The sequence below is a fragment of the Arachis hypogaea genome, chromosome 18 (genome assembly GCF_003086295.3).
Source record: "Arachis hypogaea cultivar Tifrunner chromosome 18, arahy.Tifrunner.gnm2.J5K5, whole genome shotgun sequence".
Taxonomy (NCBI): Eukaryota; Viridiplantae; Streptophyta; class Magnoliopsida; order Fabales; family Fabaceae; genus Arachis; species Arachis hypogaea.
In genome coordinates this window covers 102,971,307-103,043,395 of record NC_092053.1, presented here as the reverse complement: position 1 = coordinate 103,043,395, position 72,089 = coordinate 102,971,307, and the positions used below count along the sequence as shown (strand labels likewise).

The window sequence follows — 72,089 nt, the reverse complement described above, 5'->3', positions numbered from 1 at the left end:
TCATGATTACATCTAGATACTTAGCAACTTGCTCTTCAATGGTGTCTTCATCCTCTTCAGAGGAAGAATATTCATCAGAGCTCATGAATGGCAGAAGGAAGTTCAATGGAATCTCTATGGTCTCTGTTTGATCCTCAGATTCCTGTGGTTCCTCAAGGGGAAACTCCTTTCTGTCCAGAGGATGTCCCATGAGGCTTTTCTCATTGGGACTCACGTCCTCCTCACTCTCTCCAAGTTTGGCCATGTTGGTCATGGTTATGGCCTTGCACTCTCTCTTGGAATTTTCTTCTGTATTGCTTGGGAGAGTACTGGGAGGAGTTTTAGTAATCTTCTTACTCAGCTGACCCACTTGTGCCTCCAAATTTCTAATGGAGGACCTTGTTTCATTCATGAAACTTAGTGTGGTCTTGGATAGATCAGAGACTATGGTTGCCAGGCCAGAATAGCTCTGTTCAGAATTCTCTATCTGTTGCTGAGAAGATGATGGAAAAGGCTTGCTATTGCTAAACCTATTTCTTCCACCATTATTATTGAAGCCTTGTTGAGACTTCTTTTGGTCATTCCATGAGAAATTTGGATGATTTCTCCATGAAGGATTATAGGTGTTTCCATAGGGTTCTCCCATGTAATTCACCTTTGCTATTGCAGGGTTCTCAGGATCATAAGCTTCTTCTTCAGAAGAAGCTTCCTTAGTACTGTTGGATGTAGCTTGCAATCCATTCAGACTCTGAGAAATCATATTGACTTGCTGAGTCAATATTTTATTCTGAGCCAATATGGCATTCAGAGTATCAATTTCAAGAACTCCCTTTTTCTGAGGCATCCCATTATTTACAGGATTCCTCTCAGAGATGTACATGAAATGGTTATTTGCAACCATTTCAATGAGTTCCTGAGCTTCTTCAGGGGTTTTTAGATAAAGAGATCCTCCTGCAGAATGGTCCAATGACATTTTTGACAACTCAGACAGACCATTATAGAATATACATATGATGCTCCATTCTGGAAGCATGTCAGTAGGACACCTTTTGATCAGTTGCTTATATCTTTCCCAAGCTTCATAGAGGGATTCTCCTTCCTTCTGTCTGAAGGTTTGAATTTCTACTCTAAGCTTGCTCATCTTTTGAGGTAGAAAGAATTAGGCCAGAAAAGCACTGACCAGCTTATCCCAAGAGTTCAGGCTTTCCTTAGGTTGTGAATCCAACCATGTTCTAGCTTTGTCTCTTACAGCAAAAGGGAAAAGCATAAGCTTGTAGACCTCGGGATCAACTCCATTGGTCTTGACAGTGTCACAGATTTGCAAGAATTCAGCTAAAAACTGATGCGGATCTTCCATTGGAAGTCCATGAAACTTGCAATTCTGTTGCATTAGAGAAACTAATTGAGGCTTAAGCTCAAAGTTGTTTGCTCCAATTACAGGAATTGAGATGCTTCTTCCATAGAAGTTGGAAGAGGGTGCAATAAAGTCACCAAGAATCTTCCTTGCATCTCCACCATTGTTATTAGGTTCGGCCATGTCTCCTTCTTTTTCGAAAATTTCTGTCAGGTCCTCTCCAAAGAATTGTGCCTTAGCTTCCCTTAGCTTCCTCTTCAGAGTCCTTTCAGGTTCAGGGTCAGCTTCAACAAGAATGTTCTTATCCTTGTTCCTGCTCATATGAAAAAGAAGAGAACAGAAAAGAAGAGGAATCCTCTATGTCACAGTATAGAGATTCCTTTATGTGAGTAGAAGAAGAGAAGAATAGAAGAAGGAGAAGATAAGAATTCGAACACAGAGGAGAAGAGTGGGTTCGAATTTTTGAGTGGAAGAGGGGTGTTAGTAGATAAATAAATAAATAGAAAGAGATGAGAAGGGGAAAAATTCGAAAATTAAATAAAATAAAAAATTATTTTTGTTTTTATTTTAAATATTAGTTATAATTCGAAATTTAAAAAGAAAAATTAAATTAAATTAAATTAAAATTTAAAACAATTAGTTAATTAAAAAGGAATTTTGAAAAAGAGGGGAGGAGTTTTCAAAAATTAGAGAGAGAAAATTAGTTAGGTGGTTTTGAAAAATATATTATTGAAATAGAAAACTTTTAAAATCAAACAAAAAGTCAAGTAGTTAATTGAAAAAGATTTGAAAATCAATTTTAAAAATATAAGAAGTTAGAAAAGATTTTGAAATTAAGTTTTGAAAAAGATATGATTGGCAATCATTTTGAAAAAGATTTGAAAAATAATTTTTAAAAAGATTTGATTTTGAAATTAAAGTTAATTACTTGACTAACAAGAAACAAAAAGATATGATTCTAAAATTTAAAGATTGAACCTTTCTTAATAGGCAAGTAACAAACTTTAAAATTTTTTGAATCAATCACATTAATTGTTAGTGAAGATTTTGAAATTATGAAATGAAATTAAGAAAAAGATTTTGAAAATTATTTTTAAAATTTTCGAAAATCATAAAAGAGAAATGAAAAAGATTTAATTTTTTTGAAAAGGTTTTGAAAAGATGGGATTTTTTAATTGAAAATTTGACTTGACTCATAAGAAGCAACTAGATTTTAAAAATTTTTGAAAAAGTCAACTCAAATATTCGAATTTTATGAGAAGAATAAGGGAAAGATATTTTTTATTTTTGAATTTTTAATGAAGAAAGAGAAAAACAATAAAAAGACTCCAAACATGAAAATTATGAATCAAAACACACAATGCATGAAAGAACACTTTGAATGTCAAGATGAACACCAAGAACACTTTGAATGTCAAGATGAACATCAAGAACTTATTTTTGAAAATTTTTAGGAAAAGAGACACATGCAAGACATCAAACTTAGAAATTGACAATGTTTAGACATTAACAAATTGAAAATGCATATGAAAAACAAGAAAAGACACAAAACATGAAAATGCAAAGATCAAACAAAGAAGTTCATCAAGAACAACTTGAAGATCATGAAGAACAAAATTCAATGCATGAGTTTTCGAAAATTTTAATGAAAATTAAAAATATGCAATTGACACCAAACTTAAAATTTGACACTCTACTCAAATATGAAACACAAATTTTTTTTTTGTTTTTCTCATTTTATAAAAAATTTTTGTATTTTTCGAAAATTATTTGGAAAAAGAAAAATAAGGATTTCAAAATTTTTAATGAGAATTCCAGGAATCATGCAATGTTAGTCTAAAGCTCCAGTCCAGGAATTAGACATGGCTTACTAGCCAGCCAAGCTTTCAGTGAAAGCTCCGGTCCAAAACACTAGATATGGCCAATGGCCAGCCAAGCTTTAGCATACAAATCAGGCATACAACAGCTGATCAGATGGGAGTCCACGGACTCTTGTGACGATAAGTTGAAATCTCGGTCCAAAAGAATTAGACATGGCTTCACAGCCAGCCAGATTTCAACAAATCATCATGAAACTCTAGAATTCATTCTTAAAAATTCTGAAGAACAAAATAATTTTTTTTTCGAAAATAAAAAGAATAAAATCAAAAAGCTTAAAATTAAAATAAAATTACCTAATCTGAGCAATAAGATGAACCGTCAGTTGTCCAAACTCGAACAATCCCCGGCAACGGCGCCAAAAACTTGGTGCACGAAATCGTGATTGTTCATTCCCAGCAACGGTGCCAAAAACTCAGTACGCACGTTCATAATCTCAAGTTCTTTTTCACAACTCCGATACAACTAACCAGCAAGTGCACTGGGTCGTCCAAGTAATAAACCTTACGTGAGTAAGGGTCGATCCCACGGAGATTGTCAGTTTGAAGCAAGCTATGGTCATCTTGTAAATCTCGGTCAGGCGGACTCAAATGGTTATGGAGATTTGATAATTAAAATATAATTAAAACATAAAACAAGATAGAGATACTTATGTAATTCATTGGTGAGAATTCCATATAAGCGTATGGAGATGCTTTGCTCCTTCTGAATCTTTGCTTTCCTACTGCCTTCATTCAATCATTCATACTCCTTTCCATGGCAAGCTGTATGTTGGGCATCACCGTTGTCAATGGCTACTTTCCATCCTCTCAGTGAAAATGGTCCAAATGCGCTGTCACCGCACGGCTAATCATCTGTCGGTTCTCGATCATGTTGGAATAGGATCCACTGATCCTTTTGCGTCTGTAACTACGCCCAACACTCGCGAGTTTGAAGCTCGTCACAGTCATCCCTTCCCAGATCCTACTCGAAATACCACAGACAAGGTTTAGACTTTTCAGATCTCAGGAATGGCCGCCAATAATTCTAGCTTATACCACGAAGACTCTGATCTCACGATCAGGAGGCTAAGAGATACACGCTCAATCTAAGGTAGAACGGAAGTGGTTGTCAGGCACGCGTTCATAGGTTGAGAATAGTGATGAGTGTCACGGATCATCACATTCATCATGTTGAAGTTCAAGCGAATATCTTAGAATAGGAATAAGCTTGAGTTGAATAAGAAAACAACAGTACTTTGCATTAATTCATGAGGAACAGCAGAGCTCCACACCTTAATCTATGAGGTGTAGAAACTTCACCGTTGAAAATACATAAGTGATGAAGGTCCAGGCATGGCCGAATGGCCAGCCCCTAAACATGATCTCTGAACATAAAATATCCAAAAGATTAACGAGAGATATAAAATAAATCACTAAAAGTAGTTTTTATACTAAACTAGTAGCTAAGGTTACATAAGATAAGTAAATGATATAGAAATCCACTTCCGGGCCCACTTGGTGTGTGCTTGGGCTGAGCATTGAGCTTTCATGTGTAGAGACTCTTTTTGGAGTTAAATGCCAGGTTGTAGCCTGTTTCTGGCATTTAACTCTGATTTGCAATCTGTTTCTGGCGTTTAACTCCAGAATAGGGTAGGAAATTGGCGTTTGAACGCCAGTTTGCGTCGTCAAAACTCGAACAAAGTATAGACTATTATATATTGCTGGAAAGACCTGGATGTCTACTTTCCAACGCAGTTGAGAGCGCGCCATTTGGGTTTTTGTAGCTCCAGAAAATCCATTTCAAGTGCAGGGAGGTCAGAATCCAACAGCATTTGCAATCCTTCTTCAGTCTTTGAATCAGATTTTTGTTCAAGTCCCTCAATTTCAGCCAGAAATTACCTAAAATCACAGAAAAACATACAAACTCATAGTAAAGTCCAGAAATGTGATTTTTATATAAAAACTAATAAAACATAGTGAAAACTAACTAAATTATACTAAAAACTACTTAAAAACATTGCCAAAAAGCCTATAAATTATCCGCTCATCAACCCACTAGTGTTGACTAGGACTTAAGGATTGGAATCAATTATACCCTTTTGACTTATCCTCGATGTAGGGTTGACTAATTGGAATTAATTCACACACAATTACCATGTTTGTGGCCACAACTAAGATAGGAATCCTTAATTATCCACTTCTTACCAAGAGTCCTTTTTGTCATTCAATTTCCATTTGCATTGCCTTTACTTGCTTTCATTTATTTTCATGCATTTTTATTTTTATTGTCATTTACATTTCTTGCCTCTTACAATCAAAAACCCAAAAATCAACCATAGCCAATGATATGACATTTCATTGCAACTCCTAGGGAGAACAACCCAGGAGTTCAACACTCTCGGTTTATAATTGTGTTTTGTATTGTGACTCATCTTTAGGATTTGAACTTTGATTGTGAGAGTTTATTGTAGGTTTGGACTATGCTACTAACGAAGTGATTCCTATTTTGATTAAAATCCAAACCCAACACTAAATTCTCATTAATCAAATCGGCGCCGTTGCCGGGGAGTTGCAATGGTGTTGTGTTATTGGCTATTGTTAATATGTGAATATGTGAATATTTTATTTTTGGTTTATTGTACATATGTTGCTTGCTTTTGGTTATTATGAATATGTTAATATGTGAATATGTGAATATCTTGCTTATGTTGATATGTTGATATGTGAATATATTGCTTTTTGGTTGCTATTGTGAATATGTTGATATTGTGAATATGTTTTTCTTGTTTACTTATTGTTTTTCTTGTTGGGAGCTCATAGCTTGTTGGACACTCCATCCAAGCATTGGTGCAATCAATTGGGAATTTTGGAGATTCAAGCATTGTTGGAAGCTCCAAGATGAATATAAGCACAAGTCTCCGTTAAAGCTCTCCATAAGTCCAACTTAAGGACATTAAACCAAAGTACTAGGCGGGAGACACTCCGCCATGGTAACATTGTTCTTACCCTTTCCTTGTTTATAATTTTGGTTTGTTGCAAGTTTGCTTCTTAAGTTAGCTTAGAATTAGTTTAATTTTTGAGTTTAGATAGGTTAATTTTGGTTTGGATCATGAATTTATGGGTTCTTGCATGTTTTGGTGTTGAGTTTTGATTGAGTTAAGGCTTATAGCCTTTGATTTTGAAGAAAATTTTTTTGGAAAAAACAGAGCATGTGTGTGCGCATAGCCTTGTGCGCATGCACACAATAACGAAATTTCACCTTCTGTGCATACGCACCCACCTATCCGTACGCACACAAGCCTTTATGCCCTCTATTTGGAGCACTCGCACGCCTTGTGCGTGGGTGCTCCCCTGTTTTCCTGCGCCTTGTGCGTACGCACGTACCTGTGCGTACGCACGTACCCCCTTTTTCGCACTTTCTGTGCGAGGGCACAGAGCTGTGCGCATGCACACGGCCTTACACTCCCTCTGGTGGGAGCGTTGGCACAGCCTGTGCGCGTGAACCTGTGCCCCTTTTCGTTCCTATGCATGCGCACACAACCTTGTGTGCACGCAGACATGATCCTCAACCTATAAAAAAATTCACCTGTGTGTGCGCACACCCTTTTGCGCACGCACACTCCTTAATTCCTCTTCTGTCCGGAGCGCTCACATAGAGTGTGCACCGCACACCTTCCCTTTTCCACCTAGTGTGCGTACGCACACGTACCTGTGCGTACGCACGCCCCTATTTTCTCCCACTATACTTCTCTTCTTCTCTTCTCTCTACTTCTTCTCTTCTTTTCTTTTCTTCTCTCTTCTTCCTCTCTTTCCATATTTTCTACTTGTTCTTGTTAGTCTTCATTGCATCTCATTTTTGTTTTAGTAATTATATTTGTTTTCCTTTACGTTGTTTGTTAAGTAAATAAATTGCAAGTATTTAATTGATGTTGATTGGGTTGCTTCTTGCTTGAATTTTGGTATACTTGCTGATTAATATGTGCACTGAGCAATAAAGTATTGTTTAATTGCCTAGATGAATTGTGAGTTTGATTCAAATGTTGTAGCTACCATATGCATTAAACTTTATCCTTGTGTGGCATTTTGAATTGTGCACTTTTACTTTAGTGAATTGAGTTGAAATTACTTGCTCATCATGATTTTCATATCAAAATCATCACATGTTCGGTACTTGTTTCTTTTTAATGCTTTGCATTTGTTTGAGTGACTTAACTTGATTCTTATCAAGCTTTTCACTTTTTGCAACAAGTACCTTTACCATGTGAGTACTTCATTATTTTTCGTGAGGAATAAGTAGTTTTCTTTTCATCATTAAATTGGTTATTGTTAATTGTGCCATTTTACATTCATCTTGTGCTTTCACTTGCATAACTTCAATAACCAATGTCTTATATACTCAATTCACTTTAGTTATAGTTACCTAAAGTTGCTTGTGCCATAAGTTTTGCTTATTCTTTACTTGCAACCTAGGCTACTTGATTGAGGAACATGCTATTTCTTTTGATTGTGTGGTTTCTGTTTTTAACTGACCAATGTGTTGTGCTCTAAACCGTGTGCATTTAGAATACGCACATTGCCTTTTCTCATACCACACCTCTATGACTTCTTTCTCAATTATTGTTTATGTGTTTATACCACAACCGGAGCCCCGGTGCCCACCAGCTGAAGGTGGAGCCTCATACCTCTTCACCCCCGGATTGAGTGCATGCACGGAGGACCGTGCAACGTTTAAGTGTGGGGAGGATTCGCAATCTTTGGGGCGTAAATTCTCTCTTTCTCAACATGTTGCATCAATTTCTAGTTCCTAGTTATTAGGTATTTTGTGAATATTTGTTTATCATTTCATTGCATTTCATTTTGCTTAGTTTGCTTGTATATATCTTAGTTTGCTTATAGCTTTATAGTAATTAATATTTGCATGTTACCTAGAATAGTAAATAAGTTTGGTAAAACAACAAAGAATTTTCAAGAAATCTCTTTTAGGGCATTCCATTGATTAGATTTGAAAACTTGTTGTTGAACTTGTTTGAAGTATTTCTTTTATAGAAAATAGAAAAGAGCTTGAACAAATTACCTAGTGAGATTTGAGCTTTAATTTTGTGGTTGCACTTTTTCAACCACAAGTTTTGTTCTTGTGTGATAAACTCCTTTTATGATTGTAATCTTTGATTTGCTTGAATCTTTATGTCCTATATTTGTTGTTTTGAATGCATTTAGTATGATTGAGGCCATTTTTTTCTAATTGAACTCACTTAACCCATATGGATAACCCTTACATCTACCTTTGTAAACCACTTTTGAGCCTTTTAATTCCCCTTTTATTCTAATATTAAGCACATCTTTTTCCCTAAGCGAAAAACCATTATGTCCATGAATTGTATCTTTGATTAGCTTGAGTTGAGGAGTGTGTGTTATTTACTTTGGATGTTCATTGTGAAAATTTGGAAAAAATGGGTAAACACTCATGCATTCATCATTTAAAACATATGCATCTCTTTTTGATGATAAAAGAAAAAAACATTTTGGTGTATATACTTTGTTTATAAAAAAAAGAAAAAAAATGATAATAAGAATGTAAATAAAGGATGCATATGTGTGTGAATTGGAAAAAGGATGCATGAGTGAATGTGAGAAAGAGGATAAATGGGTAGTTAGGTTATTTTGTTATGTATATAGGATGGTATAGGATTAGGTGGGATACTTGAGCTAATCAAAGATCTAATCTATTAGTCCACTTAACCATATTAATCCTACCCTTACCTAACCCTATTACAACCCTCCAAAGACCTCATAATATTTGTATTTATACACCAAATATTTGTTGATTGTTAGTTGACTATAAAATCTTTTTGGATTGCGCTTCCTTCCGGCAGTTCAATCTGCGCTTCCTTCCGACAATTCTATCTGCGCTTTCTTCAGGCAGTTCTGTCTGCACCCGTTCTATCAGTTTTTGCATTTTTTTTATTTTGTTATTTCAAATAAGTTTCAAACTCAAGTTGTCACTTGAGTTTGAGGAGTGATGTTAGAGTATAATTAGGATCAATTAGATCAATTAACATTATTTAATATATTTGAATATTTATTATAGAATATTACGTTTTTATTATTTTGATTCTCTAAGCACATATAAATTTCCTTTTATATTTTATCATTCTACATAACTTGAATACACGCAAACTTTTTCTCTACTTCTCTCTCTTACCCTTTCTAATAATATTAAATATAATTTAATTTATTTATAAGTTCATTATTTTATAGTCTTCTATATATATATATATATATAATCACAGAATAAAATTATAAAAATAATCTTTTTATCACTTTGTATATTTTAACTCTTTTTTCCCTTCTTTATGTGTAATTTTGTTTTGCGTTAACTTTGTTTATTTAATGATAAAATATACTCATGTTAATTCTATCATATAATAGTTTATTTTTCTCCCATGTATTTTGATTTGTATAGTTACTATTGATCTTGCTGTTTTTATTTTCTTGAATTGTTCATTATTTTATTATGACTTGATAGTTTAAATAAAAAAGCAAAGAAAGAAAAGAAAACGATGTCCAAAGGCAGAGGCTAAAAGCCTAAAGCAGCAATATCATTCCTCAACATTATTATTATTAATACGAACTTTATTATTTCTTTTCTAACATTCTTTAATATGAGCTTCATTTCTTTTTATTTATTATTATTAATGCTTTTATTATTTTTTTCTCTAATTATAAATCTCCTTATAATAATTCTTTGATAGAATATTTTTTTGGTCTAATAGATTTTTTTTCTTATTTTTTGTCAAATATAATTTATATTAGGAAAAAAGAAAATACAAATTAAATTTTAAAATTCAAATTTAAATAAGACATGCAAAGGGTAAATGTTGAATTCATTTGGTAGATTTAAACTCTTTGTATTATCGTCTTTGAAAATTTCAAATACTATTATAAAATTCTGGATATTTTTTATCTTATATTGTTCTTAAATTATATATTATACCGTGTATTTGAAAAGTTTCAGCTTTTTTGAAATAAGTGTGACATTATATACTTTTCTGAATACATAGGGATAATGAAGTTGAATTGAGTAACAAAATTGATTATATAATAAGATATAAATTTTTAAAATTTTTAGCACAATTGACAAATTTTTAGTCTCAAAATAAATTATTACTCTATTTTTTATCTTTTATTTGATCTTTTTATAATTTTTTTCTTGATTTTTTTAATTAATTATGATTGTAATAATTCATCACAAATTTGTGTTTTGTAGAAAAATTTATCAATCATAAAATACATAAGACTTAACCAAAAAATTTAAAAAATGTTGATTAATCACAAAATAAAAAAGTATGAATTGTGCTTTAATTATGTTGTAAAATATAAATTGAGGCTATTTAAAATTAATTTTTTACCATTAATGTTAATTCAAATTATAATAAGGTAAAATGTAAAAATTGTATATAATAATTTAATTTAATTATTTATACTACTAAAATTATTCTTTATTATATCCCATTCATTTTTATTCATTGGTGATCTTTAATTGTCTATTTTAAATAAAAATTTGAATGGATTGAATTGATTTTTTTTGAATTAGTAATATAATTACCGTGATATTTGCTTTGCTCAGCAATATTTTTTAATTTATTTAATCTGATTAATCATTTTTTCTTATTTTATGCTAATTTAACTAATTAAAGTTACTAAATTTCAGTTATTTTAATTCTTATGACTTTTTATTAATGTATTTTAATTAATGCATTAATACAATTTAAATATTTATATGTCATTAATAATAATAATAATCTACCAATGAGTTATAGCTCAAATGGCATAGTCTCCCCATACTCAATTAAGAGGTTGCGGGTTCGAGTCTCATATCTTTGGTAAAAAATAATAATAATAATAATAATAATAATAATAATAATAATAATAATAATCTCATTTTAAAGTGACAGTTTTATCCCCAATATATATATAAAATATATCTAATCGTAGAAAATCTATTATTTTTTTATATGATTAGATTAGACATATTTATATTCAATTTATTTGATTACTTAATTAGAATTAATTATATTAAAAGATTAAAGATTATGATTGATTAATTATATTGTTATTAATTAATTATATTAAAAGATTAAGATTATGATAGATTTTTATTATTTTATTATTTTTTATTTTGATATTAATTCAGATATTTAGTTTCTTTTTATTATTATTTTTATTCTCTCATTCTATATATGTGTTTATTCTTATAAATCTTGCTAAATTAAACAAGGTACTATATATCTTCCTTTTATTCCTCTTTTATATACACATAAAATTTATTAAATTATTTCTCTTCCGTCTCATAATTTTCTTTCTCTTCTATTTATATTTCTTTTTTTCAATATTTTATTGGTTCTTATTTTTCTAAATTTTACTTTAATTTATGTATTTGTTCTTATTACACCTAATATTTGTATTTATGTGTAATATACATTCTTATATATGTTATAGAAATATGATTTGATTCTATTAACTTGATAATTTTTTTTGAAAAATCTAAAGCTAAAGCACAAAAATATATTTATAGATATTTTACTTTCTTATCTAAAAAATGTAATTTTTTTACCATATTTGTTGAAATTATAAGTTAAATATGACTATCGATTTTTGAAATAGAAAAAATATATTTTAAATTTTTTGAATCTAAAAATACTATTCCATCAATGTTAGAATTATTTAGATAGATAAGTAATAGTGAATATAGAATTATTTAGGAAGGATAGAACTAAGTACATCTTTTTATTAAAAATATAAATTTAAAAATATTATATTCAATTCTCAATAGTCAACCTCTCATTCAACCATTATATGTTTAAAAGATTTTTGAAGAAATGAAATAATTTTAGGTATATAATTTTTTGTAAAAATTTAATTAATTCAAAATATTTATTGTCGTTGATTAAGAAAGTAAATTAAAATGATAATTTAATATTTTTATACTCTTAAAATATTATTTATTTATTTTTCTAACATTCTTTATCATCCAATGATCATATTAGTATAATTTAATTCAATAAAATTATTTATCATCATTTGATTGAATAAAAATTCTATTTTATCTGAAAATTTTAGAATTTTTCAATCTCAAGATCATCTGTAACACCCTACTACATAGAGCTTTACGCTTAAGCCGTAAAACAGAGGTGGTGTGGTATTACGACCTCTAAAAACAAATTATATACACAATAATATTGGAAAGAATACAGTATACGAGGAGCCTTGAAAAATGGGTAAAGCAAAATCGCAGAATGAAAAACGCAACACTCAGAAAACCGGATTACTTGCATGCAAAGAAAACTAAAGTTCACTAACATATCTATACAAAAGATAAGAGTAGAGGGTCAAGGGTACAAAATAACAAGCTCCTAACTCAGCTTGCGAAGCTATGGCTGGCCGGAGAATATTTATATATATATATATATACATAACCTAAAGTTCCAAAATGACACATACATAAGACCCTAGTTCTCCAAAATAATACAAGCGTCTACAAGGAGAATCTATATAAGTACATATATCAAAAAGATCAAAAGAAAATCCCAAAATATCCACTCCGCTGTAGAAGCTCTAGACGCCTAACGAGGTGCCGCTCGACCTGCATTTGAAAAATAATAACACAGTATGGTCCGATTCTCAGCATGGTAAAGGTGCCACGCATATAAGATATAAGATCCTGGAAATGCCAGAGGCAATCCTAGAACGTCGACACTCAGATTTAAAGCTTAAGGAACTAAAACAGAAACCATGAATCATGGTGGTCGTCTAAAGGTTCTCAACCTAACCAAACTTAAGCTGCACACTAATCTTTTCCACCTTTCCTCCGTTCCTCCTTCCCCTATGAGTTGCACAGACAAACAAGCAAAATAAGGCAAACACAAGTAGTTCAAAAGTAATACAGATAGCAATTATAACAAATAGCATATTATAATCACATAGGCAAACCCATATAGTTCATGAGCAAGCAAATCATACAATATGCACATGATGTATGCCTGTCCTATGGCTGTTGATATCAACTGTCAGTTACGTAACCAGCCCGACATGTCCTCAAGCTCAAAACTCACTATGGGAAGAATTCCCATGCTGACATGGGGCAGACAACACCCCAAGCTCAATAACATCCATGGAAAAAGTCCCAAGATGACATGGGAAAAATAACACCCCAAGCTCAATAATATCCATGGGAAGAATCCCACGTTGACATGGGGAGACGACACCCCAAGCTGACATGGGGAGACAATACGCCAAGCTCAATATTATTCACGGGAAAAATCCCCGGCTGACATGGGGAAGACAGTACCCCAAGCTCAAAAATACTCAATCGTTTCTCATAATTATCATTTTTAATCTTAACAATGATTTATATCTCATCTCATCATTCACAATGTCACTTTACTCTCTTAATTGCCTTATATACCACCTTCATCATCTTTATCAATCAAGTACCATCTTCTTTAACCACTTATTACCTTTAAAAAAATCTTTCTTTGTCTCCAAGTTTTCGCAATTTTCTAACTTCATCCTATTACTAGGCTTACTAACAATATCTAGGGCTAAAGGAATGAAAATAGAAGTTTAGAGGTTCGAATTTGAGCTTTAAAACACAAAATCCATTTTTTCTTAAACAGGGGCCTCGCGTACACGTGGGAGTGCATTACTGAAAGGTCACGCATATGCGTACGCCAGCTCCTTGCTCGCGTACGCGAGATGCCTAACCCGAAAAGGTTGGTCGCGTCGCGTACGCAAGCTTATGCAGAATAGCAAAAATGCTGAATACTACAGAATTTTCAGTTTGCACTCTGAACTTCCGACGCACATAACTTTTTTGTTTTAAATCAGTTTCTTCCGTTCTTCGAACAACATAAACTTCACGGACCTAATTTTCATATGAAACAAGTTTGAAACCATTTGGGGTCAGGAAGCCGAGTTATGGCTTGCCGAAATTCCGCCAAAAACCAACTTTATACAAAAGACTCCAACCTCTATTTTCATAAAACCAAGCTCAATTTCCACTTCCAAACAAAACCACTGATGAGCGGATAATTTATACGCTTTTTGGCATTGTTTTTAGTATGTTTTTAGTAGAATCTAGTTACTTTTAGGGATGTTTTCACTAGTTTTTATGTTAAATTCACATTTCTGGAATTTACTATGAGTTTTTGTATTTTTCTGTGATTTCAGGTATTTTCTGGCTGAAATTGAGGGACTTGAGCAAAAATCAGATTCAGAGGTAGAAGAAAGACTGCTGATGCTGTTGGATTCTGACCTCCCTGCACTCAAAGTGGATTTTCTGGAGCTACAGAACTCAAAATGGCGCGCTTCCAATTGCGTGGAAAAGTAGACATCCAGGGATTTCCCGCAATGTATAATAGTTCATACTTTGGCCGAGTTTAGACGACGTAAAAGGGCGTTGAACGCCAGTTCTACGCTGCTGTCTAGAGTTAAATGCCAGAAACACGTCACAAACCAGAGTTGAATGCCAGAAATACGTTACAACCTAGCGTTCAACTCCAAGATTGACCTCTACACGTGTAACATTCAAGCTCAGCCCAAGCACACACCAAGTGGGTCTCGGAAGTGGATTTATGCATCAATTACTTACTTCTGTAAATCCTAGTAACTAGTTTAGTATAAATAAGACTTTTTACTATTGTATTAGTCATCTTTGGACACCTAGTTCTTAGATCATGGGGGCTGGCCATTCGGTCATGCCTGAACCTTTCACTTATGTATTTTTCAATGGTAGAGTTTCTGCACTCCATAGATTAAGGTGTGGAGCTCTGCTGTTCTTCAGGAATTAATGCAAAGTACTACTATTTTCTATTCAATTTAACTTATTCCGCTTCTAAGATATTCATTCGCACTTCAACATGAATGTGATGAACGTGACAATCATCATCATTCCCTATGAACGCGTGCCTGACAACCACTTCCGTTCTACCTTAGATTGAATGAGTATCTCTTAGATCTCTTAATCAGAATCTTCGTGGTGTAAGCTAGATTGATGGCGGCATTCATGAGAATCCAGAAAGTCTAAACCTTGTCTGTGGTATTCCGAGTAGGATTCAGGGATTGAATGATTGTGACGAGCTTCAAAGTCGCGAGTGCTGGGCGTAGTGACAGACGCAAAAGGAGGGTGAATCCTATTCCAGTATGATCGAGAACCTCAGATGATTAGCCATTCTGTGACAGAACATTTGGACCATTTTCACAAGAGGATGGGATGTAGCCATTGACAACGGTGATGCCCTTACATAAAGCCAGCCATGGAAAGGAGTAAGATTGATTGGATGAAGACAGCAGGAAAGCAGAAGTTCAGAGGAATGAACGCATCTCCATACACTTATCTGAAATTCTCACCAATGATATACATAAGTATTTCTATCTTTATTGTCTGTCTATTTATTATTAATATTCAAAAACTCCATAACTATTTGATATCCGTCTGACTGAGATTTACAAGGTGACCATAGCTTGCTTCAAGCAGACAATCTCCGTGGGATCGACCCTTACTCACGTAAGGTTTATTACTTGGACGACCCAGTGCACTTGCTGGTTAGTTGTATCGAAGTTGTGAATGAAAAACGATTTTATTAAGACATGCGTACAGAGTTTTTGACGCCGTTGCCCGAGATCACAATTTCGTGCACCAAGTTTTTGGCGCCGTTGCCGGGGATTGTTCGAGTTTGGACAACTGACGGTTCATCTTATTGCTCAGATTATGTAATTTTCTTTTTGTTTTATTTTCAAAAATTTTTCAAAAATCTTTCAAAAATTTCTCCTATGTTTTCGAAAAAAATTTTAAAATAAAAATGTTTTCAAAAATATATTTTTCTTCAGAATTTTTAAGAATGAATTCTAGTGTTTCATGAAGCATGTTGAAGCCTGGCTGGCTGTAAAGCCATGTCTAATTCTTCTGGGTAGGGAATGTCAGGCGTGTCATGTCTGAGTTACATACTAAAGCTTGGTTGGCTATTAAGCCATGTCTGACCCTTTGATTGGAGCTTTAGTTTAAAGAGCATAAGATTCCTGGAATTCATATTAAAAATTTTGGAATCCTTATTTTTCTTTTTCAAAATGATTTTCGAAAAAATTAAAAGAAAATACAAAAAAATCATAAAATCAAAAAAATCAAAAATATTTTGTGTTTCTTATTTGAGTCTTGAGTCAAATTTCAAGTTTGGTGTCAATTGCATTTTTTTTAAAAATTCTTTGCATTTTTCGAAAAATTCATACATTCATGGTGTTCTTCATGATCTTCAAGTTGTTCTTGGTAAGTCTTCTTATTTGATCTTGATGTTTTCTTGTTTTGTGTCTTTTCTTATTTTTCATATGCATTCTTGAAATCTTAGTGTCTAAGCATTAAAGATTTCTAAGTTTGGTGTCTTGCATGTTTTCTTTGCATTAAAAAATTTTTCAAAAATATATTCTTGATGTTCATCATGATCTTCATAGTGTTCTTGGTGTTCATCTTGACATTCATAGTGTTCTTGCATGCATTCCTTGTTTTGATCCAAAAAGAAAAGAGAAAAACATGAAAATGATGTTTTAAATTTTTCTCTCTCATCATTAAAAATTCAAAAATCAAAAAAATATCTTTCCCTTTTTTCTCTCATAAATTCGAAAATTTGAGTTGACTTTTTCAAAAAATTTTTAAAATCTAGTTGTTCTTATGAGTCAAATCAAATTTTCAATTTAAAAATCTTATCTTTTTCAAAATCTTTTTCAAAAATCAAATCTTTTTCATTTTTCTTAGTTATTTTCGAAAATTTTAAAAATCTTTTTCAAAAATCTTTTTCTTATCTTTATCTCCTAATTTTCGAAAATAACATCATCAATTAATGTTTTGATTCAAAAAATTTCAAGTTTGTTACTTACTTGTTAAGAAAGATTCAAACTTTAAGTTCTAGAATCATATTTTGTGATTTCTTATGAATCAAGTCATTAATTGTGATTTTAAAAATCAAATCTTTTTCAAAACTAATTTCAATCATATCTTTTCAAAAATATCTTTTTATCTTATCTTTTTAAAACATATCTTTTTCAAAAATTTGATTTTAAAATATCTTTTCTAACTTCTCATCTTCTTATCTTTTCAAAATTGATTTTTAAATTTATTTCAACTAACTAACTAACTTTTTGTTTGTTTCTTATCTTTTTCAAAACTACCTAACTAACTCTCTCTCTCTCTCTAATTTTCGAAAATATCTTCCCTCTTTTTCAAAATTTCTTTTTAATTAACTAATTATTTTAATTTTTTATTTTAATTTTCAAAAAATTTCTAACCTTTTTCAAAAACTATTTTCGAAAATCACTAACTCTTTTTCAAAAATAATTTTTGAAAATTCTCCTTCTCTCTCATCTCCTTCTATTTTATTTATTCATCTACTAACATCTCTCCCTCACTCCCCAAAAATCCGAACCCTCTCTCTCTCTGAGTTCATATTTTCTCTTCTTCTTTTCTTCTACTCACACAGGGACCTCTATACTGTGGTAAAAAGGACCCCTATTATTATTATTTTTCTGTTCCCTCTTTTTCATATGAGCAGGAGCAAAGACAAAAATATTCTTGTTGAAGCAGATCCAGAATCTGAAAAGACTCTGAAGAGGAAACTAAGAGAAGCTAAATTACAACAATCCAGAGATAACCTTACAGAAATTTTCGAACAGGAAGAGGAGATGGTAGCCGAAAATAATAATAATGCAAGGAGGATGCTTGGTGACTTTACTGCACCTAATTCCAATTTATATGGAAGAAGCATCTCCATCCCTACCATTGGAGCAAACAATTTTGAGCTGAAACCTCAATTAGTTTCTCTGATGCAGCAGAACTGCAAGTTTCATGGACTTCCATCTGAAGATCCTTTTCAGTTCTTAACTGAATTCTTGCAAATCTGTGATACTGTTAAGACTAATGGAGTAGATCCTAAAGTCTACAGGCTCATGCTTTTCCCTTTTTCTGTGAGAGACAGAGCTAGAATATGGTTGGACTCTCAACCTAAGGATAGCCTGAACTCTTGGGATAGGCTGGTCAAGGCTTTCTTAGCCAAGTTCTTTCCTCCTCAAAAGCTGAGTAATCTTAGAGTGGATGTTCAGACCTTCAGACAGAAAGAAGGTGAATCCCTCTATGAAGCTTGGGAGAAATACAAAGAACTGACCAAAAAGTGTCCTTCTGACATGCTTTCAGAATGGACCATCCTGGATATATTCTATGATGGTCTATCTGAATTGGCTAAAATGTCATTGGATACTTCTGCAGGTGGATCCATTCACCTAAAGAAAACGCCTGCAGAAGCTCAAGAACTCATTGACATGGTTGCTAATAACCAGTTCATGTACACTTCTGAGAGGAATCCTGTGAGTAATGGGATACCTCAGAAGAAGGGGTTCTTGAAATTGATACTCTGAATGCCATATTGGCTCAGAACAAAATATTGACTCAGCAAGTCAATATGATTTCTCAGAGTCTGAATGGAATGCAAGCTACGTCCAACAGTACTCAAGAGGCATCTTCTGAAGAAGAAGCTTATGATCCTGAGAACCCTGCATTAGCAGAGGTGATTTACATGGGTGAACCTTATGGAAACACCTATAACTCATCATGGAGAAATCACCCAAATCTCTCATGGAAGGATCAAAAGCCTCAACAAGGCTTTAATAATGGTGGAAGAAATAGGTTTAACAATAGTAAACCTTTTCCATCATCCACTCAGCAACAGACAGAGAACTCTGAACAAAATACCTCTAATTTAGCAAACTTAGTCTCTGATCTATCTAAGGCCACTGTAAGTTTCATGAATGAAACAGGGTCTTCCATTAGAAATTTGGAGGCACAAGTGGGCCAGCTGAGTAAAAGGATCACTGAAATCCCTCCTAGTACTCTCCCAAGCAATACAGAAGAAAATCCAAAAGGAGAGTGCAAGGCCATTGATATAACCATCATGGCCGAATCCAAGGAAGAAGGGGAGGACGTAAATCCCAGTGAGGAAGACCTCCTGGGACGTCCAGTGATCAATAAGGAGTTTCCCTTTGAGGAACCAAAGGAATCTGAGGCTCATCTAGAGACCATAGAGATTCCATTATACCTCCTTATGCCATTCATGAGCTCTGATGAGTATTTATCTTCTGAAGAGAATGAGGATGTTACTGAGGAGCAAGTCACTAAGTACCTTGGTGCAATCATGAAGCTGAATGCCAAATTATTTGGTATTGAGACTTGGGAAGATGAACCTCCCTTGTTCACTAATGAACTAAGTGATCTGGATCAACTGACATTGCCTCAGAAGAAACAGGATCCTGGAAAGTTCGTAATACCTTGTACCATAGGCAACATGATCTTTGAAAAGGCTCTGTCTGACCTTGGTTCAGGAATAAACCTCATGCCCCTCTCTGTAATAGAGAAACTGGGAATCTTTGGGGTGCAAGCTACTAAAATCTCATTAGAGATGGCAGACAATTCAAGAAAACAGGCTTATGGACAAGTAGAGGATGTGTTAGTAAAGGTTGAAGGCCTTTACATCCCTGCTGATTTCATAGTCCTAGATACTGGGAAGGATGAGGATAAATCCATCATCCTTGGAAGACCCTTCCTAGCCACAGCAAGAGCTGTGATTGATGTTGACAGAGGTGAACTAGTCCTTCAATTGAATGAGGACTCCCTTGTGTTTAAAACTCGAGGTCATCCTTCTGTAAACATGGAGAGGAAGCATAAAAAGCTTCTCTCACTGCAGAGTTAACCAGAGCCCCCACAGTCAAACTCTAAGTTTGGTGTTTGGAGGCCACAACTAAACTCTAAGTTTGGTGTTGGGAAGTCTCAACAATGCTCTGAACATCTGTGAGGCTCCATGAGAGCCCACTGTCAAGCTATTGACATTAAAGAAGCGTTTGTTGGGAGGTAACCCAATTTTTATTTAATTATATTTTTATTAGTTATATGTCTTTATAGCTACATGATCATGTGGAGTCACAAAATAAATCAAAAAAATTGAGAACGGAATCAAAAACAGCAGAAGAAAAATCACACCCTGGAGGAGGATCTCACTGGCGTTTAAACGCCAGTAAGAAGCATCTGGCTGGCGTTTAACGCCAGAACAGAGCATGGTTCTGGCGCTGAACACCCAAAATGGGCAGCATCTGGGCGTTTGAACGCCAGAATTGCACCCTAGAGAAGAGCTGGCGCTGAACGCCCAGAACAAGCACCAATCTGTTGCTGAACGCCCAGAATTGTGTGCAAGGGCATTTTGCATGCCTAATTTGGTGCAAGGTTGTAAATCCTTGAACACCTCAGGATCTGTGGACCCCACAGGATCACCTCAAGATCTGTGGACCCCACAGGATCCCCACCTACCTCCACTCACTTCTTCTCACCCCTCTTTCACACCATCCCATAAACACTCTTCCCCAAAACTCTTCACCAATCACCTCAATCTCTCTTCCCTATCACTACTTTACCACTCATATCCATATACCCCACCTACCTTAAAATTTCAAAATCTCTTTCCCACCCAATCCCACCCATATGACCGAATACACACATCCCTCCATCTCCTCCATATCTTCTTCTTCTTCATCTATTCTTTCTTCTCTTGCTCGAGGGCGAGCAATATTCTAAGTTTCGTGTAGTAAAAGCATAAGCTTTTTGTTTTTCCATTACCATTAATGGCACCTAAGGCCAGAGAAACTTCAAGAAGAGGAAAGGGAAGACAATTGCTTCCACCTCTGAGCCATGGGAGATGGAAAGATTCATCTCACAAGCCCATCACTAAGAAAAGGATGGAGTAAACAAGAGAGCACATTCATGGATCTCAACAGTCACATGAAGAAGCTCATCATCAAGAAACCCCTGAGATACCTCAAGGGATGCACTTTCCTCCACAGAATTTTTGGGAGCAAATCAACACCTCCCTAGGAGAATTAAGTTCCAACATGGGACAACTAAGGGTGGAACATCAAGAGCCCTCCATCATCCTTCATGAAATAAGAGAAGATCAAAAAGCAATGAGGGAGGAGCAACAAAGACAAGGAAGAGACATAGAAGAGCTCAAGGACATCATTGGTTCCTCAAGAAGGAAACGCCACCATCACTAAGGTGGACTCATTCCTTGTTCTTATTCTCTGTTTTTCGTTTTCTCTATGTTAAGTACTTATCCATGTTTGTGTCTTTATTACATGATCATTAGTATTTAGTAACTATGTCTTAAAGTTATGAATGTCCTATGAATCCATCACCTCTCTTAAATGAAAAATGTTTTAATTCAAAAGAACAAGAAGTACATGAGTTTCAAATTTATCCTTGAACTTAGTTTAATTATATTGATGTGGTGACAATACTTTTTGTTTTCTGAATGAATGCTTGAACAGTGCATATGTCTTTTGAAGTTGTTGTTTAAGAATGTTAAATATGTTGGCTCTTGAAAGAATGATGGCAAGGAGACATGTTATTTGATAATCTGAAAAATCATAAAAATGATTCTTGAAGCAAGAAAAAGAAGCAAAGAACAAAGCTTGCAGAAAAAAATAGCGAAAAAAAAATAGAAAAAAAAAGAGAAAAAGCAAGCAGAAAAAGCCAAAGCTCTTAAAACCAAAAGGCAAGAGCAAAAAGCCAATAGCCCTTAAAACCAAAAGGCAAGGGTAATAGAAAGGATCCCAAGGCTTTGAGCATCAGTGGATAGGAGGGCCTAAAGGAATAAAATCCTGGCCTAAGCGGCTAAACCAAGCTGTCCCTAACCATGTGCTTATGGCGTGTAGGTGTCAAGTGAAAACTTGAGACTGAGCGGTTAAAGTCAAGGTCCAAAGAAAAAAAAGAGTGTACTTAAGAACCCTGGACACCTCTAATTGGGGACTTTAGCAAAGCTGAGTCACAATCTGAAAAGGTTCACCCAATTATGTGTCTGTGGCATTTATGTATCCGGTGGTAATACTGGAAAACAAAATGCTTAGGGCCACGGCCAAGACTCATAAAATAGTTGTGTTCAAGAATCATCATACTGAACTAGGAGAATCAATAACACTATCTGAACTCTGAGTTCCTATTGATGCCAATCATTCTGAACTTCAATGAATAAAGCGAGATGCCAAAACTATTCAAGAGGCAAAAAGCTACAAGTCCCGCTCATTTAATTGGAGCTATATTTCATTGATAGTTTGGAATTTATAGTATATTCTCTTCTTTTTATCCTATTTGATTTTCAGTTGCTTGGGGACAAGCAACAATTTAAGTTTGGTGTTGTGATGAGCGGATAATTTATACGCTTTTTGGCATTGTTTTTAGTATGTTTTTAGTAGAATCTAGTCAATTTTAGGGATGTTTTCACTAGTTTTTATGTTAAATTCACATTTCTGGACTTTACTATGAGTTTGTGTGTTTTTCTGTGATTTCAGGTATTTTCTGGCTGAAATTGAGGGACTTGAGCAAAAATCAGATTCAGAGGTAGAAGAAGGACTGCTGATGCTGTTGGATTCTGACCTCCCTGCACTCAAAGTGGATTTTCTGGAGCTACAGAACTCAAAATGGCGCGCTTCCAATTGCGTTGGAAAGTATACATCCAGGGCTTTCCAGCAATGTATAATAGTCCATACTTTGGCCGAATTTAGATGACGTAAAAGGGCGTTGAACGCCAGTTCTATACTACTATCTGGAGTTAAATGCCAGAAACACATCACAAACCAGAGTTGAACGCCAGAAATATGTTACAACCTGACGTTCAACTCCAAGATTGACCTCTACACGTGTAACATTCAAGCTCAGCCCAAGCACACACCAAGTGGGCCCTGGAAGTGGATTTATGCATCAATTACTTACTTCTGTAAACCCTAGTAACTAGTTTAGTATAAATAAGACTTTTTACTATTGTATTAGTCATCTTTGGACGCCTAGTTCTTAGATCATGGGGGCTGGCCATTCGGCCATGCCTGAACCTTTCACTTATGTATTTTTCAACGGTAGAGTTTCTGCACTCCATAGATTAAGGTGTGGAGCTCTGCTGTTCTTCAGGAATTAATGTAAAGTACTACTGTTTTCTATTCAATTCAACTTATTCCGCTTCTAAGATATTCATTCGCACTTCAACATGAATGTGATGAACGTGACAATCATCATCATTCCCTATGAACGTGTGCCTGACAACCACTTCCGTTCTACCTTAGATTGAATGAGTATCTCTTAGATCTCTTAATCAGAATCTTCGTGGTGTAAGCTAGATTGATGGCGGCATTCATGAGAATCCGGAAAGTCTAAACCTTGTCTGTGGTATTCCGAGTAGGATTCAGGGATTGAATGACTGTGACGAGCTTCAAAGTCGCGAGTGTTGGGCGTAGTGACAGACGCAAAAGGAGGGTGAATCCTATTCCAGTATGATCGAGAACCTCATATGATTAGCCGTGCTGTGACAGAGCATTTGGACCATTTTCACAAGAGGATGGGATGTAGCCATTGACAACGGTGATGCCCTTACATAAAGCCAGCCATGGAAAGGAGTAAGATTGATTGGATGAAGACAGCAGGAAAGCAGAAGTTCAGAGGAACGAACGCATCTCCATACACTTATCTGAAATTCTCACCAATGATATATATAAGTATTTCTATCTTTATTGTCTGTCTATTTATTATTAATATTCGAAAACTCCATAACTATTTGATATCCGCCTGACTGAGATTTACAAGGTGACCATAGCTTGCTTCAAGCCGACAATCTCCGTGGGATCGACCCTTACTCACGTAAGGTTTATTACTTGGACGACCCAGTGCACTTGCTGGTTAGTTGTATCGAAGTTGTGAATGAAAAACAATTTTATTAAGACGTGCGTACAGAGTTTTTGACACCGTTGCCTGAGATCACAATTTCGTGCACCAACCACTATCAACCAAAACACTTCCAAAACACCCATAATCAAAGCCAAATGCTTATCAACCTTTAATCAATCATTCAACCTTTTAAACTATTCAATTCTTAATTCCTCAACTCAATTAAGATTTCTCAAATTAATATACTTCAAGTCAATACTCATCAATAATTATACAACAACATTTTTACATATACCAACTCATACTCATTCAACCAATTCATGCTCATACCTAACCAATTCTCATTTACCTCATGACCCATCAATACATAAATTCATGAATTTCAACTCCAAGATTTCATAATCACATAATCTCATACTTAAACATTAAAGTATCATCATTAAATCACCAATCATCAACCCCTTTCAAGACAACTCAATATTTTCATTAAGGTTACTAACTCATAACGTACATACATGCTTCAACCTATCTTATGGTCATCTAACCTAAGTTTTCACAAGATATTATATATTACATACGAGAAACTAAAACCATACCTTGGCCGATTTTCCGATAACCCAGAACACCTCAAGCGTTTCTGAACCACAAGCTCCACAACTCCAGCCCCCTCACCAATGATGCCCAACCTCCAAAGCTAATCCTCTAGCTTCCAATTTTTGAAATTAACTTCAACCAATAACCAATTTCAATCTAACATCGTAATTATCACTATAATCAATATAGAGTTCACTAAATCAACATCTCACAAAAGGTTGGAGGGTTCTTACCTGACCCACAGCTCAAACAAGCCAAACCCGACAATACCCGTAGGTTAACTCGAACCTAAACACCGAAATTATGCAAAATTCAACATAATTTCACATTGGGTTTTGAAATTGGGGAGGAGAAAATTGAAAGAGAAAACGTGGATTTCTTACCAAATTAACCACTGGGCTTTGTAGAGCTTGACACTGCAGTCGCATGGCCGCAAACGGTGTGGCGATCGGAGCTCCGAATCAAAGTTTTGTGAGGTTGAATTATTGAGTGAGGGTTTGAGCTAGGGTTCCATGGACTCCTTTCTCTCTTCAGCGTTCTTGCTAAATAAATGAGGAAGAAGGAGTTTACATTTAATATATTGGGCTGAGTGGGTTGGGTCTTGGGCTCAGTATGGGCCTGGTTTGGCCCGTTTGGCCCAATCTTGGGCCAAATTCTTTGAATTAGTGTTAAAATTCTTATTTTGATTTTTCTATCATATTAAATCATAAAAATCACATTTCTAATTATCTTGATTAATAATTAATTTATTAGCTAATTATTCGTTAATTATTTGGGGTTTACATCATCCATGTTAAATCATTAAATAATATAACTGAGAGCACGGAAGCGTCCCTTCATTCGAGAGCATGATTGAGATCAGAGAGATTGGATCTTGTGGTTCTTTGATCTTTGTCAACCAAAACTTTATGTATCCCTGATAGGGTTGAATCATAATTCCACTGTGGAAAAAGAGATACGGAGACGAGTTTAATGTGTTAGAGACCAAAATCTTGAAGTCATTATTTATATTTGAGTGTGAAACTCATTAAACCCTAAAACTCAAATAAAATAGTATCTATGATTTTAATCACATTTATCCAAATCAAAAGTAATAATGACTTATTTAATTCAACATTTATGACAATAAATGAAATCACCGTTATATAAGTCATTTAATATGAAATTACTTAATTTCCGATTATAATTAGTATATGTATTGGCCATAAATATATTAAGAAATAATAATTTCCTAATAAATTTTATGCGCACATCTAAATGTTATTTCCTTGATTACTTTAATAATCTAGTATGTCACATATATTAGTTGTAAGAACCGGGTTTTTCACGAATAAAATTATTTAAATGCCCAAATTAGATTCTGAAAATTTAGAATGAAAATTTGGGAATTTAAATATGATTTTTGGACTTAGTAGGTCTTTCTGAGTCAGAAAATGTGTTTTCTGCAAAAAACTGCGAACCGACAGTTAAACCGGTTGAACCGGTTCAAGTCTGCCTGTACCGCACGAAAAAAAGTGAAAACCGTCAAAAACCTTAGAAAAATATTAGAATTTGAAAACTGGGCGTTAATTTTAAAGGTTTGGCCCGAAGTTGGGCCAAACGGGCTAAAAACGCTAACGGGTTGGACCGGGTCCAAGTTGGGCCCAAGCCCAACATATATAAGGGTTCATTTAATGAACCCATGCAGCATCAACACTCATTAAACACAACACACACATCAGAAATTGAAAGAGGGAGAGGAAAAGAGATTGAGCACTATTCACTTCAATCTTCCCAAGCCCATATCTTGAGCTAGAGAGCTCCGATCGCCGCACCGTTTACGGCTACGCATTCCTTGTGAAGAGCTCTACAAAACCCATATAAGAAACTGGTAAGTAAAGCTCAAATTTCTCTTAGTTCTTCTCCTCAAAGTTTCGAGTTTTAGGATTTTGGCTAAGTGAGATTTTGTGATTTTTGGGTGTTTAGGTACACTCTAGCCTTTGTTTGATGTTGGTTTTGGCTTCCAAAACTGTTGGACAAGATAAGAGGCATTGAAACTCTTGTAAAATTTCAATTATAATGAGCTCTAGGTTGATTTAAGATGATTTATGTATATATAGCTTGATTATGGTGAGTTTGGAGCTTGTTGATGCTTGTTGGAGATTCTTGGTGGCTTAGTGTGTGATTAAAAGCTTATCTTGGGCTCAATTTGGGGTTTTCAAGCATATTGGGGATCGACCAAGGTATGGTTTCAGTTTTCTCTATGTAGTATATAATATTCATGGACACTTAGGCTAGTGACCCATAGGATAGGAATGAATTTGATAACGATTGTTGGTATTTAAGGATTATGATTTTTGATGTTTGTTATGTGATTTATTGTTTTTGATATGGTTGATAATTGATGATGATTAGTGTTCTTGTTGGTTTATTGAAGGTGAATGTTGAGATTGTAGATAAATGATGTAAATGATGATGAGTTGAGAAATCATGAATGTTGAATTGGTAAAAGTAGTGTGAGAGATTGGAATTGAAAGGATATAGGATTGATTTTGATGTTCGTAATGATTGAATTAGGATTGAAGAAAGTGTTGGTGGAGGATTGATTTTGGGTATCATATGATTGAGTTTTGGTGGTTGGAAGTGGTATAATATGATAAAAAAAGGTAGGTTATGATAGAAAGTAGAACTTGAAGTGGTTTTGGTTTGGTTTGGTGGGAAATGTTGGTAATGTTGAGGTTTTGGGACTTTTGTAAACAGTAGGTTTTTGGTGAACTTCGTTTGATCATAACTTTTGCCTCAATTTTCAAAATTGATTGGGATTTGTTTGAAAGTAAAGCTTATTGAAAACCCTTTAATTTGATTTAGAGTTTGTAAAATTTGGAATCTTTTAGAGGGAGTTATGATCATTCAAAGTTGGTGTTGAAAATCTGAAATTCTGCAAAGTTGCAGAATTTTAGAATTTTTGATATGTGCGCACGAACAGCTTTGTGCGAACGCACAACCCTGCGAAAATCTTGATCTATGCGGACGCACAGATCTGTGTGTACGCACAGGTAGGAAAATGCATTCTTCTTGCAGCGTTAGCACGGCTTGTGCGCGTACACATTAACAAAGAATTGCGACCTGTGCGGACACACAGCCCTGTGTGCACGCACAAGTCGGGAAGGGTCGTCTGTTGGGGTGCTAGCACACCCTGTGCGAGTAAACAGACCATATAAATTTTAGTACCTATGCGTACGCACACCCCTGTGCGTACGCATACTTTTAAAATCTTCCTAGACATGCGCACGCACACCCCTGTGCGGCCGCACATGTCCTGATTCTCAAATTTTAACTTTGTTTTCAACTATCTCCGCTTCCCAACAAGGTTGTAAGCTTCTATAACACCATTTTATGGCTTGAGGACTTAATTTTGAGTATGGGCATATGAGAGATAATCTAAGGGTTTTAGTTGATGATTATTATGAAGAATTAGAAGACGGAGGTTTAGGTTTCGGGTGTAATGAGGATGGTTTGATGGCTTGTGGAGGTAGATTGGTATGTAAATTGAGAAACTGAGGGACTAAATGAGTCCAGAGTGGAATGGCTTATGATGAATTTTAGAAATACGAATGTTGAGAGTGTCCCAGGTACTATATCCTTGGAATGTTGAGAATTGATAATTGAAAGCGAATTGAGATGAGAAATGGTGACAACTGGTAATGATTTGAGGTGGATGGACTTGTTGGACGTGAAAAGTGTGCCAGGCACTATATCCTCAGAACGATAGTGTTTGAAAGAGAGTGGGCCAGGCACTATATCCTTGGAATGAATTGTGATGAGTTATGTGTAATTATTGTTTTCCTTTTCTACCGCAAGAGTGGGCCAAGCACTATATCCTCGAAACAAGAGCGGGCCAGGCGCTATATCCTCGAAAGTGGCAGAAAGGCGACATCCGAAAGGATGTGTTGGATTGGCATTTATAGACCGACAAGTGATATCACAAGCCAATAGGATAGACATTCATCATATGCATTTCCTATGTGCTTGTTTGCTTTGATTACTTGAGCCTGCCTAATTGTATAATATGCCTACTTGCTTCTTGAATTTCTTGTTATATATTTGAATATTACTTGTGTTTTCCTTGCTTGTATTATTTGTATTTGTCTGGTGCTGAGGAGTGTAAGTAGGCGGTGCCGATGGGATCGCAGGAAGGATCGGCTGATGAAGGCTGTGGGACAGCGGTGTTAGTTAGAATAGAAATTCCTTAAGATAGATTACCCGGTTTATTTATGTTAAGGTTTATATAACTATGCTTATCTGTTTTAGTATGCTTTAAGATTGAATCTTGTGATGGATATGGAGCTTAGGATTTCCTTTGGCGTCCCAGGGTGTTATATCCTACATCACTAGGCACTGTTACCATACTGAGAATCTCCGGTTCTCATACCATATTTCTGTTGTGCTTTTCAGATGCAGATCGCAACCCATCTCGGTGAGTTGCTCTGATGGAGACAGAAGCGGAGGAATAGGAATACCTTTTGGAGTCTTTTTGTTTTATTTTGTTTATATATATATATCACTTTTGTATTTTGTTTTGCCTAGAGGCATGTATTGAGAGAACAAAACATGTACAAGCTGTTTTTACTGTCTGGTTCTGTATGTTTGTATATGGCTAGCCGGCTTAAACTCTGCGACCCGTAGCTAGATCCCTATGATATTATACTATTATATTTTGATATATCTCATCTGTTTCTTATGCTCTAAGTTAGAAGCTTGCCGAAGAGTCGTTAAGCCGAGAAAGCTAACAAATTTCTTGCCTTTTCATCTCAGATCAGGAAGGGAATTTGATTCAATGTTAGTATGTGTTGCACTTTTGAAATCCTGTTTTTGAGCTATATCCTTCATCGGGCTTCTAGATTATATTATTCTTTCTATATATATATAATGTATGAGCTTAGAACTGTCGTAATCTCTGATTAACCTTTGCTTTACGACGCGAGGTAAAGCTTAGGCTAATTAAGGTGTTACATTAGTTATGAAATTACCACAACTTTATCACATTAGTGTTGCAACAAAACCACGATGATCGCCATACTAAAATACTCAACCACATAGATCAAATTTGGATGAGAAAATTCAGAAATTACATGCAAAAATGATCTCATGCATGCCTATTTTCAACTGGTCCAACTTGAATAAGAAAAACTATTTTATTCGGTGACAGACTCAGATGAAACTGCAACGGCAACGCCCGGGCTCATAGTAACGGTGACTAAGTGATGAGTCTGTGGAAGAAGAAGACTCAACAAACTCACAATGAGAGGGAGAGATAAAGGAGAGAAATTTACCTAGAGAAAAGGGACTCGGTAGGAGAAAGGTGATGACAGACTCAACAACAACGGTAACGGGATAAGCAGCGATGGCGACATGAGCTGTGAAGGAAGATGGGAGCTGTGAAGAGGTAGGTGGCGATGGGCTCAGCAACAATGATGACGGGAGCTATGAGATTTTTTGCGAAGAAGTCGAGAAGAAGAAGACTCTGAGTGAGGATGACTGGATATCTCTTGCATGGCTATAGAGTATGGATTGAAGCTATGATCACTGAATCTGTGATGTGAGGCAAATTCTAATTTCTAAATAGTGTTTATAGGTATATATCCGGGGCGGGTACACTATAAACCCAACCATGTCCTATCCTAAGCAAAATCTGTCTCGACTAGGGTCAAGTTATTACCCTCCCAAACCGGATATGGACGGGTCGGGTACCTGCATATTCGGGTACTTCTGCCAAGTCTAACTACGTATTGATACTCCATTTATTAAGATTTTACCGCTAGCCAATGGATTGCTACACACACAAGGCAAGATTCTAACTTCTAATAGTTGTTTAAGTGGATGAGTGAAATGATCACTCAACAAACTCAAATTTTTGATATTTTAATATTAAAAAATTTAAGAGTTTGATTTTAATTATATCTTTGTAAAATATTTATAATAATAATTACTGTATATATTTTATTTAATTTTTTTAATATTTTTTTTATATAATTTTATGTATTATCGCGTACAAGATACAGGAACATACACTAATTTTTGTATAAAAATAGGTTTTTGGGTATAAAAGTTAATTTTTTTGGTATAAATTCCAGTTTTTTGGTGTAAAAATTGGTTTCTGTTTTAATAACCGGTTAAAAATCGATTTTAAATTTTACTAACCAGTTAATAACCGGTTTTATCATGTAAAATTAATTTGATTAATTAACCAAGATTATATTTTTAGTTAACTAAAAAATTGGTTTGGTTTTTGGATTAACTAAATTATGAACACCCTAAGTTTGCTATCGTGGAGGACCAAGTAAATGCTTTTTTTCTTCAGAACGATGAATCTTAAATTTTAAAGAGAAGTTGAAGCTTATATCTCTATAATTTTAAAACTAAAAGCCCTAAGAAATTCTTTTAAGTGTTGTAAAATGAGTGTGTGTCTTGTGTGTGTCTCTTGAAGAGTTCACGTGCTTCAGGAAGTGCGAAATGTGGTGCAGCTGCTGAATACACTTGAGTGCTGCATATGCCTGAGTTGCATGTATACCAAAGTGCTACACATGCGGGATTGGTGCATACACAACAGAGCTGCGTACGCTCTTCAGTAGTTGAAGACAACCTCCTTGTCCTTCATGCAATTTCCTCTTTGTCCATGCGTTCTCCAATCCTTTAGACCACTAATGTTACTGAGACCTGAATGATCCAAAGAAAACTCATCACAACATCAAGTGGATTGAAAAAGCGAAATAAAATTAACGATTTAAAGTGCTAAAAAGCATGTCCTTAAACATTAAATTCAAATCAGGAAAATATTCATAAAGACCTCTAATTACGCAAAATTTGTGCAAGTTAGTCGATAAACTGCATAACTCTTAACCCAAATTGAAATAATAAAATAAAGTTTATCAAACTCATCCTTAGAAAATAACCCATACAAATCTAGGATAGTCATCAACAATGACAACTGCATATCTTCTTCAATTCCGCTTAGACTAGCATTGATTCTAGGACCAAATAGATTAAAATATAATAGCTCAAGAGGCCTTGATGTATTCAAAATTAAACATTCATGATTTTAAAAGATGTTTTGATCTAATTTTCATTTTCAGAGATTATTTAATGTTTTTTGAAAGAGATTGTGAAAAAATCTGTAACGATCCACATTTTTTAAAATATAAATATAAATAAGTTATAATTTATTTTATTAATTGGAGTCTTTTATATTTAAAAAAATTAAATTACTAAAAATAATTAAATTAATTTTATGATTATTAAAATTTAAATTAATTATGATTTATTTTATTAGTTTAAATTATTTATTAAAAATTATTTTAATAAGTAAAATTAAATTTTATTATTATTATTATTATTATTGGCCGAAAGCCTTTAAGGGAATCAAAGAACGTAACAAAAAAAATGGAAGGTGGCTTAGTATGAATGTAAATATATATATAAAACCAATGACACATAAGACCCTTCATGTGTCACCAAACAAATCCAATTATTATTACTCTTAGTCATAATCATCATCAGCGGTTTCATTGAGGGAAAAGAAAAAAAAAAAAAAGAGAAATGACCGTGGGTGAGAGAGACCAAAGCTTTCCTTGAAGAAACGTGACCTTCACCAAAATCTTCGGTTTCGGTTTTTTTAATTTCGTAACTCTAATAAAAAATTTAATTCGATAAAAGTGTTCGTATCTTCCTCCTCTACGTATTGGTGTTACTTTTATTTGATAAAAGTTGACGGTGACATAGTTTTCTTTCTCCTTGAGTTCGGCCAATTGAAGTTCTAGAAAATACAGACGATTTCTGATATTTTTTTTCATCAACAGCTCGATCAAAAAGTTTCTCCGGAATTTTCATTGTTTTAATTCGTACGAAGGTAGGGTTTGATAATTTTATAATGATTTAATATGAATTTGATAAGTAAATGTTGATTTGATTAATTATTATTTGATTTTGAATAAGTTTATGTTAAATTATTGTTGAGTTATTGTTGTTTGCTTGATATTTTGATTCGGTTATGTATGAACAACTAATTGGAGTGTTTTGATTGTTTTAGGAGTAAAAATAGAATTTTCAAAAGCTTTAAGAATTATATTAACTGATTTTGAATTATTAAAGAAATGATTTTTGCTATTGGAATTGGTTTGATTTATTAGAAGCGATTTGAAAAGTGATTTTTCTTAGTTTTGGAGTTAAGTTGATATTGAATGAGCTGAGAAAGTATAGAAGGCTGAGTATGAGATGTATGAGGCTCAAATGATGAATTGTTATTGAAATGTGATTGATGATTAAATGATTATGAGTTAATAATGAATATGATAAATGAGGTATGAATGCGGATGATTAGTGATGAGTATGTTTAAGTTTTCTCTCTGTTGTAAAGTGTGTCGGGCACTATATCCCATGACTATGTTGGACACTATATCCCAATAGCGTGACGAGCGCTATATCCCAAAGTGTGGGAACACTTTAACCTAGGAAAGGCGGCGGACACTATATCTAATGAGTGTGGCAGGCACTATATTTCAAGAGTGTGACAGGCACTATATCCCAAGAGTGTGGATGCATATTCAGTGAGACGATATCTGATCCGGGTTAGCTATCGGGTGTGTCGGGTTCTGGCAAAGTAACTGACACGTAAGCTCACGACCAGTAGAAAAGGTATGCATCATATGCATTGTTTGTCTTGCTTGTTTGTGCATACTTCTTTGTGGTATATGTACTTTCTGTGATTGTGCGTGTGTGTGTATTTTTTGACTTGTGATTTTCTTTGTATCTCTGGTTGGTTAAAGTTGTTTGTATTATGAAGTTTGTTGCTATTGGTCATCTGTTGAAGATTGGGATTCTGTTGTGGAGTTCCTGCGTAACAAATAATAAAACAGACTTAACTAACTACCCCGACCCTACTAAGAACTCCCCAGTTCTTACTCCTTATTTCCTTCCCCTTTCAGCTATAGGTGCGAAGGTGTAATGCGAAACTACAGGAGCATAGAAGATTATGTTTACGAGTTGAGTTGTTAGATTTTATTTTTTCCTCGTCGTTTATTGTTTTTATTTTTTAGAGGGGTAGGATTTATTTTTTGAGAATCTTGAAATAAGTCCATGTATTTAATGCTATGTGAATATATATATATATATATATATATATATATATATATATATATATATATTTGTGATTAAATAATTTAAAGTACAGACTCATCGTTTTCTAAAATAAAAGTTCGGTTCGTATTCACAAAGGCTCAATATTAAATAAATATAGTATAAAATAAAAAAGGTTTAAAGGTAAGTAACGCCTAGGCTTCTAGTACGATCATAAGGTGTTAAAAGTTAGGGTGTTACATTATGGTATCAGAGCAGTTCGTTCCTGTTAGAGCATTGAGAATGGACTGACTATGCTTTACTGCATACTCTGAGTATCTGTCATGCAGTAGGACTTGTCCTAATGACAAGAATTTGAGTTTCAGATGCATGACTGTCTATTGATTAATGTTGTTAGTCGACCATTACATTCCTCATAGTATTAGGTCTGGCCAACTTAATACTAATGATTTATATATATAGAAACACTAACAGATTGTCATAGGCAAAATAGACACTACAATATTTTTTAGCTATTGCAACATATCCTGCAAATAACACTCAAAAAGTGTTATCTAAACTAACTAAAGACAACATTTAATATTTGTTACATAAAAATAAAGCTGTTGCAACTCTTTCTTAACAACACACTATAAATGTTCCTTTTTGATCAATTAAAGTACAAGTAAAAAGTGTTGCTTTTGTAAATTAAACAAGCGACATTTGTGATATTTATATATTACACTTTATAAGTGTTGTTCTTACAATTTTTAATAAGCTTCTCATTATAAATGTTGCCAAAACTCAACTAAAATTTTTCTCTAAAATTTTGACATTCTCTCCAATATTTTAACAAAAATATATTTTTTCCTTCTTTTAACTTAGCAGAAAATACATATTTATAATTTATATATTATTTATTGATTTTTTTTTGGCCAAGGACCTGGACCAATAAGAGCCCAAATCCAAATCAGAACCCGAAACCCACCCACATCTCTTCTCATTGTGCGAGAGGTGCTGCACTTGTTAGCCATAGCAGCAGCTACAATTCCTCAGCGTGGTGGCGCAGCCGTGACGACATCAATAAACCACCGACGACTATTCTCTGCACTGATTCAAATCCTACTGAGTTCAAAACAAAATTCCAAGCCTTATTTTCAATTAGAAACCCTAACCCCAACCATTTCAAACCCTTCTGCGCGATTTACCCTTGTTTGTTCGATTTTCTCTCTGCTCGCATCGCCGTCGTGCTTGTCGCTGTTCGCGCGCTGTCGTGCTCATCGCTGCTCGCATCGCTGTTGTGCTTGTCGCTGCTCGCATCACCGTTGTGCTTGACGCTGCTCGCATCGCCGTCGTGTTCGTCGCTGACTTGCATTTCCTCATCGTTACTTCTGAAGTTGTGTTCCTCTCTGCTCGCGTCGCCATCGTTTGACCTTCGATCGTCTTCGCTAGCAGTTCGAGCTTCCATCATTTCTGCTCGCTTGTTCATCATCGGGTACCTATGATTCTGCCTATTCCTTTTTCTTTTTCATTTTGAATCCTAATTTTAATAACGTTGACGTTGTTATTATAGAGTTTTTGGTAATAATGTTGCTGTTTCAAGCTTGCCGTTCATATTTGTGTATATTTGTGTATTCTGTAACCAGATCTATAAAGTCTTTAGGTTTTGCTTGCCGTTCATCTATGATCTCTTCTAATTTGCCAGCATTCTTCTGCTAGGGTTCATCACCGCTGATACTCATGATTTTACCTCTGTTTTTATTTTTTATTTTTGTGTTTTGAATCCTAATTTTTGGTTATATGAAACTTGTTGCTGTGTGTATTAGTGTTGAGGTAACTCTACTGTCACTGTGTGGGTTTAATGGAACTGCATGTGTATTTTAAATCTTCTAGTTAAACTTAAACTTATTTTTACATACATAGCTTTGTGCAGTACCATTTTATTTTGGTTCTTTTATTATGATTTTGAATTTTAGCTTATTTTCATTCTATGTACTCTGTAGAAATTGGGAAACAGGGTAAGTAGTGCTGATATTTTGAGATTAGCAATTGGGAAACAGGGAAAGTATTATATGCGAAACTAATATATAGCTGGCTGTTATAAGTTTCAGCTTTTATCAGATCGTCTCATTTCTACTTTTACTTCTGCATTCATTCCTCAGTCCACTGCAAAAAACAAAGTTCTATTATAACTAACAGAAAATAAAATGAGAAGATTATATCTTTATTTCTGAGTTTATATTATTATTATTATTATTATAACTAACAGGTGGAACCTGCGACCCTTGTGCCATTAGCCAATCAATGCAAAAAAGTATTTCTGGTATTGTTCACCACCCCACTGTCGTCAAAGGATCCTGGACTGTTTGTATTTTACAATATGTAGTTGCAAGTATGTCTTAAAATGCCCAGTTTGCATGTTATAACTCAACTAACTGATTATATATGTAATACAAGTTTCAAGCAAGATAGATACATTGAGACAGCATCTTTAAAGAAAGCAAGTTCTTTATTTGTTGTAACTCCTAACCCAAAGGACTTGGCATGATATTTAGAAATGAGATTTCTAGTAATATGAATTTACTGATATTTTATATAGGGCCTGGCAAAATGGATGTGTTGTTGTGCATCAGTTATTGAACTTGTTTAAATATTCTGGACTAAGCACTGTTGGGGTCATATTTGGTATAGCGTTATCACCACTGCTACTTTAATTTTTGGCATTTGTGTTTTAAGGTTGGTGATCCTGCACAGCTTCCAGCAACTGTAATTTCAGATGTTGCTAAGAATCATGGGTAAACAATTCTTTTGATGATAAGCATATCTTCTAACTAAATAAAACTATTCTTCTGCTTAATACCCTACTTTTGTGCTGTTTTCTGTTTCATGCTCTAAGATATGGCACAAGCTTATTTGAAAGATTGATGCAAGCTGGCTATCCAGTTAAAATGTTGAAGACCCAATACCGAATGCATCCTGAGGTTGGTTCATATTTTACTGGGAAAGTTAGTTTGTTATTTATTTCTGTTCATACTATGGTCATGCTTCACATTTGGGATTCCTTTATTCCCTAGGCAGCCTCAGATTGAATTGCATAACACAACCAATAATAATAACTTATCTTAATTAGTATCTTAATTATTCATTCTCTGGTTTTGTATCTTAATTCCTTTCCGGTGACCATGATTTTGTTGAGTCAAAATCAGGCCGGATGACGAGTGGCAAGTTCATATTAATAGAAGATTGTGTCATGTGTTAGCTTTGTTATTGGTATGAAAGTTACAGCATGAAAAAAAATGAGAAAAAGAAGCTATTACTTGGGTATATCACACTAACCTCTTGTAATAAGGATGAAGGGGCGGTGGTGGTACATAATGTGAAAGAAGTAACTAAGAACATAACTATTTTAATTAGTGAGGATGGTTAGTTGTATCCATTCTTGGAACTGCTAAGACCAATACTTGCATCATCACATGCTTTGTTTCCTTTTAATAGTAATTTAATTAGAAATTTAATTTATTACTTTTTTTTCTTAAAAAAAGCTTAAATAAGTGCAGTAATATCAACAGTGTCTTACAAAATCTAAAACTACTACATAATATATTTTGATTAATATTTTTCATTTTTGCCATTGGTGAATCCAATGCTGAAGGGAACCTTGACCTTCTTTGCTTACCCAATGAGCAACTCCTCCCCTGAAAATATTCAATTTTTCATATGCATGTTATTGAAATCTTCGAATAAAAAATACTAAAATTTACCCCAAAAATAAAATTGAATTTTTCATACGTATAAGTTATTCAACTTTTCAAGTTAAAAAAAAATATATATGCATTGGATAACCTCAAAAGTTTTATCATCTGTTGGTGTTGGTCTCTGACAAGTCTCTGATTTCATGGTGGCACTACTGTTTCCATATTTGGGCGCGATAAGGTGAAATAGCTCTTCCTTTCTGTGATTCAATGGCATTTCTAGAGTTATTCCCATTCTTCCATTGTTCAAGTTCTGTTTCCTTCCTTTCTAATGCCAAGGGATTTTCTACGTTATCTTTCACCATCTGACTATACTTGTTGAAGTGTCTACATGGATGGAGCAATGCCTCGTTCACTTCCCTCCTGGAGTTGTTGAAAGAGGCTATTCTTAACTTGAATCTCCCTTCTTCTTTCAACAAAGCCAAGGCTATGGTGAGAGATTTAGGTCTTGATTATAAAAAGATTGATGCATGCCCAAATGACTGCATGCTATATTGGAAAGAGCACGAGAATGAAACATGTTGCCATGAATGTGGAACTTCTCGTTGGATTGAGCCTGCGGTAGTTGAAGGTGACATATCTTCAAAGAAAGCTCACAACATTCCTGCAAAGACATTACGGCACTTTCCCCTAATTCCCAGGCTTCAAAGGCTATTCATGTGCTCAAAGACCGCTAAGAATATGAGTTGGCATCAGGAAGAGCGTATAGGTTGAATATTAGACAACACTTGTATGGTTGCATATCCAAAAGAAAAAGCAACACTTGTATAGGTTGCATATCCAAAAGAAAAGGCAATATTTTAAAGGGTTGCATATTCAGAACTAATAGGCAACACTTCAAAGGATTGCAAATTCCAACTTATAAGCAACATGTAAAAGAGTTGCATTTTATTGCAAATAGACAACACTTCAAAGGATTGCAAATTCCAACTTATAAGCAACATGTAAAAGAGTTGCATTTTATTGCAAATAGGCAACATTTTTTAGTAGTGACCAAAATACGAGAGAGGAGACAACACTGCAAAAGTGTTGTCTCAAACACACCTTTGAAGTGTTGTTGTTTTTCAACCAAAGACAACACTTACCAAGTGTTGCTCTCAAAAACGTTGCTTTTGAAACAAAAAAGTGTTGCCTTGATCTAAGGCAACGGCTGCATATGCAACGCCGACCAAAAACGTTGCCTTAGGCCCAAAAGTGTTGCCATTGATCAAAAGCAACTTTTTGTCAGCCTTTAGGCAACACTTTTTAAATGTTGCCTCAACCTGAAAATGTTGTAGTGAGAATTAATAGGTGATGCGAATAACGGATTTTGAAAACGTTAGAAGTTACGTTTTATGGATTGGAGTTGATTCGACGTATACTCTCTATTCGTGTCATGTGACTTGGTGTCATCTCTTATTTCATTATTTTTATTAGAATTCTTTGTTTGGGATTCCCTTCTTAAAATGTGATTTGATTACTTCTTTCAACCACACCTTATCGTTCATGTATATTTTTGCCTAATTGTGATCTTATCTATTCACTTGAAATCTTTTCGAGTGTTCATTCTTGATGTTGCTTGTATTATTTTCATGAATCTAGTTTCTTTTTGTAGAACTTGAAATTATTTTATTATATCAATTTTCGAGGGCGAAAATTTTTGTAAGATGAGTAGAATATAACGACCTACATTTTTAAAAATATAAATATAAATAAGTTATAATTTATTTTATTAATTGGAGGCTTTTATTTTTAAAAAACTAAATTACTAAAAATAATTAAATTAATTTTATGGTTATTAAAGTCTAAATTAATTATGATTGATTCAATTAGTTTGAACTATTTATTAAAAATTATTTTAATAAGTAAAATTAAATTAATTATTATTATTGTTATTATTATTATTATCACTATAATACTATTATGATTATTATTGTTATTATTATCAATAGTTTTTCTTCTCATTGGCCGAAAGCCTTTAAGGGAATCAAAGAACGTAACAAAAAAAATAGGTGGTGTAGTATGCATGTAAATATATATATAAAACCAATAACACATAAGGCCCTATGTGTCACCAAACAAATCCAATTATTATCAGTTTATCACCCTTAGTCATAATCATCATCAGCGGTTCATTGAGGGAAAAAAAAAAAAAAAAAAGAGAAATGACCGTGGGTGAGAGAGACCAAAGCTTTCCTTGAAGAAACGCGACCTTCACCAAAACTTTCGGTTTCGATTTTTTTCAATTCGTAACTCCAATAAAAAATTTAATCCGATAAAAGTGTTCGTATCTTCTTTCTCTATGTATTGGTATCACTTTTGTTCGATAGAAGTTGACGGTGACGTAGCTTCCTTTTTTTTTAAGTTCGGCCAATTAGAGTTCTAAAAAATACAGATGATTTCTGACATTTTTCTTCTTCAGCAGCCCAATAAAAAAGCTTTTCCAAAGCTTCTGCTATTTTAATTTTGTACGAAGGTAGGATTTGGTAATTTTATAACAATTTAATATAAATTTGATAAGTAAATGTTGGTTTCATTAATTAATGTTTGATTTTGAATGAGTTTATGTTGAATTATTGTTGAGTTTTTGTTGTTTGTTTGAGATTTTGATTTGGTTATGTATGAACAACTAGTTGAGGTGTTTTGATTGTTTTGGGAGTAAAAATAGAATTTTCAAAAGCTTTAAGAATTATATTAACTGATTTAGAATTATTAAAGAAATGATTTTTGCTGCTGGAGTTGGTCTGATTTATTGGAAGCGATTTGAAAAGTGATTTTTCTTGATTTTGGAGTTAAGTTGATATTAAATGAGCTGAGAAAGTGTGGAAGACTGAGTATGAGATGTATGAGGCTGAAATGATGAATTGTTATTGAAATATGATTGATGATTAAATGATTATGAGTTAATAATGAATATTATAAATGAGGTATGAATGCTGATGATTAGTGATGAGTATGTTTAAGTTTTCTCTCTGTTGTAAAGTGTGTCGGGCACTATATCCCATGAGTGTGTCGGGCACTATATCCTAAGAGCGTGGCAGGCGCTATATCCCAAGAGTGTGGGAACACTTTATCCCAGAAAATACGGAGGGCACTATATCCCATGTGTGTGGCAGGCACTATATCCTAAGAGTGTGACGGACACTGTATCCCAAGAGTGTGGATGCATGTTCAGAGAGACGATATTTGGGTTAGCTACTGGATGTGTTGGGTTCTAGTAAAGTAACCGACACATGAGCTCATGACCAATAGAAAAGGCATGCATCATATGCATTGTTTGTCTTGCTTGTTTGAGCATACTTCTTTGTGGTATGTGTTTTCTGTGATTGTGTGTGTGCTTCTTGACTTGTGATTTTCTCCGTATTTCTAGTTTGTTAAAGTTGTTTGTATTATGAGGTTTACTTCTATTGGCCATCTGTTGAAGATTGGGAGTATTTTGTTGTGGAGTTCCTGCACAACAAATAATAAATTAAATATGGAAAAAAATGGCTAGAAAAAATTTAGAATCATAATTTGAAAAATTAAATATGATATTTGGACTTAGTGAATATTTATGAGTTGGAAAACATAATTTTCTATGTGAAAACGCATAATAGAAATTTGACCGACAGTACCGGTTGAGATCTGTCCGGTACCGCAACTGAGGAAAATAATTTATGAGTTAGAAAGATTAAAAAGTTAGAATTTATGATTTAGAAAGTAAAAATATCTAAAGCAAGATTTAAAACGCTAATCTTAAATGTTTTGGCCTAAATTGGACCAACGGACTAAACTAAGTGAACCGGACCCAAGTGAACCCAAGTCGACACTATATAAGAACTCATTTCAGCACAAAACAACCCATTCCCCCCCCCCCCCTTTCAAGAGAGAAACACACTGAAATGGTGAAGAGAGGAGGAAGAGAGAAACCCTAGCCACCATCAACTTCAAACCTCTAAAACTTTCTCTCTGGAGCTCTGATAGACAAGCCGTTTGTGGCCACGCATTGCTCTCCTCGTCCTCTTCATTTTTATATAAGTATTGCAGTAAGAAAATCTGAAATCTCTGCCTAATTTTCGAAATTTCTCACTGTTATGCATTTTTGGGTAGTTAATATTGAAATCTTATGATTTTAGTTATTTAGGGATACTCTAACATGGATTCTAAGTGGATTCTATTGCTATTTCGTATGGGCTAAGGTAAGAAATTCTCAAACTCTTGTGGTTTATTAAATTTTATGAACTCTAAATTAATGTATATATGTGAAATTGGTTATGTTAGTGTTATTAGGTGTATTTGGAGCACTTGGAACAAGGTGTTGGTGGCTAAAGCTTATTGGTGATGATTAAAAGCCTTGGAAGCTTGAGTTATAATGTGTTTGGGTGTGAACCGCCGTCATTAAGGTACGTTTTAAGTTTTATTTAAGTACCGTGTGGTGCGATGAGAATTCCTAGGCTAGATTCCCCTAGGAATAAGTTTGGATTGTGTAAATGGTTGGTATTAATATGTATAGTTGATATGTTGTGTAAATTAATGATTGGGTTGAGAATTGTGTGAAATTGTATGTTTGGTGTACTGAAAAATTTGATGAATTGGATAATGATTATTGGTTTGTGGATATGCATTGAAATTGTGAATTTGGGCCGGAGGCCGTGGATTTTGGGTCGGAAGTCGGAAAAAGGTAAGCATGGTAAGTGATGATTGAATTGTATGATAATATATGAGATTGAATGAAGAATTGGTATGCAATGTATGAGAATTTGATTAATTGATGAAATAGTGGAAAATGAGGTTTTTTGAAATGTGGGATGGATGTATTTGAGTTGGAATGTGTAAAAGGAGTAGGTTTGAAATTGTTGTGTGTGAATATGTAACTGGAGTTGATTTGGGTTCATTATGTTGGAGAGTTGAAAAGTTGGAAAAGATGAGAAAGATAAAATAGATCTAGTATTCGCTTATGACTGTTGCCTATTTTTGGATTAGTGAGAACCTAGGATGAATATTTGATGAAAGGAAGATTAGGATGCTTAATGAGTTCCTATTATAGTGCATTTTATTTATTTGGCACGTTTACCGTACTGGAAACCCATGGGTCGAGGGTTCTCATTCTGTATATATCTCTTATTTTTCAGATGTAGGTCCTAAAGCTCAGCAGTGAGCTGTGATTCATCTGAAAGAGCGAAGATCATTGGACTCCTGTTTTACTTTTGCTTAGAATCTCTCCCTATTTATCTTGCAAAACTTACTTATATGTATTTATCATTTTGGAAAGCTTGCCTATACAGGTTTTGATGTATATTTTGGGAGAGATAGGAAATACTGTTATCAAAATAGTTTTTTTCCTGTACCCTAGTCGACCTAAACTTCGCAAGTCGCGACTAGTGGCTATTATACTTGTTTGTGGCTATATATATATATATATAGTACCTTGTCTTTATTATATTCTTCCTTATTATTTATACCTTATCCTGTTTTGCTATCCGAATACGTTTTATCTTCTGTTTGTCACTATGTGAGTGTTCCGTTTCGCGATTTTATTTTACTCCTTTTTAGGCTTCTCGTTTAATGCTTTCTTTCAACTAATATATATATATATATATATATATATATATATATATATATATATTTATGTATTATAATCCACCTTGAATCGTACCACCTTATTATCATTAACTTATGTCTCGAGCATAAGGATTTGAATATTAGGGTGTTACATTATGGTATCAGAGCAGTTCGTCCTCGTGAGCCTGAGAGATGGACTGCTTATGCTTCAATTGCATACTTTGAGTGTCCGTCTTATATTAGGTCTTGTCCGGATGACAAGAGCTAGAGCTTTATGCACATGACCGTCTACTGATTTAATTCTGTTAGTCTACCATGCACGTCTCGTGGTATCTGGTTTGGCCAACCTAATACTATGGGTTTGTGTATTGGGAACACTAATAGGTTATTAAAGACAAATTTGAAATGACAAGTGATGGGGATCGTTTAGTTTAGAAACGTAATTTTAGGGAATGGTTCTATTTTGACGTATGCTCTTTACTCGTGCTTAGCATTATCTCTTTCTCTATCGATTGCATTGAGATTCCTGGTTCTTTACTTCTTTCTTGGAATGTGATTGACTTATTCGCCCACCCTTTATCTTATCATTCATGCATGCCTTTAATTGGTTCTGTATCTCGTTGCATCATGAACCTTTTGAAACGGTTATCCTTATCACTATTTATAGCCTTTCTCACAAATTCCTTACTCCTTGATTTGATTCTAGATTTGTTCTGGTGTAACAAATGATTCTTGGATCTCTTGAACCTTGTGTTCTTGTTTTGAATTAAACTCGTTCCATCACGATAATGATCCTTAAATCTTTGGATGTGCTATATTCTTGCCACATTGTTTGACGAACCACCTATCTTTCTTTTTCTCATCTTGAAATTTCCTATTTTGTTTCCTTTTCTTAAAACGTGATTTGAGTTTTTTTTATGCGTAATATGATTAATCATACTCTCAGTTGCTCCTTTTGATTCTTGCAACATGGTTGATGATTTCACATTTCACATTTCTCCATATGAGCTATGAAACCCTTGAGGTAACTTAAAGTTGCTCTGTGGTGATACATCACATTTTATGAGATCCTCTTGGAGTTTTGCATGAGATCTTTTAAAGAACGATTTAGTTGATTCTTCTATAAGGTTGTCGTCGATCTTGCATTTTATTACGTGGACAATGTAATTTCTTGATCAACTCTAAACGTGTTTTGATGCAATATGACTTCCTTGTAAATTCTCCCTGGCGTTCTTGTTTTTGACCCTATTGATAGAGATTTTAACTTAGTTCTCCTTTTACTTGACTATTTCCACGACTATTTTGATATTTTGATAAGATCATTGTCAAATTTAGCATACATTCCTTTGTATACACTTTGGAATTTTATTATTGTAGTTTGAATTTGTTTGTTGCAATGCATCACTTATCCTTTATTTGATGGATGGAGAAAGTTTACTTTAGACTTTCTTCCTTAGACACGACTTGATTTTTTACCAACCTTGTTGTGATTTTATGCATGATTCTTATACGATTATGCCCCTAAGTATCCTTTAAGATTCTTGATACCAAAGTTTCTATTCATAGCCCAATTAACCCTCATTTTACAAATTTTGCATGATTTATTTTGATTTGGATCTATTTTGACGTGGTGCATTATTTATACCTCTAGTATTCCTTTTGAAAAATGTAGTTTCATATTTTCCTTTCGAAAAAGTAAATTCATTCCTCCTTAAGTTTTTCCGTCCCTTGTGAATGTGTTATATGATGGTGTTCTTAATATTTCTCTTGAATTTTGTGAACAATGTGATTGGCTTTAGTCATTTTCCTATGAACTATGCACTTTTTGACTCAGCTAAGCCTTATTTCAAAAACCATGATCTTCTCTCCGCCTACTATTCCTATCACAATTCTTTGGATTCTAGATTCTTTCTTGTAACTTAATTTTCCCTCCGGCACACTATAATGTTTGATCATCCTTGCTACTTGTGATTTAATCTGTTCTTTTATATTCTTGTGAAGCTTTGTGCTCTTATAATTAGGTTTGAGCTTATTTTGATCTAATTTGTCACTACCCTTTTCTTGACTCTTTTGGAGTTCCTGGATTTAATTTCTTATTAAGATGCAAAATGAACTTCTTTCTGGAACGTCTTCTCGTGCCTGCACATTGTTGCTTAGTTGCGATATTACATATCCTTTCGAATTTATGCGACTCTTCTCCTTGTAGCTTATTCTTTTCTTCCTGAGATTTGTATCTCTTTAAACATACTCACACTTATCTCAGTGTTGCTCGTGATCCCTAGAAAATTGGAACCGAGGCGTTAGTTCTTCAAGGAAAGACTGATAGATGAATAGGTGAAACTAGTATGTTTGGGATGATGTGAGTTAGAACGTTTGTGTTTTGAAAAAAAATGTCCTTAAGAGGAGGTTTAAGCTTTCAGTAGCTTGATACATACAAGATAATGAATTGCAATAAGTTAGCTAATTGATCGAAACAATGAGAGATGGTGATGCTATATCAATGTAGTTAAGCACGTGTCAGATTATTAAGGTTTTTGACATAATAAGATCAATTGAATTGGCTGGCGCTTGATGATGAATAAGTTTGAAACGTCGAGTGAGTTAGCTAGAAACCAGAGTTGGCGGTTGGACATGAATCAAGACTAAGTTATGCGAACTGTTGTTGATAGATATAACGAGATTGTGAGCACTTATGTTTGAGAATTTAGAGTCATAAGAATAGTCATTCTCAGGAATTCACCGGAACATTGTGAGGGAATAAAGAGTTTATGGAGTCAGACATATTGAAAAGATTGAAGGATTAAAATGAGAGCTTGAAAGGGATGAAAGTTAAAAGAGCTATGTCAGTTTTCCAAGATCTACCAAGGTGGATTACGAAGTGATATTATGAGTGTTGTGGGGCCTATGGAGATCCCAATCTTCTCCGAGTTGGTGAATGGGAGTAGTTTTGTGGAGGATTGCTTAAGGAAATATTGTCTCAAAATCCTTCTTGGAAAATGCTTTGATCACCTTCCCAATTTCATTCTTTACTGCATGCATCCAAGTATGGATCTTGTACCTTTGAAAGAGAGATTTTGAGCTTGTTGAAATACAACCAAGCGATCTTTAAGTCCTCGGTGACTTTCTGATGTGTTGGGTTGTTTCCTTATGCGATCTTGTATTTCTATAAAATCAGCTGAAACTTATTTAATTCATATGTCTTGTTCTTTCTATCAAGGATTATTGATTTGGATTCTTCTCTTGAGATATCCTTTAATTCTCTTTCTGGTGCATTTTGCTGTTCTTCTACAACTTTGCTCAAGCGCAATGCAAGGTATCCTCCCTTCTTGCAACTATCATTCGTGTTGTTCATTTTTTTTGAGCTTAGTATCATTTCAAAACCAACTCAAACTTATTCGACATCATATGCATTTCCTTCGACATAACCCTTGAGGCGTTGGTTCCTTAGAACACAATCTGTGAATAGGAAAGACAAAACTTGTGCGTATGCGACATCGTGAAGAGTTGTGAAGTTTTAATTTTCGCAAATTGATTTGCAAGGATGCACCATTGTTGTGGACGTCCGGCGGCGAAAAAATTTAGAGGAATTAACTATAGAACCAGTACTCATGTTACCTGAGCCTGTGAACCATTTGAAGTTTGCTGCCATGCACTCTTAAAGAGTTCAGGTTACGTGTTGATGTAATATCAGAATGTGTGGCTTATGTCTCACGGCAATTAAGACCTCATAGATTGAAATACCCGATGTATGATTTGGGACTAGTGGCTGTTGTGTTGGCCTTGAGGAATGTAAAACCCAATCAAATCGTAATTAAATAAATAATAAATTAAATATGGAAAAAATAGCTAGAAAAAATTTAGAATCATAATTTGAAAATTTAAATATGATATTCAGACTTTGTAAATTTTTTTGAGTCGGAAAACAAAATTTTCTGCGTGAAAACGCATAATAGAAGTTTGACCGACAATACCTGCTGAGATCTGTCCGATACCGCAGCTGAGAAAAATAATTTATGAGTGAGAAAGATTAAAAAGTCAGAATTTATGATTTAGAAAGTAAAAATATCTAAAGCACGATTTAAAACGATAATCTTAAAGGTTTTGGCCCAAAGTTGGGCCAACGAGCTAAATTAAGTGAACTGGGCCCAAATGGACCCAAGTCCACACTATATAAGAACTCATTTCAGCACAAAACAACCCATTTCCCCCCTTTTCGAGAGAGAAACATGCTGAAATAGTGAAGAGAGGAGGAAGAGAGAAACCCTAGCCACCATCAACTTCAAACCTCTATAACTTTCTCTCCGGAGCTCCGATTGACGAGCCATTTGCGGTCACACGTTGCTCTCCTCATCCTCTTCATTTCTATGCAAGTATTGCTGTAAAAAATCTGAAATCTCTGCCTAGTTTTCGAAATTTCTCACTGTTATACATTTTTAGGTAGTTAGTGTTGAAATCTTGTGATTTTGGTTGTTTAGGGATACTCTAACAAGCATTCTAAGTGAGTTTTATTGCTATTTCGTATGGGCTAAGTGTAACACCATAACTCTTAGCACCTCATGATCGTACTAAAAGTTCAGGTGTTACTTACCTCTAAACCCTTTTTATTCTATACTATTTTTATTTTATATTGAGTCTTCGCGAATACGAACCGAAACTTTAACCAAGAAAATGAAGAATCGGTACTTTAAATCATTTAATCACAAAATTATATATATGCCCGTAGCATTATATACATAGACTTACTTAAAGATCCTCAAATACAACTCCTACCCCTCTAAAAACTAAAACAATAAATGACGAGGGGAAAATAAAATCTACAACTCAACTTGTAAACAGAATATTCTATGCCCTTGTAGTTCCGCACTAAGTCTTCGTACCTATAGCTGAAAGGGGTGGAAATAGGGGTAAGAATTGGGGAGTTCTTAGTAAGGTCGGAGTTAGAAGTTTAGTTCATTTTATATATACTTAGTCAGCAACAACAGTCAACAAAGGACAATCCAATTCAATAATCATAGAACACAGGATTCGAACAGCCATTTAGCACATCCATAATTACAGGAAACACAATCACAAAAAAATATACTCAAACAAGCATGATGCATGTCTATTCCTATCGCAGGCCATGAGCTCATGTGTCAGTTGCCTATCCGCTCCCGACATTACCCGGATACAAGTCCTAGATATGGCTTTGCAGATGCATACAGTGTGCATATAAATCATACGGCCAGGCCACATACAGTGTGACTTTTAAGTGTATTCAATATGCTTACATCTAGAAAACAATTCTTAGTGTGTAGGCGTCCCCACTATACATTTGGCATTAAGGCCCAAAAAAGATGGCATCTGCTCTCCTGTGGCAGAGATCCCTTTAGTTAATTCATTCTTTTCTTTCCCGTGCTCTACTCTCCTGTGGCAGAGGTTTGTTAGATTCTTTTAGCCTTTTCTCTCTACTCTCCTGTGGCAGAGATCCCTCTAGTTAATATATTCTTTTATTCTCGCTCTCTGCTTTCCTGTGGCAAAGGTTCTTTAGATTCTTTTAATATTTGCTTTCTGCTCTCCTGTGGCAGAGTTTCTTTAATATTTTTCTTTCCTTTTCTTTTCTTTCCTATCTTTCCATCATAATATATTTTATCTTCGCATTATTTCTTCGCCTTTCCCTAAGTGTCTTATAGAAAAGAATTATAAATTATTTTAATTAAGTCTGCATTCTCTAAAACTTTTAAAAATTCTTCTGTTTGGTCTTCTCTGACTTAAATATTCTTAATTAAATAATAATAACAACAATATAAATAAGATATTTTAATTGGTAAACAAATAATATATATATATATATATATATATATATATATATATATATATATATATATATATATATATATATATATATATTCTTAAAACTTAGTTTATAAAACCTTATTTTTAAATTTTTATTAATTACTTTCTAAATCACAAACTTTTAATATTCTCTTTTAAACCTTAATATTTTCTAAAATTATATTTTAACCCTCACTTATTTCATATTTATAAAAGTAACCCTGAAATTTTATAAAATACCCATTTTTACTTCCGTACTTTATTTATTACCCAAAATATCTGAAAGCTTATATAATTTACAAATTGTACCTCGATTTTTATATATAAATACAATGTTACCTTTTAAAAATAAAGTTTAAATACTAATCTTCCTCTTATACCAAAATCGAAACCCTTAGCCCTTTCCTCTCAAAATATTACTTGTGTTTTAATCAGTTTTCGAGTTTTTCGGTTACCGATTTTTCTCAACTATTAATTTAATCTTTCAACTACTAAATCTCATCAATTTTCTCAAAATACCACATCACAACAGTCCCAAAACTATTAAAACAACCACAGTTGAGCTGTTCCTCATAGTTAAACTAACAAATCACAAGTAACAACAATAATTCAACTTAAACTCATTCAAACTCAAATAATAATCAACCAAATCAACTTTTACTTATCAAATTCATATTTAATTATTATAAAATTACCAAAATTCTACTTCTATACGAAATAAAAACAATGGAAGCTCCGGAGAAGTTTTCTGACCGAGCTGTTGCAGAAGAAAAGTCAGAAATCACCTGTACCTCTTAGAACTCTAATTGGCCGAACTCAAAAAAAAGAGAAGATATGTCACTGTCAACTTCTACTAAACAAAAATGACACCAACATGTAAAAAAAAAAAATATGAACACTTTTATCAAATTAAATTTTTTATTAGAGTTATAGTTCGCAAAAAATCGAAGCCGAAAAGTTTACGGGGCCATGGCTTCTCGTTCTCTTTCACTCACGGCTCTGTTTCTTTTCTTTCTTTTATTTTTCTTCAATCTTAACTTGGTGGTGATTAAGGCATTAAGGTGTCATTGGTTATATATATATATATATGCATGTCATCCACGTTTCATATATTTCTTTTCCCTTATATATATATATATATATATATATATATATATATATATATATATATATATATATATATATATATATATATATATAACCATGTCTCAATTCCTATATATATGCACATGTATATACCACGTTTCGACTTTCTTTCTTTTAATTCTCCTAAGGAAAATAATAATAATAATAATAATAATAATAATAATAATAATAATAATAATAATAATTAATTTAAATTTTGTCTATTAAAATAATTTTTAATAAATAATTTAAATTAATAGAATAAATCATAATTAAATTAAACTTCAATAATTATAAAATTTTATTGAATTATTTTTTGTAAAATAATTTTTTTAAAAATAACAGCTCAACAAATATAATGACTCATAAACAACTAATTGCTTAATTTTTAAAAATTTGGAGTCTTAATTTTTACTTCTGAACACATTAGGAAAAAAAAATAAAAGTTTTTGCATACATATAGTTTTTAAATACCAAGAACTCATATGATTTGAATATAAGAGAAAAATATGATGTGAACTATGAAGTAGAAACTACAAGATGATTTGAGTACCGTTTTGTTGTGCTAGAATAAATTCAAAATCATATTAAAGAGTACAAGATTCATGAAAAGAACTATAAACAACAACAAAAAGAGATAGTCCAGAAGAGTCAAGCAGACATTTACAAATAGAATCGAGTAAGGATACATTTGGAGAAAGGAATAGGATTGGAAAGATTAAGCAAATCTCTTTCCATGAAAGAAATCCGAACAAAGGACTTCAATGCAATTATGAAAGAACGAACAGTGTACCAAGTCACAGAATTCAAACAAGAATTGTGATTCAAGACCGAGTTAATCGTGAAAATAACCTCTAACGTTCCCAGAATCCCGTGATTTGCAGAACCTGTTATTTCTATTTCGTCTATGATAATCCATTTGTGTTCCCGTATACACAAATCATCAGTATTAAGTTGGGCAAACCTAATACCATGAGGAATGCAATGGTCAACCAACAGCATTAATCAATAGACAATCATACATATGAAACTCAAACTCTTATCATTAAGACAAGTCCTATTGCATGACAGACACTCAGAGCATGCAGTGAGCATAGTCAATCCATTCCCAAGGCTCTAACAGGAACGAATCGCTCTGATACCATAATGTAACACCGTAACTTTTAGCACCTCATGATCGTACTAAAAGTTCAGGAATTACTTACCTCTAAACCCTTTTTATTGTATACTATTTCTATTTAATTTTGAGCCTTCACGAATATGAACCGAAACTTTTACCAAGAAAATGAAGAGTCGGTACTTAAATTATTTAATCACAAAATTATATATATCCACGTAGCATTATATACATAGACTTACTCAAAGATTCTCAAATACAAGTCCTACCCCTCTAAAAACTAAAACAATGAATGACGAGGGAAAAATAAAATCTAAAACCTCAACTTGTAAACAGAATCTTCTTTGCCGTTATAGTTCCGGACTAAGCCTTCGCACCTGTAGCTAAAAGGGGTGGAAGTAGGGGGTAAGAACTGGGGAGTTCTTAGTAGGATCGGGGTTAGAAGTTTAGTTCATTTTATATATACTTGATTAGCAATAATAGTCAATAAAAGACAATCCAATTCAACAATCATAGAACACAGAATTTGAACAGCCATTTAGCACAGCCACAATCACAGAAAACACACTCATAAACAAATATGCGCAAACAAGGTCATGCATGTCTAATCCTATCACAGACCATGAGCTCATGTGTTGGTTGGCTACCCGCTCCCGACATTATCCGAGTATAAGTCCCAGATATGGCTTTCCAGATGCATACAATGTGCATATAAGTCTTACGGTCAGGCCGCATATAGTGTGACTTTTAAGTGTATTCAATATGCTTACATCTAGAAAATAGTTCTCAGTGTGTGGGCGTCCCACTATACATTTAGCACTAAGGCCCAAACAAGGTCGCATCTGCTCCTGTGGCAGACAGTCTTTTAAAGTCTTTTTATCTCTGTCTTCTGCTCTCCTGTGGCAGAGATCTGCTCTCCTGTGGCAGATATCCCTTTGGTTAATTCATTCTTTTCTTTCCTATGCTCTGCTCTCCTGTGGTAGAGGTTCGTTAGATTCTTTTAGTCTTTGCTCTTTGCTCTCTTGTGGTAGAGATCCCTCTAGTTAATATATTCTTTTATTCCCGCTCTCTGCTCTCTTGTGGCAGAGTTTCTTTAATGTTTTTCTTTCCTTTTCTTTTCTTTCTTATCATTCCATAATATAATTTAGAGGAAGTATAGGGAGCCAATGGAATATCTGTACAATGTGTACAATGGAGGTTTAGGGATGTCCGATTCAGTATTAGAGATATAACCATTAGTGTTACCTTTTCCAATCAGCTTGAGCTTTTGGGATGAGTGGTTTCATGACATGGTATCAAAGCTCTAGATCTGAAAGGTCAAGAGTTTGATCCTTGGTGAACCCCAAAATCGGCTTAAACTTTTGGGATGAGTGGTTTCATGACATGAGATGTTTATTATCCCTAGTACCCGGATGGTTATTCTGGATAGTATGGGTGATATTCATTTTTTAACTCATAGTCCATTGTACACATTGTACAAATATTCCATTGGCTCCCTAGCGGGATTCTATAATTTATCTTCACATTATTCCCTCGCCTTTCCCTAAATGTCTTATGAAAAAGAATTATAAATTACTTTAATTAAGTCTACGTTCTCTAAAGCTTTTAAGAGTTCTTCTATTTGCTCTTCTCTGACTTAAATATTCTTAATAAAATAATAATAACAACAATATAAATAAGATATATTAACTGGTAATATATATATATATATATATATATATATATATTCTTAAAACTTAGTTTATAAAACCTTATTTTTAAAATTTTATTAATTATTTTCTAAATCACAAACTTTTTAATATTCTATTTTGAACCTTAATATTTTATAAAATTATATTTGAACCCTTACTTATTTCATTTTTATAAAAGTAACCCTGAAATTTTATAAAATACCCATTTTTACTCCCGTGGTTTATTTATTACCCAAAATACCCGAAAGCTTATATAATTTACAAATTGTACCTCGATTTATATACAAATACAATGTTACCCTTCAAAAATAAAGTTTAAATACTAATCTTCCTCTTATACTAAAACCAAAACCGAAACCCTTAGCACCTTCCTTTCAAAATATTACTTGTGTTTTAATCCGTTTTCGAGTTTTTCGGTTACCGATTTTTCTCAACTTTTAATTTAATCTTTTAACTACCAAATCTCATCAATTTCCTCAAAATATCACATCACAACAGTCTCAAAACCATTAAAACAACCACACCTGAGCTGTTCCTTATAGTCAAACTAACAAATCACAAGCAACAACAATAATTCAACATAAACTCATTCAAACTCAAACAATAATCAACCAAATCAACATTCAATTATCAAATTCACATTTAATTGTTATAAAGTTATCAAAACCCTACCTTCGTATGAAATCAAAATAACGGAAGCTCCGGAGAAGCTTTCTGACCGAGCTGCTACAAAAGAAAACGTCATAAATCGCATGTACCTTTGATAAACCCCATATTTAGGGTTTATCTTGTATTGATTTTAGGGAATTTTATCACCTTTTACCCACATTTATTCAATGAAATAGCATGGTTTTATGATTGTCTCCCAATTTGTGCTTAAGTGTGAAAACATGCTTTCTAGGTCCTTAATTAGCTAAATTCAATTCAGGTTGAAAAGGCTAGGAATGGATCAAGGGAGTGAAGAGGAAAGCATGCAAAGTGGAGAAATCATGAAAATCAAAAGATTTGGAAAACGCCCATGGACGCACGCGCGCACTATGCGCTACGCGCGGATTGCGAAATGCTCCAGGGACACGCATGCCCGCTGTGCGCGTACGCGCCAAAGGTTGCACGTGATTTTTAAAGAAGAACTCATGCCTGGCGATTTTGGAGGGTTTCGGGCCCCATTTGGAGCTGAGTTTTTGGCAGAAAAAGCTTTAAAAGGACCAAGGATTGAAGGAGAATCAATCATTCACTCATTTTGGCTCATTCACTCACATTAGGATTAGTTTAGTTAGTTTTAGAGAGAGAAGCTCTCACTTCTCTTTAGGATTAGGATTAGGATTAGGTTTAGTTCTTAGATCTAGGGTTTAATTCATGCTTTCTTCTACTTCTTCTTCTTAATTCTTTGTTGTTACATTCATGATTTTCCTATTCTTTTGTTGTAATCTCTTCTATTTTGTTTCTATGCTTTGTTGTAGATCTACTTTTGTTCCTTCTACTTTCTTTCAATTCAATTAGAGGTAATTCATAATAATTGTGTTTCCTTTGATTGTTGTTGTTGATTTCTTACATTCAATTGTTGTTAGATTCTATTTTTGTTATCAATTTACTATGCTTCCTTTTATGCCTTCCAAGTGTTTTATGAAATGCTTGGTTAGATTTTAGTATAGATTTTATTCCTCTTGGCCTAGGTAGAGTAATTAGTGACGCTTGAGTTATCTAATTTATTTGTTGATTTATAATTAGAAGTTGCTAATTGATTTGGATACCACTAAAGCTAGTCTTTCCCTTGGGAGTTGGCTAGGACTTGTGGAATTAAGTTGATTCATCCACTTGACTTTCCTCCATGGTTAGGGGTTAACTAAGTGGTAGTAATGGACAATTGTGGTCACAATTGGGGAGGATAACTAGGATAGGACTTTTAATTCTCATTCCTTGTCAAGAGCTTTTCTAGTTGTTAGTTTATTTTCGTTGCCATTTACATTTCATGTCTCTTAACTCAAAAACCGCAAAACATACCTCATAACCAATAACATGACACTTTATTGCAATTCCTAGGGAGAATGACCCGAGGTTCCAATACTTCGGTTTATAGATTTTAGGGGTTTGTACTTGTGACAAACAAATTTTTGTATGAAAGGATTATTGTTTGGTTTAGAAACTATACTTTACAACGAGAATTCATTTGTGAATTCTAAACCATCAAAAATCTGATCATCAAAATGACGCCGTTGTCGGGGAATTGTAATGGTGTTGTGTTATTGGTTATTGTATTTATGTGAATATTGTAAATAGCTTTATTTTTGGATTGCTTGCTAGTATTTGCTAGTTTAAGACTTTGTTTCATTATTTTTCTATTAGCTTTTGAATTTTACTTTCTCTTTTTATCATGAATTCTCACCTTGGCTATGAGTTTGGTTCTAAATATGTTGTAGGAAATGAGGGCTATAATGAGGATGTGTATCAGGGATGGGATAATCAAAGTTGGGAGGAGCCATATGCATATGATCAATCTTCATGGCAACAACCTCCACCAATAGACTATGAACAAGAGCCATTCTATGATGCATATCAATCTAATGGCTATGGTGAATCTCCTTGTGACTTTCAAGAACCATCACCATATGCCTATGAGTCATATCCTCAACATATCCCTCAACCATACTCACAAGCCTCTTTTCACCAAACACCTTCACATGACCCTAATCCTTATCCATTCTACTGACGATTGGTTTTTCTATTGGTAAAGAAATATAAAAATATGACCGCGTTGTAAGTATAGCTTCTAAACCAATAGAAAATCTTTTCGTACAAACGTTTTGGTTGTCACAAGTAACAAACCCCTTTAAAATTGATAACCGAAGTATTTAAACCTCGGGTCATCTTCTCAAGGAACTGCAGGGAGGTGTTCTTATTATTGGTTATGAGTTTTGTAAATTGGGGGTTTTGAAAGTAAGGAACAAGTAATTTAAATCATGTATAAGGGTATATGTATAAGGCTAAGTGAGCTAATAAGCAAATCCTTGATTAGTCTAAGATCTCACCTAACATACATACTATATATGATTTTAAATTTCCTTAACCTATTTACCCAACATTTTCCCTTTTGGATTACAAGCTCATACATTAATTTTAAATTTGAAATTTTTGACCCATGTGCATTGACTCTTTTTATTTTGCATTTTGGAAAATTTCTTTGTGTATTCCCTTAATTAAATAATGTAAAAATTCTTTTTTCTCTTTTTTTTTTAAATCAATGCACATGGTAATCCCATTGTTTTGATCTCACATGAGCATGCTTCCCAAATTTTTGTTTTTGAAATAGCTTACTCTTTTTAAATTCCTACTTTGTTTCTATCATCCCATGTTCCCATAAAATTCCCCATACTTAAACAATACACAATTTCTATCTTAAGCTAACTAAGGATTTAACTTGGGATTTTTATTTTGTTTTTCTGCTTAAGGCTAGTAATGTGGTTTATAGAGCAAGAGGGGATTAAAAAGCTCAAGGGGGCTAACAAGGGTGATGTAAAAGGTAGGATAATTTGGGATAAGTGAGGAAAAATTCAAATGATGGCCTCAATCATCTCTTGGTATGTATCTATATTCTATAATTGGACATAGATTAAAACAAAGTAAAGAACATCAGAATGAAAAAGAAGGATAAAACACACAGGAATGAAATTTATGGTTTGAATATAACCATACAATTAAGCTCAAAACTCATAGGCTGTGTGTTCTCCAGCTCGAAAATCATATATCAGTTATACATGTCATGCAAGTAAAAATTAAGAGTTCCCATTATTCTCAATGTAAATCTTAGGGTGGCCCTTAAAATCTTAGTGTTGTTCCTTGATGAAATGTTGTTAACTAACTAACATGTAATGCTATATATAAAAAGTGTGTGGATTGTTTTAATTTACTAAGATTTCTAGTTTACTCCTTTTATTTTCAATTAAATCAAACTATTATATGCTAAAAGGGTAAACTATACTAATGAATCCACATATTCTATAACTAATAGGTTTAGAATTGCAAACTAAACTAAATGTCTAAGGTATAAACTAAGGTGCAAGATGCGAAAATAAAGTAAAAATACAGCAAAAGAACAATGTGTAAGTACTGAAAAATAAAAAATAAAAAATAAAGATAAAAATATAGAAAAATAAACAAAATAAGATAAAAAGAGTCTGTAGTGGTTCACCAAAAAGATATGCCAGGGATGGCTACCTCCCCACACTTAAAATAAAGCATCGTCCTCGATGCTAACTCAAGCTGGGTGTGAAGGACTGTCATCACTGGAAGGATGGGCTGCTGGAGTCTCTGTGGTGGCCTGAGGATCTACAGACAGGATAAGGGTAAGAGGATCTGTCTGCTGCAGTGGAGGTGCTAACTGGAGAGGGATCTCTAGGTCTGCGGCCTGAATCTGATGTGGCTCATCGTGCTGTGGTGCAGCCTGCTCTGGTCCTGCCTGCTCAGCCTCTCTCTATGCATGTGTCTCATCCTCATGCTCGTCTGCCTCCTCCTCAGATGGCTCTGATGGTGTGTCAGGCTTGGAGGGGATGTCGCTGCCAGATCGGATCATCAACTTGAGGTGCTCATAGCGTCGCTTGTTGCGACGCTCAGATCTCTCATATCGTCACCAGTTGTGGCACTCCATCTGGTCCAGCTGCTGAAATAAGCAGTGCACGAGGTGGTAAATGGGCTCTGAGATAGGTGGAGGTGCAGTGGTGGTAGCTGGGGTAGCAGTAGATGAAGATGGGGCAGCTGAAGGTGTGGCTGTCTTATCAGGAGCGGTGAGGAATGGAGGTCTGTAGCCTAAAGCCTGAAACTTTCTGCTATGAGGAATGATCTTCTTGCAGTCTACAGCAGTCGGCTTCGCATCAGCCAGCTCCCAAGGCACGTCAGTTCGACGGCCGAGCTGGGTAATCAGATATGGGAAAGGGAGAGTGCCGCTCACATGGACCCTGGCCATGTAATACCGGATGAATCGTGGAAGATACAGGTCCTTACCCTCCAGCACACACCAGGTGAGGGTGATCATATCAGCGGGCAGCTCTGTCTCATGAGTGCTCGGCATAACAAAGTTGCTCAGAATCTGGTGCCAGAGCTGAGCCTCATCATTTAGATACATCAGCTTGATTCCCTTAGGCATTGCTGTATTCTTTCCCATGACCCAGGGGATAGTAGGATCAATGGCTATTCTCTGCTTGACAGCATCCTAGTCAAATCTCAGAAAGCGTATGTCCTCTTCAGCCTTTTGGTAACCGTTAGACTGATCTGATTTAGGCCGAAGGTGGAGGATGTCCTCAATGGCTTCCTCAGTTACCAATATCTGTTTCTCTCTAAGGTGCACTGCATCCAGGGTAGTCTTGAAATAGTTGCAGTAGAACTCTCTGACCCAGGAAGCATTGACCTCTGTCAAGTTTCTCTCCAAGAAGAACCAGCCTCTCTGTTTGATCTGATCGGAGGTGTACTGCTGTAGTTCTTCTGGAATTTTCAGAGTTCTCTCCAGGTACAGGTTTCTGGAGGTGGCAAACACTGGATACTTCAGCTCACAGTATCTGTTTGCAAATTTTACCAGATCTGTGGCAGTGAGGAGCTGGTCAGCCTTCTCCTGCGGGGTAAAGTGCTTTTCCCGCTAGGAGTCATCATGCATAATGTCCAAGATAGACATAGAGGATTCACCTCTTTTCCTTTTACCAGTGGTTGCTTTGCCTTTTCCTTTTTGTTGAGGGTCAGACATCCTAAAAAGCAAAAATTCCAGGATATAAATGAAGAACAAAGCAGGAAAACAGGTAGGCAAATAGAATAATAGCAATATAAGCACATAGTGGCAAAAGAGCAATAGAATAATGAAATGAGTTAAATAAATGTACATTTTGGATTGTTTCGGAGGTAAAAATCTGAGATGAGAAATCACAATCCAAAATATATTATAAGTAGAATACCTGTTAATTAGGAGAAACAATAATCATGCCATGAGTTAAAAAGTTGAAGGAGTTAGTTAAAAAGCAAAGGGAGAAGTTAGAAAGTCAAAAGTGGTTAAAAGTGAAAAAGAGGTTCGAAAGTGGAAAGCAGTGAGTTAAGAGAAAGAAAGTTAAAGTAAGTGGCATGATAAATATTTCCTAGGTAACAAGAAATTCACAAATTTAAAGAATAATCAACTCATATTCAAGCAAGAATATCAGGTTGATGATGATTCATATAGATATAGAAATAGCAAAAATTGAAATCGAATCATCAAAAGTGCAATTTATGAACCAGGAAATTGAAAGGAAAAAGAATGCTGGCCCGTGCATTCATGAATTGGATTAGTTGTAGCTAAGTAGTGCAAAATTGAAAATTGCCAAAACCAATTCCTGAATGTAAAAATGAAACAATTTGCAGAAAATTGGGCAGCATTCCGGCTAAAATTGGATGTTCCCGAGTAATAAACAGCAAAGAAAACAGTTCATATAAATTTAAATAAAGCTGCAAATAGACACAAACTGTAGGAACAATAAAGAACAGTCTCAACAGCAGCATGAAATACGAAAGAACAGCATATGAACAATATGATCATTACAGCAACATCAGAATTGCGACATTTATAAAACAAGTAGCAAGAACAGCGCAATTATCAGGCCTAAATTCACTAACCACATCCTAGCTACCTAACCACCTAGAATCCACTACAAACATACATCTCTAACTAGCCTAATTTGACCATAATTGGAAAAATAAGCAACTAACTATGAAGGAAAGAGAAATTGGCGTTCGGCAGAACCTGTATGTGTAAGAGCAGAGGTGAGGGCAGAGAGATATTGTGGTGGTGAAGCGGCAGCGCTGGGGGCACGGCGGTGCGGTGGCAGAGCAGGGTCGGGTTGGGGGTTGGGGTTTGGGTTAGGCGAGGGGGAGAGGAAAGAAGGGGGTGAGGTTTGTGGGTTTAGGGGGGTGGTAATGGTGGAGGCGGCACTGGTGGCGTGGTGGTGGTGGTTGGCCGCGGTGGAGGGGGGCAGTGGTGGTTTACGGGAGGGGAAAAGAGAAAGAAAAAGAAGGGGAGGGAAGGAAGAAGGAGAGAAAGGGGAGAGGGGGGTGTCGCGTGGTGGTCTGGGTGGTTGGGGGTGGTTGGTGTGCGAAATCGTGATCGTTCCTTCCTTGGTAACGGCACTAAAAACTCAATACGCACGTTCATAATCTTAGTTCTTTGTCACAACTTCGCACAACTAACCAGCAAGTGCACTAGGTCGTCCAAGTAATAAACCTTACGTGAGTAAGGGTCGATCCCACGGAGATTGTCGGCCTGAAGCAAGCTATGGTCACCTTGTAAATCTCAGTCAGGCGGATTCAAAAAGTTATAGAGTTTTAATAATTAAAACTTAAATAAAACATAAACTAGGATAGAGATACTTATGTAATTCATTGGTGAGAATTTCAGATAGGCGTATAGAGATGCTTTCGTTCATCTGAACCTCTGCTTTCCTGCTATCTTCATCCAATCATTCCTACTCCCTTCCATGGCAAGCTTTATGTAGGGCATCACCATTGTCAATGGCTACATCCCATCCTCTCTGTGAAAATGGTCCAATACGCTGTCACTGCATGGCTAATCATCTGTCGGTTCTCGATCATACTGGAATAGGAATTACTATCCTTTTGCATCTGTCACTACACCCAGCACTCGCGAGTTTGAAGCTCGTCACAGCCATCCCTTCCCAGATCCTACTCAGAATACCACAGACAAGGTTTAGACTTTCCGGATCTCAAGAATGGCCATCCATGGGTTCTAACTTATACCACGAAGACTCTAATATCTCAGACTCGGTCCTCTGTATTAGATATCTAAAAGATACTCATTCTAGCTTGTTTGCATGTAGAACGGAAGTGTTTGTCAGGCACGCGTTCATAAGTGAGAATGATGATGAGCGTCACATAATCATCACATTCATCATGTTCTTGGGTGCGAATGGATATCTTAGAGAAGGAATAAGCTTGAATTGAATAGAAAAACAATAGTACTTTGCATTAATTCATGAGGAACAGCAGAGCTCCACACCTTAATCTATGGTGTGTAGAAATTCTACCGTTGAAAATACATAAGTGATGAAGGTTCAGGCATGGCCGAATGGCCAGTTCCCAAACGTGATCTAAAGATGAAACTCAAGATGTAAATACAATAGTAAAAAGTCCTATTTATACTAAACTAGTTACTAGTGTTTACAGAGATAAGTAAATGATGCAAAAGTCTACTTCCGGGGCCCACTTGCTGTGTGCTTAGGCTGAGCATTGAGCTTTACACGTATAGAGACTTCTCTTGGAGTTGAACGCCAGTTTGTAATCTATTTCTGGCATTTAACTCCACTTTGCAACCTGTTTCTGGCGTTTAACTCCAGAATGCAGCATAGAACTGGCGTTTAATGCTAGTTTGCGTCGTCTAAACTTGGGCAAAGTATGAACTATTATATATTGCTGGAAAGCCTTGGATGTCTACTTTCCAACGCAATTAAGAGCGCGCCATTTAGAGTTCTGTAGCTCGAGAAATTCCACTTTGAGTGCAGGAAGGTCAGAATCCAACAGCGTCTGCAGTCCTTCATCAACCTCTGAATCTGATTTTTGCTCAAGTCCCTCAATGTCAGCCAGAAAATACCTGAAATCATAGGAAAACACACAAACTCATAGTAAAGTCCAGAAATATAATTTTTAATTAAAAACTAATAAAAATATACTAAAAACTAACTAAATCATACTGAAAACTATGTAAAAACAATGCCAAAAAGCGTATAAATTATCCGCTCATCACAACACCAAACTTAAATTGTTGCTTGTCCCCAAGCAACTGAAAATCCAATAGGATAAAAAGAAGAGAATATACTATAAATTCCTAAATATCAGTGAAACTTAGCTCTAATCAGATGAGCGGGACTTGTAGCTTTTTGCCTCTTGAATAGTTTTGGCATCTCACTTTATCCATTGAAGTTCAGAATGGTTGGCATCTATAGGAACTTAGAATTCAGATAGTGTTATTGATTCTCCTAGTTCAGTTTGTTGATTCTTGAACACAGCTACTTTATGAGTCTTGGCTGTGGCCCTAAGCACTTTGTCTTCCAGTATTACCACCGGATACATAAATGCCACAGACACATAATTGGGTGAACATTTTCAGATTGTGACTCAGCTTTGCTAGAGTCCCCAATTAGAGGTGTCCAAGGTTCTTAAGCACACTCTTCTTTTTGCTTTGGACCTTGACTTTAACCGCTCAGTCTCAAGTTTCCACTTGACACCTTCACGCCACAAGCACATGGTTAGGGACAGCTTGGTTTAGCCGCTTAGGCCAGGATTTTATTCCTTTAGGCCCTCCTATCCACTAATGCTCAAAGTCTTGGATCCTTTTTACCCTTGCCTTTTGGTTTTAAGGGCTATTGGCTTTTTGCTCTTGCCTTTTGGTTTAAAGAGCTTTTGACTTTTTCTGCTTGCTTTTTCTTTTTCTTTTTCTTCTTTTTTTTTCGCCATTTTTTTCTTTTTTTTTTCTGCAAGCTTTTGTATTCACTGCTTTTTCTTGCTTCAAGAATCAATTTTATGATTTTTCAGATTATCAAATAACATTTCTCCTTTTTCCTTATTCTTCAAGAGCCAACATATTTAGCATTCATAAACATCAACTTCAAAAGACATATGCACTGTTCAAGCATTCATTCAGAAAACAAAAAGTATTTTCACCACATCAAAATAATTGAACCAGTTTCAAAGATGAATTCGAAACCATGTACTTCTTGTTCTTTTGTAATTAAAACAGTTTTCATTTAAGAGAGGTGATGGATTCATGGGACATTCATAACTTTAAGGCGTAGACACTTGGACACTAATGATCATATAGTAAAGACACAAACATAAATAAAACATAAAGCTTGGAAACCGAAAACAGAAAACAAATAGACAAGGAGATTAAGGAATGAGTCCACCTTGGTGAGGGTGGCGTCTTCCTCTTCTTGAAGGACCAATGGTGCTTTTGAGCTCCTCTATGTCTCTTCCTTGTCTTTGTTGCTCCTCCCTCATAGTTCTTTGGTCTTCTCTAATTTCATGGAGGATGATGGAATGCTCTTGGTGCTCCATCCTTAGTTGTCCCATGTTGGAGCTTAATTCTCCTACGGAGGTGTTGATTTGTTCCCAATAGTTTTGTGGAGGAAAGTGCATCCCTTGAGGCATTAGTGGTTATGGAAAAACAAAAAAAAAGCAATGCTTTTTCCACACCAAACTTAAAATGTTTGCTCGTCCTCGAGCAAAAGAAGAAAGAAAGGATGAGAAGAAGAAGAGATGGAGAAGATGGGGGTGTGTGAATGGTTCGGCCAGGGGGGTTTAGGTGGTAATGATGTGTGAAAAGGAAAGAGTGATGGTTTGAATTTGAGTGGGTGGGTGTAGGTGGGTTGTATGATGGTTTTGGAGGAGTAATGGAGGTGATTGGTGAAGGGTATTTGTGGAAGAGAGTTATGAAAAGGTGTGAAGAGGGGAGAAGAAGTGGTGGGGATCTAGTGGGGCCAAGGACTTAACATCCCTGCTCCAATTAGGTGTGTAAAATGCCCTTGCTGTGCAATCCTGGCGTTTAACGCCAGATTGCTGCCTGTTTCTGGCGTTAAACGCCACTTCCATGCTCTGTTCTGGCGTTTAACGCCAGGTAGATGCTTGTTTCTGGTGTTAAACGCCAGCTTGGTACCTATTTCTGGCGTTAAACGCCAGACAGATGCTTATTTCTGGCGTTTAAACGCCAGACTGCTCTCCTCTAGGGTGTGCTATTTTCAATGCTGTTTTTCATTCTATTTTTGATTTTTCAGTAGTTTTTGTGACTCCACATGATCATCAACCTAAAAAATAAAGTAATAATAAAATAGGTATAATTAAATAACATTGGGTTGCCTCCCAACAAGCGCTTCTTTAATGTCAATAGCTTGACAGTGAGCTCTCATGGAGCCTCACAGATAATCAGAGCAAGGTTGGAACCTCCCAACACCAAACTTAGAGTTTGAATGTGGGGTTTCAACACCAAACTTAGAGTTTGGTTGTGGCCTCCCAACACCAAACTTAGAGTTTGACTGTGGGGGCTTTGGTTGACTCTGCAGTGAGAGAAGCTTTTCATGCTTCCTCTCCATGGTTACAGAAGGAGATCCTTGAGTTTCAAACACAAGGTTGTCCTCATTCAGTTTGAGGACCAACTCTCCTCTGTCCACATCAATCACAGCTCTTGTTGTGGCTAGGAAGGGTCTTCCAAGGATGATGGATTCATCCTCTTCCTTCCTAGTGTCTAGGATTATGAAATCAGCAGGGATGTAAAGGCCTTCAACCTTTACTAACACGTCCTCTACTTGTCCATAAGCCTGTTTTCTTGAGTTGTCTGCCATCTCTAATGAGATTCTAGCAGCTTGCACCTCAAAGATCCCAAGTTTCTCCATTACAGAGAGTGGCATTAAGTTTATTCCTGACCCCAGGTCACACAGAGCCTTCTCAAAGGTCATGGTGCCTATGGTACATGGTATTAAGAATTTGCCAGGATCCTATTTCTTTTGAGACAATTTCTGCCTATCCAATGCATTTAGTTCATTGGTGAGCAAGGGAGATTCATCTTCCCAAGTCTCATTACCAAATAATTTGGCATTCAGCTTCATGATTGCACCAAGGTACTTAGCAACTTGCTCTTCAGTAATTTCTTCATCCTCTTCAGAGGAAGAATACTCATCAGAGCTCATGAAGGGCAGAAGGAGGTTCAATGGAATCTCTATGGTCTCTAATTGAGCCTCAGATTCCTTTGGTTCCTCAAAGGGAAACTCCTTATTGGTCACTGGACGTCCCAGAAGGTCTTCCTCAGTAGGATTCACGTCCTCCTCCTCCTCTCTGGGTTCGGCCATGATGGTTAAATCAATGGCCTTGCACTCTCTTTTTGGATTCTCTTCTGTATTGCTTGGGAGAGTACTAGGAGGGGTTTCAGTGACTCTTTTACTCAGCTGGCCCACTTGTGCCTCCAAATTTCTAATGGAGTACCTTGTTTCATTCATGAAACTTAAAGTGGCCTTAGATAGATCAGAGACTATATTTGCTAAGCTAGATGGATTCTGCTCAGAATTCTCTGTCTGTTGCTGAGTGGATGATGGAAAAGGCTTGCTATTGCTAAACCTGTTTCTTCCACCATTATTAAAGCCTTGTTGAGACTTTTGTTGATCCATCCATGAGAAATTTGCATGATTTTTCCATGAGGGATTATAGGTGTTTCCATAGGGTTCACCCATGTAATTTACCTCTGCTATTGTAGGGTTCTCAGGATCATAAGCTTCTTCTTCAGAAGATGCCTCTTTAGTACTGTTGGATGATTTCTTCAATCCATTCAGACTCTAAGAGATCATATTGACTTGCTGAGTCAATATTTTATTCTGAGCCAATATGGCATTCAGAGTATCAATTTCAAGAACTTCCTTCCTTTGAGGCGTCCCATTATTCACAAGATTCCTTTCAGAAGTGTACATGAACTGGTTATTTGCAACCATGTCAATGAGTTCTTGAGCTTCTGCAGGCGTTTTCTTTAGGTGAATGGATCCACCTACAGAATGGTCCAATGACATCTTTGATAATTCAGACAGACCATCATAGAATATATCCAGGATGGTCCATTCTGAAAGCATGTCAGAAGGACACTTTTTGGTCAGTTCCTTGTATCTCTCCCAAGCTTCATAGAGGGATTCACCTTCCTTCTGTCTGAAGGTTTGAACATCCACTCTAAGCTTGCTAAGCTTTTGAGGAGGAAAGAACTTGGCTAAGAAAGCCATGACCAGCTTATCCCAAGAGTTCAGGCTGTCTTTAGGTTGAGAGTCCAACCATATTCTAACTCTGTCTCTTACAGCAAATAGGAAAAGCATAAGCCTGTAGACCTTGGGATCAATCCCATTGGTCTTAACAGTATCACAGATCTGCAAGAATTCAGTTAAGAACTGAAAGGGATCTTCGGATGGAAGTCCGTAAAACTTGCAATTCTGTTGCATCAGAGAAACTAGTTGAGGTTTCAGCTCAAAATTGTTTGCTCCAATGGCAGGGATTGAGATGCTTCTTCCATGTAAATTGGAATTAGGTGCAGTAAAGTCACCAAGCATCTTCCTTGCATTGTTATTATTTTCGGCCATGCCTCCTTCTTTTTCGAAAATTTCTGTCAGATTTTCTCTAGAGAGTTATGCTTTAGCTTCCCTTAGCTTCCTCTTCAGAGTCCTTTTCAGGTTCAGGGTCAGCTTCAACAAGAATGTTCTTATCCTTGTTCCTGCTCATATGAAAAAGAAGAAAACAGAAAAGAAGAGGAATCCTCTATGTCACAATATAGAGATTCCTTATGTAAGTATAAGAAGAGAATAGAAGAAGAGAAATTCGAACACCAAGAGGAAGAGAGGGTTTGAATTTTGAGATGAAGAAAAGTGTTAGTAAATAAATAAATAATTAGAAGGAGATGAGAGAAAAAAATTTTCGAAAATAATTGAAAAGAAAAGAAAAATATTTTTATTTTTAATTTAAAATTATAATTAAAATTCGAAAATTAAAAAAAAAGAAAAATGAAATTAAATTAAAAGTTAAAACAATTAGTTAATTAAAAAGGAATTTTGAAAAAAAAAAAGGAAGGTGATTTTCGAAAATTGAAGAGAGGAAATTAGTTAGGTAGTTTTGAAAAAGATAAGAACCAAACAAAAAGATAAGATTGATTGAAAAAGATTTGAAACTTAATTTTTGAAAAGATAAGAAGTTAGAAAAGAAGTTAGAAAGGATTTTGAAATTGATTTTGAAAAAGATGTGATTGAAATTTATTTTGAAAAAGATTTGAAAAAGAAATTTAAAAAGATTTGATTTTGAAAATTAAAGTTGATTACTTGACTAATAAGAAACAAAAATATATGATTTAAAATTTAAAGATTGAACCTTTCTTATTAGGCAAGTAACAAACTTAATATTTTTTGAATCAATCACATTAATTGTTAGTAGAGATTTTGAAATTATGAAACAAAATAAGAAAAAGATTTTGAAACTAAATTTTGAAATTTTCGAAAATATTAAGAAGAAAATTGAAAAAGAATTGATTTTTGAAAAAGATTTGAAAAAGATAGAATTTTTAAATTGAAAATTTGATTTGACTCATAAGAAACAACTAGATTTTAAAAATTTTTGAAAAAGTCAACTCAAATTTTCTAAAATTTATGAGAGAAAAAGGGAAAGATATTTTTTTATTTTTTGAATTTTTAATGAAAAGAAAGAGAAAAACAACCAAAAGACTCAAGACATAAAAATTATGAATCAAAACACACAATGCATGCAAGAACACTATGAATGTCAAGATAAACACCAAGAACACTTTGAATGTCAAGATGAACACCAAGAAATTATTTTTGAAAATTTTTAAGAAAAGAAAAACATGCAAGACACCAAACTTAGAAATTTTCAATGTTGAGACATTAATAATTCCAAAATGCATATGAGAAACAAGAAAAGATGCACAATAAGAAAATGCAAAGATCAAACAAAGCAATTCATCAAGAACAACTTGAAGATCATGAAGAACATATGCATGAGTTTTCGAAAAATGCACAAATTTTAAAAACATGCAATTGACACCAAACCTAAAATTTGACTCAGGACTCAAACAAGAAACACAAAAAATATTTTTGATTTTATGATTTTATTAATTTTTTTAAAATTTTTTGAAAATTATTTTGAAAAAGAAAAATAAGGATTTCAAATTTTTTAATAGGAATTCCAGGAATCTTGCAGTGTTAGTCTAAAGCTCCAGTCCAGGAATTAGACATGGCTTACTAGCCAGCCAAACTTTCAGTGAAAGCTCCGGTCCAAAACACTAGACATGGCCAATGGCCAGCCAAGCTTCAGCATACAAATCAGGCATACAACAGCTGATACTTCATCCAACTTCATTATATACTGATAGGTGGAAGCCCAAATCCAAATGAATTAGACATGGCTTTAAGCCAGCCAGGCTTCAACATGCTTCATGAAACTCTAGAATTATTTCTTAAAAATTTTGAATAAAAATATATTTTTGAAAATATTTATTTTTAAAAATTTTTTGAAATTTTTTCGAAAATAAAAAATAATAACAACAAAAACTTAAAATTAAAATAAAATTACCTAATCTGAGCAACAAGATGAACCGTCAGTTGTCCAAACTCGAACAATCCCCGACAACGGCGCCAAAAACTTGGTGTGCGAAATCGTGATCGTTCCTTCCTTGGTAACGGTGCTAAAAACTCAATACGCACGTTCATAATCTTAGTTCTTTATCACAACTTCGCACAACTAACCAGCAAGTGCACTGGGTCATCTAAGTAATAAACCTTACGTGAGTAAGGGTCGATCCCACGGAGATTGTCGGCCTGAAGCAAGCTATGGTCACCTTGTAAATCTCAGTCAGGCAGATTCAAAAGGTTATAGAGTTTTAATAATTAAAACTTAAATAAAACATAAACTAGGATAGAGATACTTATGTAATTCATTGGTGAGAATTTTAGATAGGCGTATAGAGATGCCTTCGTTCCTCTAAACCTCTGCGTTCCTGCTGTCTTCATCCAATCATTCCTACTCCCTTCCATGCCAAGCTTTATGTAGGGCATCACCGTTGTCAATGGCTACATCCCATCCTCTCTGTGAAAATGGTCCAATGCGCTGTCACTGCATGGCTAATCATCTGTCGGTTCTCGATCATACTGGAATAGGATTTACTATCCTTTTGCGTCTGTCACTACGCCCAGCACTCGCGAGTTTGAAGCTCGTCACAGCCATCCCTTCCTAGATCCTACCCGGAATACCACAGACAAGGTTTAGACTTTCCGGATCTCAAGAATTGCCATCCATGGGTTCTAACTTATACCACGAAGACTCTAATATCTCGGACTCGGTCCTCTGTATTAGATATCTAAGAGATACTCATTCTAGCTTGTTTGCATGTAGAATAGAAGTGTTTGTCAGACACGCGTTCATAAGTGAGAATGATGATGAGCGTCACATAATCATCACATTCATCATGTTCTTGGGTGCGAATGGATATCTTAGAGAAGGAATAAGCTTGAATTGAATAGAAAAATAATAGTACTTTGCATTAATTCATGAGAACAGCAGAGCTCCACACCTTAATCTATGGTGTGTAGAAACTCTACCGTTGAAAATACATAAGTGATGAAGGTTCAGGCATGGCCGAATGGCCAGCCCCCAAACCTGAACTAAAGATGAAACTCAAGATGTAAATACAATAGTAAAAAGTCCTATTTATACAAAACTAGTTACTAGGGTTTACAGAGATAAGTAAATGATGCAGAAATCTACTTTTGGGGCCCACTTGGTGTGTGCTTGGGCTGAGCATTGAGCTTTACACGTGTAGAGGCTCCTCTCGGAGTTGAACGCCAGTTTGTAACCTGTTTCTGGCGTTTCACTCCACTTTGCAACCTGTTTCTGGCATTTAACTCCAGAATGCAGCATGCAACTGGAGTTGAACGCCAGTTTGCATCATCTAAACTTGGGCAAAGTATGAATTATTATATATTGCTGGAAAGCCCTGGATGTCTACTTTCCAACGCAATTGAGAGCGCACCATTTGGAGTTCTGTAGCTCAAGAAATTCCACTTTGAGTGCAGGAAGGTCAGAATCCAATAGCGTCTGCAGTCCTTCTTCAACCTCTGAATCTGATTTTTGCTCAAGTCCCTCAATTTCAGCCAGAAAATACCTGAAATCACAGGAAAACACGCAAACTCATAGTAAAGTCTAGAATGTGATTTTTAATTAAAAACTAATAAAAATATACTAAAAACTAACTAAATCATACTGAAAACTATGTAAAAACAATGCCAAAAAGCGTATAAATTATCCGCTCATCAGTGGTGCGGCGGTCGGAGTGGTAGTTAGGGGTGGTGGTGTTTGGGTGGGGAGCAGAGAGGGAGCAGAGGGGGGGTTGGGGGGAAGAGAATGGTGACGCGGGGGGGGGGGGGGGAATAGGGTGTCGCGTGGTTGGCGTTAGTGATTTTGCATCCACGCGAACGCGTGGGGCACGTGATCGCGTGGCTATGGTGAAATGGGATTGACACGGTCGCGTGATTTACGCGATCGAGCGGGTTGGGTACAAGATGGATGACGCGGACGCGTAAGGCACGCGACCGCGTCGCTGTAAATTGTGCTAAACGCACAATTCCAGCGTCGTTTCAGTGCAACTCTCTGTCTCCATTAGGGTGCCATGCTATCCACGCGACGCGGACGCGTCACTCACGCTTTCGTGTGGGATAGGCGTTCTGCAAGTGACGCGTTCGCGTCAGGGACGCGAACGAGTGAGCCGTTTTGTGCTAAACGCACGCCAGCCGCACGATTCCAGCCCAGATTTCTGGGCGTTGGATTTTTACGCCGATTTCCAGATCACGCGCGCAAACGCGTGGGAGGAGTTTTTCGCGACTGACGCAAACGCGTTAGCAACGCGGTCGCGTCGCGCGCTTTTTTTTATGCAATTATGCAATTATGCAGTATGTAATGCTAATGAATAATATTCAGGTTCAATGAAAATAATATAATATAAAAAACAAACAACACGAAATAAAATTGAAAAAGAAACAACCATACCATGGTGGGTTGTCTCCCTCCTAGCACTTTTAGTTAAAGTCCTTAAGTTGGACATTGGATGAGCTTCCTATTATGGTGGCTTATGCTTAAATTCATCCAGAAAAATCTACCAATGTTTGGAATGCCAACGGCCTCCGGGGTCCCAAACTAGGCATGTAAAGTTTTTGAGCAGCTTCAAACAGATTCTCTGGCTCCCGGGGTGACGAATGTCAGAATATTTTCCAAGATCCCAAACTTTGCTTTTAAATCCACCTTTGGCTTGATCTATATTCTTCCATCCGGGCGGTTTAGAAATTGTGTTCTCACCAAGATGACCAAACGCCTCTTGAGACCCATTCAATTGAACTTGATACCAATCCTTGCACTTCGAATAAAAGCACGGAACCTTATTGAACCTTGTACATCAGCTCTGAGTATGAGCCATTTCCCTCTTACTCTTAAAGCCGCAGAGAGCTCTAAGCTGACCATCTGTTTCAAGAAAACCATATTCAAGTGGAAAGGTAAAGATAAAGGTTATGGATTGTACCCACTTGAAGCTTGTATTAGGTGGTAATGGCCTTGGGACAGGTGTTTCCAGTGGTTCTGTAATTTCTACTCCCTTGTATTCTTCTGTGAATTCCTCTACTTCTTTGCAAAATTTTTCAACTACAACTGCATCCTGATCAAAGTCTTCTATGTCTTCCTCGTCACTCAAGTCATAGTTGGAGGTTGAGAGAAATCTACCTCGACATCATCTTCGTATTCACTTGGATAAGATTCTTCAGGCTCAAGGAGTTCAGTTGCGGATGTGAGTTCGTGATTAGGAGAGCTTGATTCATGATCATCACTGCCTATGGAATCAACTTCTTGGTCTGTTCTGTCCAATTTTTCACAAGGTATATGCTTTGGAGGTTGTGCACTGTCCTCTTTGGCATCAATTTCGAACTTCTCAGCAGAACCCTTTATAGCTCTCGATTCCCATGGAGGTTCAGCATCTCCTAAATCTTCAACCACTTCTTCCTCTACAACTATCATGGCTTCCTCCACTTGTTCCAATACAAAGCCATGCTCCTCATTTTCCACCGGAGTTTCTATTGTTTCCTTCATGCTACGCTCTTCTTTTGATTCTCCACATGCAGCCATGGGAGTATTTTGAGCGCTCAGATGTCGGGAAGCTATTATATTTACTACCTCAGTTAAGGCAGTAGTGAGTTCCAATACGCCCCTTTGCATCCTCGCTTGCCCTTGAAGAAGAACACGAAGTTTGTCATTCATTGGAGGTTGGGGTGGGTATGAGGGTTCATTGGTTGGGGAAGAGGGTTCAAAATAAGAATGTGGTGGTTCTTGGGAGTAATTGGATTGGAATTGTGGTGGATAAGGGTCATATGGTGGTGAATGGTGAAAAGGAGCTTGTGAGTGTAGTGGTTCAAAGCTACATTGAGAGGATGGTCTATAAGCACAGGAATGAGGCTTGTTGGTAATTACATGGGGTCCACCATATCTATCAGCTTGGTATGCATTGTAGAGTGGTCCTTGCCCATGATATCTTGGAGGGTGTTGTTGCCTAAAGGGTTGATCAGATCCTCTTGGCTCCATCCATCTTTGACTGCTTAGACCTTGATGCATTTTCCTGTTATAGCTTCCACTCATTTCAACAAATTTAGAACCAAACTCAAAGCGAGAGGGGTGAGAATTCATAGTAGCTAATAGAAATAAAAGGGAAAAACAAAAACAAATAAACAAATAAAAGAAAAATATTTACAATAACCAATAATAAGGCACACGTTTGCAGTTCCCAGGCAACGGCGCCATTTTGACGATCGGTTTTTCTATCGGTA

General features: G+C 35.2%; 1 protein-coding gene, 1 long non-coding RNA gene and 2 other non-coding genes across 4 annotated transcripts; all 4 read left to right on the top strand.

The window, feature by feature from the left end:
- Positions 1 to 1,006: 1,006 nt before the first annotated feature.
- On the top strand, positions 1,007 to 1,114 carry LOC112774183 (small nucleolar RNA R71). The gene has a single exon (XR_003188682.1). It is a non-coding gene; the product is annotated as a small nucleolar RNA R71 (small nucleolar RNA).
- A 34,009-nt stretch (positions 1,115 to 35,123) lies between these two features.
- Positions 35,124 to 38,893, top strand: LOC140181713 (uncharacterized). Its single transcript, XM_072226013.1, has 5 exons — positions 35,124 to 35,162; positions 35,937 to 35,990; positions 36,404 to 36,462; positions 36,564 to 36,648; positions 37,744 to 38,893. Exons 4-5 carry the CDS (start codon positions 36,592 to 36,594, stop codon positions 38,131 to 38,133), a joined length of 447 nt encoding a protein of 148 aa, XP_072082114.1. The 5' UTR covers positions 35,124 to 35,162; positions 35,937 to 35,990; positions 36,404 to 36,462; positions 36,564 to 36,591; the 3' UTR covers positions 38,134 to 38,893.
- A 2,396-nt stretch (positions 38,894 to 41,289) lies between these two features.
- Positions 41,290 to 42,817, top strand: LOC140181714 (uncharacterized). The gene is made up of 4 exons (XR_011876790.1): positions 41,290 to 41,423; positions 41,514 to 41,576; positions 41,668 to 41,780; positions 42,510 to 42,817. It is a non-coding gene; the product is annotated as an uncharacterized lncRNA (long non-coding RNA).
- Positions 42,818 to 65,306: 22,489 nt separating this feature from the next.
- Positions 65,307 to 65,414, top strand: LOC112774632 (small nucleolar RNA R71). The gene has a single exon (XR_003189108.1). It is a non-coding gene; the product is annotated as a small nucleolar RNA R71 (small nucleolar RNA).
- The last annotated feature ends 6,675 nt before the right edge of the window (positions 65,415 to 72,089 follow it).

Excerpts from the sequence above, each read along its gene's own strand:
- LOC140181713 (XM_072226013.1), top strand. The coding sequence starts at position 36,592 with ATGCAAGCTGGCTATCCAGTTAAAATGTTGAAGACCCAATACCGAATG. Across the intron at positions 36,649-37,743 it reads AATACCGAATGCATCCTGAG|TGTCTACATGGATGGAGCAA; the intron begins GTTGGTTCATAT and ends TACTTGTTGAAG.